Source organism: Sceloporus undulatus, chromosome 3 (assembly GCF_019175285.1).
Source record: "Sceloporus undulatus isolate JIND9_A2432 ecotype Alabama chromosome 3, SceUnd_v1.1, whole genome shotgun sequence".
In the NCBI taxonomy this organism is placed as follows: domain Eukaryota; kingdom Metazoa; phylum Chordata; class Lepidosauria; order Squamata; family Phrynosomatidae; genus Sceloporus; species Sceloporus undulatus.
In genome coordinates this window covers 7,222,526-7,294,614 of record NC_056524.1, presented here as the reverse complement: position 1 = coordinate 7,294,614, position 72,089 = coordinate 7,222,526, and the positions used below count along the sequence as shown (strand labels likewise).

General features: G+C 41.9%; 2 protein-coding genes across 2 annotated transcripts; both read right to left on the bottom strand.

The window, feature by feature from the left end:
* Window positions 1-13,282: 13,282 nt before the first annotated feature.
* CAPN5 (calpain 5) lies at window positions 13,283-58,997 on the bottom strand. The gene is made up of 12 exons (XM_042456919.1): window positions 58,986-58,997; window positions 56,061-56,192; window positions 30,934-31,142; window positions 29,624-29,816; window positions 28,251-28,444; window positions 27,652-27,729; window positions 25,165-25,360; window positions 23,643-23,765; window positions 21,502-21,698; window positions 19,216-19,337; window positions 17,855-17,991; window positions 13,283-17,268 (listed from the first exon to the last, which is right to left on the bottom strand). Exons 1-12 carry the CDS (start codon window positions 58,995-58,997, stop codon window positions 17,086-17,088), a joined length of 1,776 nt encoding a protein of 591 aa, XP_042312853.1. The 3' UTR covers window positions 13,283-17,085.
* LOC121925758 (olfactory marker protein) lies at window positions 42,253-45,145 on the bottom strand. The gene has a single exon (XM_042458297.1). It carries the CDS (start codon window positions 44,728-44,730, stop codon window positions 44,251-44,253), a length of 480 nt encoding a protein of 159 aa, XP_042314231.1. The 5' UTR covers window positions 44,731-45,145; the 3' UTR covers window positions 42,253-44,250.
* Window positions 58,998-72,089: the final 13,092 nt, after the last annotated feature.

Below are 72,089 nucleotides of genomic sequence, written 5' to 3'. Positions count from 1 at the left end.
TGCTGGCCACCTGCTCAGCCTTTGGCAGCCCTGGATGGGCATCTGTGTGGGTGGAGGTTGGGTGGCCCTGTGGATGAAACATCTTCAAGACTCCTCCAGTGTTTAGGTCTTTTAAATTCAAGCAAGTAGGGCTTGGGGGGAAGAAGGGCAGAGGAGTCCCCCACTGGCATCACCTGACAGCCCTTTCTGGGAAAGGTGAGGAGGAGGATAGGCCACTGCTGCCACCACCCTCAACATCCCTCATAATCCCCTTCAGGCACCCACACTGGGTGACACCAGCACTAGAGATGCCAGTAGATGGCTCTCTCCAGGATAGCCATATGTTCAGCATTAGAGAGGGCAGTCCTCTATGCATTAGTGGTGGGGTGACTAGAGGTTATCCTTTCCTGAGAATGTCCTCCATTTCAACCTTCTTTCCAGAGGCAATTCCAAAATGTCCTCTATTTTGAGCATGACTGCATGGATCCACATTTATATTACTGTTTCTAGCTTTTATTTTGTAATGGTCTGCATTTTTCTTGAATGTCCTACATTTTAGAGACATCCAGTCTGCCGGATTAGTGAGGGCTGTTGGAGGACAACCTTCTATTAGAAGCAGTTCTTGATTTGACAGATTTTCTTGGTCCAGCTCTGGTTTTAAAGTAAAGATCCCTGAGAAGCAGGAACACAGCAACCTTGAAGATGTCCAGCAGCTATCAGCCTCTGGACAGCAAGTGCAAGCCAGATACAATGCTGACCACAATGATGAGATATGTTGCATTTATATTTAATGTGAGAGTAATAATTGTGGAAAAACCACAAATAAAAAAAAACACTATTCTTTTTGTCTAAGAGAACACCTCTGTAGGAATCTCCAAGTTTTCCAGTGCAACTCTATGGTCAACATCAGCCAGTAGTAGTAGTAGTTATTATTATTTTTATTATTGTCTTATATCCCGCTTTTCTCCCAATATAGAGACTCAAGGCGGCGAACAAGTATAAAACAATACAATTTAAAAACAATACAAAAGTAAATCATAGAATCATGTTGGAGGACCTACAAATACCTGGAGGCCCTATAAATGTCTAGAGAAGTGTTTTCTCTAGGAACTTCTAGGTTCTTCAGCACAACTCTATGGTCAACTTCTGACAGAGTTGCACTGGAGGACCTAGAGATTCCTAGAGAACATATTAATCAAAACATCAAATAATCAAATGGGCAAAAGTCAAAGCCGCAAAGGTAGAAGGCCAGATGTACATGTTTTGCACAGTTCTGCACATATAAACTAGCATATGCCAATTTTTGCAAAATTCTATATTGTCTTTGGCCAAGATTCTACATGACGATCTATGGTAGGGAATATTATGAATGTTATGTAATGTTACAAATGTTAGAACGCCACTGCAGTCCCCGTCACCATCCCTAGGACTGCAATAGCCTTCTCTGCATTATGTGGCTGGTAGAGCCAGCATGGTGTAGTGTTTTGAGCATTGGGCTATTACTCTGGAGACCAGGGTTTGAATCCCCTCTTGGCCATGAAAACCCACTGGGTGGCTTTGGGCAAATCACACTCTCTCAGCCTCAGAGGATGGCAATGACAAGCTCTCTCTAAAGAAATCTGCCAAGAAAACCCTGTGATAAGTCAGAAACAACTTGAAGGCAAACAGCACATACACATGGAGCACAGCCTCTCCAGTCCCACCAATTCACTCTGCTCTCCAACACCAATAGAATGGCTTACCCTGACAATGTTTTATAGCTGAAAACCAGGGCAGGTGTGGCCAAATGGGGTCAAGATGGTAAAAGTGATTCGCAAGGAAGAACACACAAGCTAAGAGATGCTGCAGCAGTTTGCTTTTGCCTGATCATGCTGGGAAAGGCAAGACTCTGTCCATGCAATTAAATGTCCCAATTTAGCAGGGCCAGTCCTATTTAATCCTCTGTTGCCCTGCTTTTCAGCTGCTTTGAAAATGTCTCAGTTTCTCTCTCCCACTCTCACTTCCCCTTTGTTTCCTGCTTACTTCAGTTGCTGCAAAATGAGTTCAAAGTGCAAAAGTAGCTCCTAGCTTGAGTGTTCTTCTTTATGAGTAACTTTTGCCATCTTGAACGTACTCTGACGTTGCTTGGCCAGGCCCAGGGATGTAGCCGGGGGGTGGGGACTCTGGGGGTCCGACCCCCCCTTCCATTAGAAAAATGAATGGTGTGTGCTGCTGCACCGCCGCACTCAAAGCCCCTTATAATGGTGGCACTTCAGTCTGGACCCCCCCCCCCCTCTAAAATCCTGCTACGTCCCTGCCAGGCCTTCCTGGTTTTTGTCTGTGAAATGTTAGGATTTCGCCTGTCTCCTCCTCAAGTTAACTACTTTTCTTCACTTTGAACTGAATTTGCAGCAAATGCAGTAGGCCAGAGAATAAAGGAGGAAAGTGGAGGATAGATGAAAACGGGACATTTAAAAAGAAGCTGAAAAAAATGGGGATGAAGCAGGATTAACAGGACTGCCTTGCCAAATCAGTACAGTTGCACAGGGTTTGGAATGGCCATCCCTAAATACAAATACCCAGGATCCAATAGGATGGAACCACAGGCTTCTAATGTTTAAACAAGGACGGTTTCTTAATATTGTCCCCATTTTATCTGGTTTTAACTTTACATGATTTTTTGCATTTTGTAACCTTTGTTCATGCTTTTAATTATACTGTTCTTTTAATGTTTTGAGCTGCTCTGAGTCCAAGTTCTGGGGGAAAAGCCAGGATACAAACAAATATGATATCTATATATGATATATGATATGATATATGATTTCAAATCCAGTTTTCAATGTAGTGATTTTAAATTGGTTTAAAAACTTTTTGCACATGGTTTCTGAATTGTTATGGAAGCTGCCTTGGGTTTCCATCCTGGAAGAAGGCAGCATATAAATAAATAAAGTCACATAAGTCGTAAATCCAAGTACTATAATTGTGTAGTGTGAATTGGCCCTGGCAATAAATATACTAGTTCTTTCAATGAGGTCGTTCCCCCCCCCCCCCCCCCCCCCCATAAAAGAATTTCCCACTAGTTCTTTCCCATTCAAGAGTGTTTCCCTCCTATCCTGCAGCAATCTCACCTATCAGTTAATGCAAGCTTATAGGCAGGAAACAAGTGAGTGAGCCATATAAAAATCCTGTGGGGTGTTTTTGGTTTTTTATGGCACAGGCTGACTGGGGATAGCAAGGATTTTGCCATAGCTGTGATTCTCTGTACACCCACAACTGTACAAAACTTCAAGTCAAAGCCCAAACAATCTGATATACCGTGGGGAATGCAAACCTATGTTACAAGCAGGTTTCCTGCATCTAGCTTAACCTCTGGTCGAACTCAAACAGCATAAACATAAAGTATCCAGCCCATTGTCTGAGTGCTGTATCTGTTCTGCATATGGTTGAGAAGGGATTTGGAAGGGTGTTAATCTCTCAAGATGCTGGGGTGCTCCTTCCAATTTCAAAACTTCTTCAACATCATGGCAAAACACGGGATGCAATGCGCTTAATAAACAATCAAATTCATTCTTTGTTGAAGTTGAATGAATGAATATGAAAGCTTTCTGGCTGGCCCACATCCATAGTTTTTGTGGGGTTTTTCAGACTATGTGGCCATAGATGCCAGCCACAGAATGATGGTGATGAATGACCACATCAGGAATAAACTCTTTAGAACATGCACACATAACCGAAAACCCCCACAAAAAAACTAATTCAGTATTTGTTTTAACAACCCAGTTTAAAAGATACCTCCATAGGCAATAGCTGGATGAGGGACAACAACAGACTCAGCCTGAATCCAGAGAAGACGGAAGTTAACTCGTGATAGGTCCCCCGGTCCCGGGTGCGGGCGTTGGTTCCACCTGTCCTGACCGGAATCACGCTTTCTTTGAAAGGACTCTGTACGCCAAGCTTGGGGGTGCTCTCCGGACTCGTCGCTCCACCTTACATCTCAGGTGGATGCGACGGTCAGGAGCACCTTATCAACTTTGGCTGATACCGCCAAACTGTGTCCCTACCTCGACCGGGAGGGACTTGAAACTGTTTTACACGGCCCTGGTAACCTCTAGGTTGGATTTCTGCAATGCGCTCTACATGGGGCAACCCTTTTACCCTAACTCGGATACTGCCAACTTGTGCAGAATAATGGCAGCCCATCTGGTCACTGGCACTGCCCAGGGCCAGTCATATAACACTGTCCTAAAGACTTACATTGGCTGCTATTCACTTACAGGCGACATACAAGGTGTTGGTAATAACTATAAAGCCCTAAATGGCTTGGCCCAGGGTACCTGGAGGACCGCTCTCTCCGTACAATTCCCCCCGCGCACTTCGATCTTCAGGGAGTACTGCTAAGAGTTCCAAGGTGAAATATAACTCCACCCCTAGGAGGGCTTTCTCCATCTTAGCCCCAAACCTCTGGAACGTGCTGCCCTTCGAGTTCCGTCAGCACCCTCCCTCGCACAATTTTAGGAAGGGGCTAAAAACCCAATATTCAAACAAGCCTACCCCTGACCAGAAACTCTTCTCCCCCCCCCCCTCGTCCGCACTGTAGGCCCGCATGTTAATTTTTATTGTTTTTATTGAATGTTTTAATGTATATGTAATGTATTGTTATAGATGCTGTTCACGCCCTGATTTTCAGAAGGGCGGTTCTATTACAAATAAATTTTTTATTAATTATTATTATTAGCCAAGATACTACAGTCTGGTCTCCTTCTCCATGGATTTTTTTTATCCTCAGATTCAACATTCATGGCTTGAACATATTTTTAAAAAAGTTAAATTCCAAATAGCAAACCTTGATTTTCTATTTTATATAAGGGAAACAATTTTTGCTCTGCCATTATGCTAAAGGACATGAGCATCCACTGGGAGAATTATACTTCTTATGACTAGAAATTTCATTGTATTTTATGCTTGTATCACTTCTCCTCCCAGCACTGAGACCCAGGCAGATTACTGAACGCTAAAGGAAGTAAGGAAGCAACAGAAAAAACTCTGATAATAAAGGTGCTGGATGGACAGAGTTAAGTCATCACATAAAACACTATTTTAAGCACAGAATGAAATAAATAACCATTTATTTCATAAAACCACAACATCAAAGTTAGAAATACAGCACACGCCCAACCCATATAAAAAGTCTTCCTGGCCTAAATGATTAACTATTAAAATGTATGTAGAGAGATGTTGTAGCACCTTTGAGAACTAAAATGAAAGACAGAAGTTTGGCAGCATCGAGCGTTTTGTAAGACTTGAAGCAGCAGCTTTATTTTGGCCTGTCTGTATGGGCCTTAAGTCTACTTCCTCAGATGCATTTGGACCTATGAAATTCATTGCTTGCCAACTCCCCCCCCCCCCCCCCCAGTTAGTCTCAAAGGTTTCTCAAGATCTTGCTACATACTCATTCTACAGTCTCACCGGGCTATATCTTTTCATATAACCATTTTCAATGGCTGTTCTGAATAAAAACGTCTTTTGTTCTGCTGGTGTAAACGAGAGAGAGGGGTGCAGCCTAGCTCACTGTAGCCGGGATTTACACAGGTTAGAGTAGCCACTGGAGAAAAAAACCTCTCCTGGGTCCACACCAGTGGCAGCTGTGGCCTGTGATGGTTGGTGGCTAAGAGAAAAACTCCTCTTGGTTTTTATTCTTAGAAGTCTGGTAGGTTTGTGTGTTGTTGTTTGCGTGCTTCAAGGCATTTTTGACTTATGGTGAAAATCTATCATGGAAGTTTTTTTTGGCAAGTTTCTTCAGAGGGGGTTTGCATTGCCATCCTTGAGGCTGAGAGAGTGTGAATTGCCAAGGTCCACCAGTGAGTTTCATCGCCGAAGATGGAGATTTTGAACCCTGCTCTCCACAGTCCTAGTCCTGCTGGCTCTATCAGGGCGAATTTTTTTTAAGCTAGTCTGAACTTAAGTCATCTAGGAGAGCCAGCCTTGTGGTCTTGTCTCAGTGTTAGACAAGGACTCAGGAGAACAGGGTTTGATTCCCTGCTTCAAACCAAGAAAACCCACTGTGTGACCTTCTTTGAGTCACACACTCTCAGCCCCACAAAAAACCCGTGTGATAGAGGTCACCTACACAGAAACATCGGAAAAACCTTGAAGGCACATTGAGAACAAACACGTGTTTATGAGCTATATAGGTCATAACCAATGATCTATACTCATGTCTTGCAAAATGTGGATGTGCAATACTTTTTTTTTTTTAAAGGGACCATCCCCTTTTTTCTCCCCCTATAGAAAATGAACATTCTTTGTGCTTATTGCCCGCAAACAACGCATATGTGAATCATCTCAAAACAAAAGTTATGTGTCTGGCTTCAAAAACAATGTTTTTTCACTAAACATGTGCGTGCATGGGGGGGGGGGGGAACAAATTGATGAAAACCACATCCAATTACTTTGACCAAAAATGTCCTTAGTCAAGCAAGAGCCCTCATGACAAGCGATTCCCTTGCTCTTCTGCCAGAGAGATATCAGCCTCCCAGGGGGAACCAAAATATCTTGGTAAACTTTTTATTTCCAGCAAGGAATTATTCCATTATACAAAGTGGTCCTTTTCTTTTAGGCAAAGCCGGCTACTAAGAACGGGACACAATGCACTCCTTCACCCTCAACAAGCAATAATTATAAACTTGGAAGGTTAACAACCGTATATATCCAGCCAGTGTGGGAACAAGGGAAAGCAAAGCGCTTGCAACAATAAATAGCAGCAGCGACCCTAAAAGCTTTGCATCAAATCATACAAATTAAAAGGAAATTCACAAGCCACCTGTACCTCTAAGGGATTGGGGGTTTTGCTCCTACCTTACCTTCCTGCATATAGAGGAATCCGATGCCACAGATGACAGATATAATTTCTATGCTTTAAAGGGGCCCAGTTTTTGGAAACAACTGGGTCACCACAGAGTTGGATTTATATGGTCCAGTGGAAAAATGAATGCATGGCTTAGAAGTGCAGGTTTTTCCCCCCTTCTTCTTCTCTGCACCAGTTTTCTCTCTCTCTCTGTTCTCCTTTGCTTGCTGTCAAGAGCTGCTTTGGATACAGTACCTGATTCACTTCAATAGCCTCTCATTCATACAAGCTGATCCTTCTTACCAAGGGGAGGAGCTGAGTGCAAAGAGATTACAGAGCAAATAGAAAAGCAAGCAAGAGTTGAGTGCTCAAAGAAGGCTTCTTCTGCCTCTCTCTCCTCCAACATTTCCCAGGTGAAAACTGGGACATGGGTGGCAAAGCAAAAGCACAGTGTGGTCAAGATGTCAAGATGTTATTGAGGATGAACAAACAAGCAAGGAGAAGCTGCAGCAGTTTGCTTTTGCCTGAGCCTACTGGGAATCATAGAATTATATAATCATAGAGTTGGAACAGACCCCAAGGACCATCCAGTCCAACCCCCTGCCATGCAGGAACTTGCAATCAAAGCATCCCTGACAGATGGCCATCCAGCCTCTGTTTAAAGACCTCCAAGGAGGGAGACTCCACTACACTCCAAGGGAATTTGTTCCACTATTGAACAGCCCTTACTGTCAGAAAGTTCCTCCTAATGTTGAGGTGGAATCTCTTTTCCTGGAGCTTGCATCCATTGTTCCAGGTCCTGTTCTCTGGAGCAGCAGAAAACAAGCTTGCTCCTTCCTCAATGTGGCACCCCTTCAAATACTTAAACAGGGCTTTCATAACACCTCTTTACCGTCTCTTCTCCAGGCTAAACATACCCAGCTTCCTAAGCCATGATTTTCAGACTCTTCACCATTTTAGTTGCCCTCTTTTGGACATGCTCCAGTTTCTCCGCATCCTTTTTGAATTGTGGTGCCCAGAACTGGACACAGTATTCCAGGTAAGGCCTGACCAAGACAGAATAGTGGCACTGTTACTTCCCTTGATTTAGATACTACACTTCTATTGATAGCATTGGCCTTTTTAGCTGCCGCATCGCACTGTTGACTCATGTTCAGCTTGTGGCCTACTTGGACTCCTAGATCCCTTTCACACGTAGTCTCATTCAGCCAGTTGTCCCCCATCCTATATCTAGGCAGACTCTATCCAGAGTGGAAAGTAGTTTTGTCCTTTGAACTCAACTTGCTGCAGTTGGAGTCAACTGAAGAAGAAGGGGGAGAAACGGGGACATTTTTTTTAGCTAAGAAAGCAGGATGCTGTTGTTGGAATTCAAAGACAGCCATGTTAGTCTGGAAAATCAGTCTGCAAAGGGATCTTGTAGCACCTTTGATACTATCTGAAAGACAGAACTCGGTAGCATGAGCTTTCCTAGACAAACTGCAAATTTGCAAAGTGCAAATTTACAGCGCTTTATAAAGTTTAATAATAATAATAATAATAATAATAATAATAATAATAATAATAATAATAATAATAATAATAGACCAGAGTCAACTTCCTCAGATGCATGAAGTGGAGAATGTTGTTGTTGTGTGCCTTCAACTAGTTTCTGGCTTACAGTTGAGTACAGCGTGGTGTAGTGGTTTGAGCTTTGGATTATGACTGGAGAACACGGTTTGAATTCCCCACTTGGTCATGAAACCCACTGGGTGACCCTGGGCAAGTCACACTCTCTCAGCCTCCCCTCTGAAGAAACTTGCCTGGAAAATCCCATGATAGGGTTGCCTTAGGGTCACCCTAAGTTTGAAATGACTTGAATGCGTACAACAACAAAGTGTAAAACATACAAAATTAACGTTAAAACAGTGTTAAATAGCACACTGAGAAAACCTATTAAGAAAATAACCGCAGAAAACTTCTCACATTTGGAGAATTTTTCTGAGAATTTTGTTGGCACCAGAATATTCTTTTTATTTTTGATACTAAAAGGTTTTTTTGCACAACAGTTTTTGCCTCTGTTTTGTAAAGAAAACAATATGTTTGTGTAAAAGCCACTGTGCAAAATGTGATCAGAAAATACATAGAAGTCTTGATATTATCACTCAACAGGGGGAATACCTTTGAAGCCAGGAATGAAGCAAGTGGAGATCTGCATTTCTAAGGGGAAACACGAAAGTGTTTGCTCAGTTGGAATTGGTGTCAGACAGAGTTTAAATAAGACTAGCAAAGTTTAGATACACTGTTATCTCCATGCTCTGACTGGAGAGTTACTCAACGATCAATCCCTTTGTATTTTTCATGTGTTTTTAGATATGCCACCAAGTTTAGAAACAAGCAAGCAGTGGACTTGTCACAATCTGAAGATGTCACCAAAATCAAAACAAAAGAAGACCTTGCTTTCCAGCCAAATAATATTCCGTGTAAGAAAGCATGATAGCACCACCTTATGGTCAAATGCTCCAGACATTATAAACTGTAAATGATTTTGACTGAGATTATGCATCAGTCTCAGTCTCTACGTTTCATAACTTTACACATCCATAGTTAAGCTACAGAAATGCAATCAGATTCTGTTATTGAGTTGCAAAGATGCTTTTTCTTAGGAGAAGCAAGAATGTTCCAATGAGCTACAGGTGTTCCTCATGTGCATCAGGTATCTCTGATGTGCATTGCGCACCTCTCATTCTCACTGGGGAGTTGTGATCTACATTTGGCACTTATAATGGCTCTTCTGGTGTGTTCTAAGGACTTCTTATGCTCACTGTACACTTGTGATGTGCATTGCACACAATTGTGCAAAGGGCACCTGTATGTTGTAACATCAAAGGAGCCATTAGGTGAATATGGAGATTGCAAAACTACCCAATTCTATTTCCCACATGCCTGGGTACCACTTACAAAGATGTACGTCTCATGCTGAATTCCAGCCTGTGCTTTTTAAATCATTTTAAAATAAGCAGTTGCATTATTTTATGAGATGCTACATTAGGGATGGGGAGGTGATTTTAAAATAGCTTTAAAGGTGTTTCTTGAGAGCTGAGAAACTCTAGAATCCTAGACTGACAAGAATCGTGACAGTGTGCAGGTGCATCTACATTGTAGAAATAATGCAGTTTGACACAACTTTAAGTGCGGTTGCTCCATCCTTTGGAATCCTGGGGTTTGTAATTTTACAAGGACTTTGGCCTCCTCTGCCCAAGAATGCTGTCGTCTCACCAAACTGAAATCCCAGGATTCTGTAGGATGGAGCCATGGCAGCTAAAGTAGTGTCAAACTGAATTATTTCTCCAGTGTAGATTATTCTAACAAGATCAACATGTGGTTGGGATTTTTTTAAACACCAGATTCACATATGGTTGCATAAATTTATTCTATGCAAAGTTAGGCAACCCCATGCAGATTTAGCATAGAATGAATCTATGAAAGACAGTGGGTTCCTGAACAATCTAGTCTTCATAGAATATGCATCTTATTTCTGTGGAGAAAATGTTTTCTTTACAAAACAACCACATACAAAAGTTTGTCCAGAATAAATCTTGATCTGTGACTAGCCTTTGAAACTGTTCCATTTTGAAAGACTTTCTCAAAGAAGACAATTGTTAAAATTACTCATTGCTTCCTTTGAGAAGAAAATTAGGGAAGAATTACATTCGTATGCTTTATGCTGCTACCATTTCTAAACATTTCTAAATCGGTCATCAGGTTATGAAGAAAAGAATTAACATTATAAACGGACTGGAGTTAGATGGAGCAGTGACAAAGCATGGATTTATGCCTTGAAACAATAGAACCTTTAAAGTCCCCCTGAGAAACTTTAGTAAATGAGCACCAATTAGCAATATAAGGCCATGCCTTTTTCCATTTGATGTGTGTCTTGATCTGTCTCTTGGTGCTTTGATCTGTCACACAGGCTGAGCTCCTTCCAAGAAATAAATATGTTGGATTAGGTACTTTACAGGAACGGAGAAGCAGGAACTGCAACAAAATGTTGCAGTGGCAAGGACTTCAATTCAAAATTCCAATCGTTCCCTTTCTCTCTCGTAACCAAAAACAAATTGGCATTTCATGGGCACTGAGCCATCTCATCAGGCTGGTTTTTGGTGGAGTGGGAGCCTCCGTTTCTCCCCTTAAAACTTTTGGGTATTAATGCCAGTGCTCCACTAAGTCCATTCACACCTACCTTCTCATGCATAGATGGTACTATTTTGGAGACTTAAACAACATCAGAACAACATATCCATCAGAAATGGAAGGAAAGAATGGACTATGCTCACCATGACTGGAAATTACTTTGAAATGTGAATCATTGCAGTGGATCTTTTTAGAAAGTGACCTGCTTACCTATAACTTACGAAGTACTGCTAGCATACCATACATCCCTCTGGCTGGATATGGGTTTTTCATAATTGATATGTAGCGACGGGCATGATTTGGAGAGATTATAATGACCTGTGGAAACTAGTTATGGAGTCACACTGACCTAAAAAACATGTGGAGACCTAGATGCTACAGTCAACGGGTTTGCTAATATGCTACATCTCCCTGAAGTGCTCCTCACCTAAGGCTAAGTGTGGCATAACACAAAGCAGTCAGAGACTATATCCTTCACCTCATCTCATGCTGATTCCATGCACCCTTCCTGCCTGACCACCAGGGATTGTCTCAAATTCTATCAATGTTTTGTCATGCAGAAGTTAAAACCTTCAGCCATTCTGGAATCCTTTGTCATTTCCATGGGAAAGCCACTAAGCCTTTGTTACACCGTGGGATAGCATCAAGCATGCCTTGAGGCTATAAAACAGGAGAAAAACATCCACTCCACACTTGGCTGCTTTGCTGCTACAGACTGGGTCTCTGTTGCACCTTTACACATTTCTAAATAAAACTCTCTTATCCATTAAAACCAGAATCTTGCTGCAGTGACTACTGGTATACATAGGTGTAAAGATCTCCGCAGTTACCCTCCTCTCTCAGGCCTCCTTTTGAGCTAATAATTCACACAAGATACCAAGGAGACACTGACACTGTATGGGGACCCCCATATTTTCCCCACCTTTTAGGTTAACAGTACCTTGAAAAAAAGGAGACTGCATTACAGATGGATAGACTCAAACAAGGATACCACAGCCCTGAATTGCAAGATCTGAACAAGGCTGTTGATGACCGGGACTCTTGAAGGTCTCTCATTCATAGGGTGTTCATAAGTCAAAGTCAATGTGACGGTAGTTAACAACAAAAGCCCTGGGGGGTGGGAGGGACATTGTCTGAAAGTACAGCATGACCCAGCACTTGATCCAGGGGAAATTATTTTCCCCCCATTTACAGAATCCACTCCCTGGTAAATATACAAGTAACTGAATAACTTATAGGTATGCTGCAGAAAGAGTTTCGATCTAGATCTAGCAAGCATGCTCAAGGAGGTGTAAGTCTTCATTAGCAAACTTAGACCATCACTAGAATGGTTAGAGACAGCTTCCTTCTCCTTACATCCTTCCAAAAAGACTCCCTAGTTGGAATGGACTCCAAGAGCCTTCTAATCTAACATCTTGCCATGGACAAATATGTAATAAAAAGACTTGTACCTTTAATCTCTGTTTAAAGACCTCCAAAGAAGGAGTGTCTGTTACCCTCTGAGACAGTCTATTCCATTGTTGAACAGCTCTTAGAGTTAAGAGGGCCTTCCTTATGTTTAGGTGGAATCTCTTTTCTTTCAATTTGAATTCACTGGCTCTTATTCCAAGGAAGACCAGTCTCCAGAGGAGAAGAAAACAAGTACAGATCTCCTACATTAAGTAAGTAGTGTCTCCTGGCCCACCTCCCTGGCCACCAGTCGCTGTGAGTGATGGAGGTCTGTTCACCTGTTGATCGGGGTTCAGCAGACTGATGCTTCCACCCTTCTCCCATCAGAAATCGTTGGTGTGAGGAAGAATTACAACAGTGATCCTTTTTCTCATGTGGCACTGGAGATCGCTTGTGGAAGTGGGATGGAAACATCAGTCCGCTGAGCCCCAATTGAGAGAAGAAGAGATATCTGTCACTTGCAGCAGCTGGTGGCTGTTAACGTAAAACTGGGGAATCATGCCACCATCATGAATTCATTCTTCATGAATACAAATCAGTTACAGATCTGTAATTTATGAATATGTAACTGTAATACTGAATCCCAGACAGTGTTAGCAAAAGTAAGCTTTCTGAATTCTGTTCTAAATCACTCTTATGTATAAGTGTAAATAAGATTTGTACAACATCTAGAGGTGGCAAAGGATGACCAGAGCATCACATACTTATTGATAGACTGGGCAGCTGTTTGGGGAATTCCAGACAGTATCCCCAAAAGCAATCTTACTGAATGCTGTTCTAGATCATGCTTGTGCATAAATATAAATAAGATATATACACCTGGGGCTGGGAAAGAAGACCAGGGCATCATATATTTATTGACAGACTGGACAGCTGTTTTGTTGTTTTGTTTAGATTTTTGGCTTTTAATTCCAAATCTCATACAGACAATTATTTCAATGCATTTAAAAGTTGGTATTATCAAGGCTTTCCCTCCAATTTGCATTCATACAGGTCATAAAGCATTCATCGGATAAAGTGCAATTGATATGACTTCATAAAATTAAACATGTCTGACAGTTACCAGTGAGCCTTAAAGCATAGCTTTTAACCTATGGATTGTCTTCCATCCACCCATCTCAGGTCGGTGAAGAACCATCAACCATGGCTATAAGGATTTAGTAATGCCCTGATCCGTATATTTCCCCCAAAAGCAGTGAAAAGACTGATGGCTGGAATGTGATGTTGTCTGTTGCCGTTTTGAAAAAAGAGGAGTTAAAAAAAACCAAGGAAAAGAGGATTGGTCCCTGTAAACCATGATGACATCAAGAGCTGTCCTTCTCTTGTTGGTATGGCTTATTTCATGTGGGCTTGTTTTCATGCACACAGGGATATTTGGGGCATTTGGCTGCCTGCGGTAAAGGATAAAGTAATTCTCCCTTCCTGTATTCCATGTAAAGAAACTGACTGGCTTAGCAGGTTCAACATAACGTCACTTTGAAATGATGCTTGCATTCTATTAGGCTGAACATTAAAATGAGCTTTTCTACCAAGGGTAGCCCAGACAAACAAGGATATGGCATATGCAACTCTGCCCCTTGCAGCACTGGATAAATATATAACTGCAAAGGAAGGCAGCAAGCCTGAGTTAAAAATACATTCATGTGCTCATATCTATGTTCTTACTTATGCCGTACGTACTTGAAACTTGGAAAACACACTGTTGTGAAAAACAACTCCCAGAATTCACATGGGGATTCCAGGGGTTTTACTCCAATAAAGAGCATTTTGCCAAGCTCTTCCTTGACTCAGAACTAGAGAGTAGAACCACAATGCTCTGAGAAGCATCAAGTGGTACATTTCTTTTTGGACTAAAAAACTTCAGAGGACAGGCAAAAGAACTGAATTGTGCTAAAACATCTAAAATGATAATTTAACTCTCCAATATAACAATAAAAATGATTCATTCTTGCACATAGAAAACTAGTACATAGGCATTTAGTTATGGGGGAAATGCTAAAAAATATTATTCCTCACATTGCATTCAGTTGTAGCTGAATGTGAGTAAGACCATTGAAGGGGTCTGGTGAACCTACACTGGATGTTATTCTGAATTTTAAAGATTCCTTCCAATGCATTCTGCTTTTCAGGGTTAAAATCAGGCAAAGGTATCATATTAAAGTTAAAGGCTGTAATCACTGCTAATTTTCTTTGCTTTGCCTTTTCATCCTTGTTGACATGTATGCGTTTCCTTAGCTCCGCTTGTGCCTGGTCACCTCCTCTACACAATCATACAGCCACCATTTACCATAATTCTCTCTTCATCCATCCAGCCTTCAGGGTGAACACAAACAGTTCTTTGGCATTGTTTTCCTTTGCTTCATCCTTTTCTCTCAGCTTATCCACAGGTCATATCAAAATCCATAATTTTGACCCCAAAACCTGTCCTCGACTTATACACAAAATCACCTTATAGTTGAGCATGTATGGTAATACTGATACCAGAAGGCTACAGAAAGCAAGATTCCCAACAGTACCTTGTATTAAAACAAACAGTTCATGAGATTTTTGAAATGGACATCTTAGGAAATGAACCTGGGACCTGCTTCTTATAAAACAAGACATGTTCCTCCCTCTCAGTCAACTGGTCTCTGGATGAAATTCATCGACCTCAGAGATTCTCAAAAATGACTAGCACAGGGTAGGAGACTCAGGCTCCCCCCCCCCCCTATTTTTTCTATTTATTCGCTTTTTACAGAATATCCCTCTGGAAGACAGTAAAAAAGAAGAATCCTATGGCACCTTAAAGACCTCCACATGTATTCTGATCCATGGAAGACAGTGTTGAAGATCTTATTCATTAACAGAGCTGTTGCAGGGCATCTTCTCTTGAACCTTCCTAAATTTGGCATGTTTTTTGTGGCACTACTGTACGTATAAAAGGGACAAGGTAAAGGGTGAGCCCAAACTTTGCTTATTTAAAAGGCCTTTCATTAACTGAGATTGTTTGTTACCAAAAATGTTATTAAGAGGTATTTTCCTTTCTGTTCCTAGGAATCAGGATGAACAGTGTGAAATCATGAGCTGTGGATATGCTAAACCTCTGCAAGGGAGCTCAGGTCTTTCAAAATAGAATAGGTTTCTAGTCATTATTATAACTGAAATGTTAGGTCTGAAATGGTGGGAAACAGATCCTGAAATTTCTGAAATGAAAGTAAAAAAAAGTCTTGTGGCATGTTAAAGGCTAAGAAATTCTATTTAGCATAAGCTTTTGTGGATTGCAGTCCAATCTGATGTGAAGCTACAAAACCGTTTTTAAATTTTTGCTACAACCAACTAGCCAGGTCTCCCTCCCTGGAAATCAAGACAAAAGAGCTGTCCAAAGCAGATTTTTCCAGTGGGTGGAGAATTTAATGAGCCAGCTGTCCACTTAACCATTCCTATTTATGAGCCAATATTTTTTTCTTCTATGAAATTTAGTTTTAGTTTTGCTAGGCAAAGGGAATGAAAACATGGCATGCAGGACACTAAATTCCCATTTTTATGCCACTGGAAATGTGACTTTCTAAGATTTCTGTTGGCATAACTTGCACATAGTCAAATGTATCCTTGTAACAATGAGGACCAGAAGCTTGCTCTGGGTAAAACAACAAAACCAAGCTGTGGTGCAGAGCTTTCTGTACCCAATAAAATATTCTAACCTTTTCCTTCATTGGTATGGAATCACAGCCATCCTGGGCAAAAGTACACTGGATGCCAATCCTTTGTAAAGGTAAAGAGCATTCAGGGAACACATTTAAACCATTTCTTTCTAAACTCCCATAATCTTTCTTCTGCTTTTTTTCCTATTTTGGTGTCAAATACTACCAACAGCCTTGGAGATATGTGAGTTAAGATCAAGAGCCCTTTGGTGAACTTGGAATTGTGGTTTTCTGGGATGGCGACAAAAATACCTCCCCAACCACATGTGTGCGTCTGAGAGAGCGAAAGAGATATCTTTGTAAACATACAGCCTTATGGCATCTGTACTTGCAGCCACTCATAAAGAGGGGGGTGGCTTTGGAGGCCTCTCCGTACCACCCAATTTTCCATCATGGGCCACAAAACAATTTCTCAGATTTGTTTAGAAATAATAATAATAATAATAATAATAATAATAATAATAAGCCCAACCCACAAACATAATCATTTTCACTTTTTGAAAAAAGGCACCTTTGTATAAAAGTTTAAAAACAACAAGAACAAAAAAAAATTAAACTCAAAGAGCTGGTCCCCTTTTTAAAAGTGAATGCATGCACAGTACACTTCATACACTGGCAAGCATATATATGAATATATGTGTGTGTGTGTGTGCCAATGTGTACAGCAAATCCAAAAATTATCTTTACAATTTCAGTTCTATATACAGGCATCCTGCTCTGTACTTTTGACCACATACTGCTTCCCCCCTGCAATCGATTTGCAAGTGTTCAGTCTTGCATTTGCAAGCTAAAAAAAGACTGGTTTCTGCTTTTCAGCTGATTTCATTTTTTGACAGTACTCCAGCCCCCAACCTGTCAAATAAGCAGTGGCTTCCTGTACAACTGAAATTGAAAAAGTAATTTTCAGACACCCTGTACTTCATATTGCAAGATTATATGCACACATGTTTATATGGCACAAAAGAATTGTCCCAGTGGTGTCCTTCAGATGTTCGTCAGGATGCTGCTAGTGAGCAATTGCACCTGAAGGGTTCCTGGGAGGTCGTTGGTGCGTTTGTTGCCCCTGTCTTGGAGATGGACGATGTGCAGAGGATGAAGCTCATTTGGGTCTCCAGCAAGAGTTACCTGGCCCAGAAACTCATCTGTTATGAGGTTATGGTTCCATACCTGGAGGAAGAAGAACATAAAATGGCGGATGATCAAGTGAGAGTAGCTTGTCTGCATTTCTGCAGAACTGATTGTCAGCCTGACCATGCTAGCTGAAACCTCATATATAATGAACATCCACATCCAGACCAAAGTCCAGTTGTTGGGATAATGTTTGACTAGGTGAGAAACCAAGGATTTAGGCCAGAAGTGGGCCTCTAGATATTGATGGACTGCAGCTCCAGAAGCCCTAGTCAACATGATGAATGGCGAGGGAGTATTGGATCCTATCTGTTTGTGTAGGTGTTCCCCTAGTTGCAGGGTGTGCCAAAACAGAGAGATTCCTCAGAGTCCTGCCACAACTGCTTCTCTTAAGGCACCCAGCGACCATATTACAGAATTCACTGCCTGGCATACTGATCTCCAGTGCCTCGGAAACATTTTGGTTGGGATATTGCTGAAAAGGTAGGGATTGCGGGGTGTGTGTGTTATATTTGGTCAATCAACTCCAATATCTTAAGTCCAGCTTCTGATCATGTAACTGCTCAACAGGTTGTTGGCCACTATTTACAACTGTGAACACCATCTGCCACTTCTCCCATGGTACCTGGATAAGGACTGGCTGCCCTGGCTTCTTCCGGTAGAACAGAGCTTTCACATCAAATTCTGGTGACGTTGTATTCTTCACCACCGGCGAACGGATCTTGTCCCCTTCGCACTTTATGATCACATAGGGATCCACTCCTAGTGAAAACAAAAATGGCTGCTGAAACTCCCAAGGTTCGTTATGACCACTGAATCCCCCCCCTTTCTTAAAATGATTCTGCTGGAACCTTATAAGGTGTCACTTTTGGTTCTTCCTTCAAATCCCTCATGGATACTTTTCATGAACTCCAAACCTGGCCCCTCACACTACTCTGAGGAAGAGACAGGTTGACCCTCTCAGGCGAAGATTCTCAGTACCTTTTTCTGTGTATTCATGGCCCGAGAATGTGGCTCTTCTACCTTATTTAGACTCATGAGTTTATCACACAGAGGGCAAATTGGTAAAAACCCATGCAGAAATGGGATTTTAAAATCCAGGTGTTCTTTGTCAGATGCGTTGGCATGAAAGAGAAATAATGCAAAAATACTCAGAATGGAAAGCTTCTTTGTACTTTCAGAATTTAGCGAAAGTAAAAAGGAGCTGGTTTTGGCGATGTTACGGTCGGATTATTTTCATGTTATTTCTCTTTCATGCATCCCACAAATGGGTTTTTTCCCCATCTTTATCTATGGGTTAACCCCAAATGTCATTTGAAAAACAACCTGCAAATATGGGTTGTTCTCAGTTTAAATTTAGTTTCTGGGTAGGATGAGATAAACTCCTCAGAAGGTAAGTCCTCAATAATATCTCCATCCTCTCTTCCATGCTTGCAGATTTAGACAAGCAAGAGCTCTTCTGTATTGCAAGTGGAAGGAGTGAGGCTGAGAGAACAGGACTTAAGTGAGTTCATGACAAAGATGAGATTCAAACCATGGATTTGCCAAGATATGCTACAGGAGACAGCATTGTATAGTGGTTTGAATTATGACTCTTGACTATGACTCTGGAGACCAAACTTTGAATCTCCACTCGCATTTGCAATTGCCATCCTCTGAGGCTTAGAGAGTATGAGTTGCCCATGGTCACCCAGTAGGTTTATATGGTTGAGTAGGTCCACTACACCATGCCAGCATACTAACAGGAAGGGGTTCCTTTTTTGTTTACTGAGGCTTACCAGTACTGTATTACACCACAGGTATTTAGGAAATGCCAAGCTAGCCAATCATCCAAGAAATGGTGGTCAATTTTTTTGAAAACCAAAGTGCTCCAAAGCACTGAGGTGCAGAGGCCCCAGATTAATACAACTACTATTGTGTTTCTTTGTCATATCACTGCCCTTTGGCTAAACATGGTCTGAAATCAGCATGCACAAGATCTGGTACCTTCTTCAGAGCCATGGTTCTTCAGTCCAGAAGCTGAGATGACATGGACTTGGGACACCAGCTGTGGATAGCCACACATTCCACTCCAGCAAGTGTGGGGAGGCTCGTCCAGGGTCAGCTCCCTAAAAGGAAGAGGAAGGAGGAAACAAAACAGTCAAGGAACATCCATGTCTCCAGCTCCATAACTCTACACACCTTCTGTACAGACAAGGTGCCATCAGACCTATCAGGTATGTAGCCTCAGTGGTGGAAAAATGAGGCCACTGCATCTTTCAACCAGGGTTCTGCCCCTCAAAAGCAAATTCTCCTTCAACCTCCAGATTTCTAGCATTGCAGTAACTTAAAACCTCAGTGGAGCATTTTATAAATACAGCAGGACCTCCACATTTGCCAGGGTTAGGGACACAGGACCCCTGTAAAAGTGAAAAAACCCAAATAAAAAACCCCACTACTTTTTTACCCCAAGAGAACACCTCTCTAGGAATCCCTAGGTCCTCCAGCATTCTGCCAGAATTTGGCCACAGAATCATGCTAGAGGACCTACAAATCATCCTGGAGAGAAGTGACCAGTGGGGTCCCACAGTGCTCTGTCCTGGGCCCAGTGCTATTCAACATCTTTATCAATGACCTGAATGACAGAATTGGGAGCATACTTATCAAATTTGCAGATGACACCAAATTAGGGGGAATAGCTAATACCCCAGAGGACAGGATCAAGATTCAAAATGACCTGAATAGACTAGAAAGCTGGGCCAAAGCTAACAAAATGAAATTCAACACAGAGAAATGTAAGGTATTGCACTTAGGGCGGAAAAATAAAATGCACAGATATAGGATGGGTGACACCTGGCTGAATGAAACTATGTGTGAAAGGGATCTAGGAGTCCAAGTAGACCACAAGTTGAACATGAGTGAACAGTGTGATGCGGCAGCTAAAAAGGCCAATGCTATTTTAGGCTGCAACAATAGAAGTATAGTGTCTAGATCAAGAGAAGTAATAGTGCCACTGTATTCTGCTCTGGTCAGGCCCCACCTAGAATATTGTGTCCAGTTCTGGGCACCACAATTCAGAAAGGACATTGAGAAACTGGAGCGTGTCCAAAGGAGGGCGACAAAAATGGTGAAGGGTCTGGAAACCATGCCCTATGAGGAACGACTTAGGGAGCTGGGGATGTTTAGCCTGGAGAAAAGAAGGTTAAGAGGTGATATGATCACCCTGTTTAAATATTTGAAAGGATGTCATGTTGAAGAGGGAGCAAGCTTGTTTTCTGCTGCTCCAGAGAACAGGACCCGGAACAATGGATGCAAGCTGCAGGAAAAGAGATTCCACCTGAACATTAGGAGGAACTTCCTGACAGTTAGGGCTGTTCGACAGTGGAATGCACTCCCTCGGAGGGTGATAGAGTCTCCTTCCTTGGAGGTCTTTAAACAGAGGCTGGATGGCCATCTGTCAGGGATGCTTTGATTTGGATTTCCTGCATGGCAGGGGGTTGGACTGGATGGCCCTAGTGGTCTCTTCCAACTCTATGATTCTATGATTCTATGAAATGTCTAGAGAAGTATTTTCTCTTGAAATCTCTAGGTACTCCAGTGCAACTCTATGGTCAACTTCCAGCAAGGTTTCTCTGGAGGACCTAGCAATTCCTAGAGAGAACATATTAATCAAATCCACAAAAGTCAAAGCCGCAAATGTTCCAAATTTAAGAGGCAGGGAATGTAAAATGACCAAGGGAAGGACAACAGAGCAAGCAGAAGAGTTCTAGATGTGAATTGTTTTTAAGGTTGCTCCCCCTGTGCAATGCTATACGGAAGGAAAATTTCATTGGGGGAGGGTAGAATTTCCATTTTTCATCCCCACAGTTATGCCCTAATACTTATCACACACAAGAATTTATTTTTAAGTTGGTATTTTAAAAGTAGTGTTTTAACTGGATCTACGGTTTAATGCTTTTAAAACTTTTGTACGCCATGTTGTTTCAGCGGTTCTGTTTTAAGTAATATTGCAAACCACTTTGAGTCCCATTAGGCAGAAAAGTTGAATATGTATATCTAATAAAAGTAATCAGAATACAATCCGCCAAGACTGCTGGTGGCACAGCTTTCAGCTGAACAATACCAGGTTCCCTCAAGTGCTTCTGTGGACTACAAATCTTATGGACTACAGCTTCCAGAATCCCCCAGCCAGCATGGCCACATCCTTTTTTCTCTCAAATCTCTTTTGTCTTCCCAAACCCCCAACGAGACATCTTCACACCAGGGAGGGAGAGAAGGTGGAAAGGGCCTTACTGAAAATCTGAAGGCACATCTGTGAACTGCCTGAGAAGAAACTCAGCAACATGTCCAGGCTCAAACGTGGTTGGAATGACGACGTAGCGGCCTTCCTTCAGGTCTGTCCTCAGGAAGACGCTGCGGGAATTGATGTAAATGGAACTGGCTACCTTGGGTTGCAAGGTGTGCATCCGATATGTTCGATTCAGCTCCACCTGAGTGGGAAGAAGCACAAAAGAAAGTTTATGCATAGCAGGGGTGGGAATAATGCAACTTGTGGGATGGGTAAACCATGACATATGTGGCCAAGCAACATCAGAGTGTGGTCAAGAGGGGACTTGGAGAAATCTTGGACAACAAATGAATTGCGAGAGGACTGGGGAAGTGCAAATATTGTCCCTCTCTTCCAAAAGGGAGGTCCAGGTTTGTTCTCCACTGCCCCAAAAGGAAGAGCCAGGTTTAATTGTTTTAAGTTACAGGAGGGTACATTTTGATTGAACATTAGAAGGACCTTGTTGACAATAAGAATGTTTCAAAAATGGAACCTAGAGAGGCATGCTCAGTGGAAAAATGGAGTGTGAAAAAGCAGGATTTTTCTTTTAAATTGAGCAAAACATCCTGGAGATGAGGGCAATTATGTTTTGAACTGCATCACCCATTATTCCCCAGTCTGTATCATCCGGAGGATTCTGGCTAAGCCACTCTTAGAACTGTAGTTTCAAAATAAAATAAAATAAAAAACTTTTCCAAGCTCTGAGAGAGAGGGCTATGGGGTGATGAGCATCAGTTGGAAGAGAAAATCACAAATCCAAGAGGAATGGAGACTGAATTATATAATAAAATTGTCAGGTGGCTATGGCTGGCTCCCTCCATTTAAGCGTTCCTCTCAGGGTATGAAGTTATACTAAAGCTTTTTGTCAGACGTTCCATTGATGTACTCTAAAACTAAATCTATCATCCCACTCCTACAATAAATCTACCATCCCACTCCACACTCAGTGGAGGAATGGCTTGGGGAGCCGAGCATGTTTATCTTGGAGATATGATAGCCATATTTAAATACAGTCTGCCCTCGGCATACGTGCCCTCACTGTACATGGCTTTAAGCTCACGCTGATGGCAAGTGGTGCGGGACAAAATGATGCATGCACTGGAGCACTCCACCATTCATATAAATGGGACTCGAGCATACATGAAATTAGCTTTATACGGGGAGTGGGGTCCAGAATGGATCCTCCTCATATGGCAAGGGCAGACTGTACTTGAAGAGACAGAAAATGTAGAAGATGGAGCAAGCTTGTTTTCTATTGCTTCAGAGACTAGGGAATAAATTGATGGAGTTGAATTACATGAAAACATATTCTTCCATTAGGAAGAATTCTTGACTGTACTACAGCTTTACTAGCAGAACAGACTTCTTTGTAGCAGTGGTGGTGGACTCTCCCTCTCTGGAGTTCTTTAAACAGAGGTTGATGGCCATTTTTCACACTGGCATGGTCATCTTTTTGAAGTGTTTTAGTTGTGTTTTCTTGCACAACAGGTTGGACCTGTGGGCCCTTGCGACCCCTTCCAACTCTAAGATTCTATGATTCTAACACTCATATATAGGATGTTGGACTTGCATTCAAATCACCAACTATGACATGAATGAAATTCATTGTGTGATCTTGACACAGGCACTATCTTTCAGACTAATCCAGTGGTTCCCAAACTTTGGTTCTCTAAATGTTTTGAACTTCCTCTGCCATGATTCCCAACTGTTGGCCAAGCTGGCTGCGGCTTCTGGGAGTTGGAGGACCAAAATTTGGGAATCACTGGCCTAACCTAACTCACAGGATTGCTGTGAGGACAAAATGGGATTGCCCTTAAAAACATGGTACTGAGCTTCTTGGAGGAATGACTGGATTAAAAATAAAGGCTTTTTTTTCCAGAAAAGTAAAGAGTCAGGGAGGTTTCTGCACTTCACAGTTTCTGCAGCCTCAGCTTACAGACTTTTTAGTGAAATTTTAACAGTTACTTTTTAGACTACGACACCCAGGTTCCTCCAGCCAGTATGGCCATATTGGCCAGGGATACTGGGAGTTGCAATGCTGGCTGAAGAAATCTGGGAGTTGTAGTCTACACAAACACATACCAGCTTTGTCGTCTACTTTGCTTACCTTGAAGATGTCAAACCCAATGGCCAGGTTCTCCCCCTTGCCTTCCTTTCGATTGGTTCGTTTGGGCTTCTGTTGGATGCAGATGAGCACTTCATCCTCTGTTTTCTTCACATCAAAAACATACTGCCATAAAAAGAAAAAAGACAGAAAAAGGGGAAGTTGTGGGGAGCAGAGTAACTGGGCTGCAACAGAAAGACTATGTAGCCAAGCTACAAATAAGGAAATTCCTGGGACCCATTCACACTACAGAATTATATCACTAGCATTCCACTTTAACTGCCATGCCTGCTTCTTATGGAATTCTAGAGTTTATAAGAGGGGAATTTAGAATTTTCAGCCAGAGAGCTCCAGTGCCTCCTCAAAATTACAAATCCCAGGATTCCACAGGACAGACTCACGGCAGTTAAAGTAGAACAACACCGCTATAGTTGTGTAATGTGAATGGACCCCATGCTCAACTGAACTTCAATTAAGGGATTTCTTTGTCTTTTCCCACCACTTAGATGTGACAGTGGTTGCATCCATAATGCAGAAATAATCCAGTTTGTCACCACTTTTAACTGCCATGGCTCAATGCTACAGAATTCTGGGGTTTGTTGCTTGTGAGATATTTTGCCTTCTCTATCAGAGAGCTCTGGTGCCACAGCAAATTACAAATCCCAAAATTCCATAGCATTGAGCCATGACAGTTAAAAAGGTGACCAACTGGATTATTTTTGCAGTGGAGATGCAGCTATAGTGTCAACCACTCAGCTTCAGCATGTCTATTTGTGATGTGGGGGTATAATAATGATCCACAAAACTCATTTGAAATGTACACACTAGTCACTCCAAATACACACTGGTCACAATCCTGTTGGTGTCATACACTTGTATAAGTTCCCTTACAGCTGTGGTTGTACTTGTTTGGCCATTGTGCCATGCGTATATTTAGTTCATGATTATGTAGGCAGACTTCCACACATGCAATTATTTCCCATAGGCCTAAATGTTAGGGTTACTCCCAACCATAGCAACTAAAGAAGATCAATTAACCCAGTTGGATTTACCTACGTATCAACTCTCCATGCAACAATCCAATTTGTCTTCTTTTGTTGGAATTCACCAAAAGAATGCTAGGTGTAATTATTTGTCAATACCCTTAATGTACTACTTTCTTCAGTTGAGCTGCAGAAAGAACTCATGTGCATTCTTTGTTGCACATTGTTCACACAAATACAAAGACACACACATGGACTTTGGCAGACCACTTACACCCCTTGGGCTGTAATGAATTATCTACCAATCCACCTTTCTTGGGTGCATCTACATTGTAGAAATAATGCAATTTGACACCACTTTAAGGGCTGTAGATCCATCCTGTGGAATCCTGGGATTTGGTTTTACTTGGTCATTGGCATTCTCCGCCAAAGAGTGCTGGCTCCCCACAGATCCCAGGATTCTGCAGGATGGAGCCATGGCACTTAAAGTGGTGTCAAACTGCATTCTTTTGACAGCATATATGCACCCCAAGTCTTCTCACCTGAGGGTTTTGCAAGAAAGTCTCCTTGTTATTGATGCAACCTCCACATCGGTTCTTCAAGGGGTCTTCATGCCTTGTCCACGCTCCCCGCAAGACTGCCTCCTCCCAAGTCTTATGGATACTCAGGTAAGATGTGTTAATGAGACGGCATTTGATAATGTCAGTGAAGTATTTGCAGAAGTCATCAAACGCCATCCTAGGGCAGGAAAAATAAATTTTGATTCATGGCTTGACCAGATTTCATGAGTCTTGTACTTCCTATCAGAGACAGAAAGAACATTCCTAATTATTTGTTTCCCAGTTGAATGGTTTTCTCAACAGTCGGGAATCTCGGTCAGGAAGACTTCTGCACAGTTTTCACTCTGTATTCAAACATCCCAAAATGAGAGAATTCGTCAAAGGAGAAATACCGTGGCCTTCTCTATGCAAGAAAACATACTTTCTGTGCAGAAAAACATATTTTTTTCACCATCTCATATGTATCTCTTTGCAGAAAAACTCCCACAGAACATACTGAGATGTTTCAATATGGGGAGGGCATTTTGGAGAAACTATGGCACTTATTTCTCCCGGCATGCGTTTCTCACATTCAAATAAAGCGGAGTTTGGAAATGATGCTTTTTGAACTTTGTTGCTGCTAACTGCCATCAAGTTGACTTTGACCTATGGTAATCCTATGAATGAGAGACCTCCTAGTCCCCCTGAAAGAGGGCATTCCTCTTTTCCTACTGCCTTTTATCTTGCTGAGCATTATTATCTCTTCTAAGGAATTATGACTTTTCATGATACAGGTCAAATATCCCTTATTCTAAATGCTTGGGACCAGAAACATTTCAGAGTTGGACTTTTCTTTAGGATTTTGAAATAAACAAGTAGCGTAGTACATATTTGTATTTGCAAGACTGGAAAGGGATGCAAGGATCTGTGAAATGGCAGGAGGTGTGGAATCACACTGAGCACTACATTTGGATTCTCACTATTTCACAGATCCTCAGTTTTTCTCTAGCCTCATATCTTTTGGCCACCAGCCACCTTCTTCCAGCTTCGAGGCAGTGGTGGCTGTGGCACTTCTGCTCATTCATCTTGCTCCAGCTTTGTATCTCATGTATTTGCTATTATGCTGTGTATGAGATGCAAGGCTGGAGAGAAATGGAAGATCTGAGCAGGAGCATCACAGTCACTGCCTCGAAGGAAGAAGCAAGCAAATGATGGCAAAACAGTCTGGGTTTTTTGAGGGCTTTGGATTTCCAGATTAGTGGTACTCGATCTGTATGTCCAAAGTACGACAGTCTCAATTTAGTCATCTTGGCTTCTAGGGAGACTTGATTTACTCTTGGACCCATTTATTGGTCTTGCATCTCAAATGAGTTGATTTCTTTCTATCAGCTTTCTTCACTGGCTCGCTTTCACAGCCATACACAGAAAATGAAAACAGAATTTTGAACCCGAACTCCCCAAATTCCCCAGCCAGCAGGATGCTGGGGATTGGAGCTCAAAATGCAGTTTTTTCCAAGTTCCGTGTATTCTTTCAGTTGTGTGGTGGAACAGGTTAGCAGGGGCCATTTTGCTAATCGTTTCATCAACATTTTCCTCCATCCTGCCCCACTACTTGGGCACACTTTTTAGTGTGTAAACCTTTCCGTGTGTAAGCCACCTTCCCCTGTAACAGAGATGGGCAAAGTGTAGTCCCTCCAGAGCGGTTTTAATGGTGGACAAGTCCCATGGGTTTAAAATTTCCTTTAATAGTTATCCTTTAATAGATTCTTTTAATAGTTATCTATTTTAACACTGTAATAATTGAATTCTTTTTTTAATGTACCTCTTTTCTATGTTTTTAATTACTGTATATTGTTTTTTTTCTATTGAGAAGCCATTCTGAGTCCCAGTCCTGGGAAAAGATCGGGTTACTACTACTACTACTACTAATAATAATAATAATAATAATAATAATAATAAATGTCCACCTCAGATGTCCTCAGGAGTATGGGGAGGAGGCACCTCTGACACATCCCTCCACCAGTTTATGTCGAAGAGGTGCCTTTTTTGAAATAGGAATTGACTTCCATTCACTTTGTTTTATTAAAAAGAAAAAAAAAGTTTCTCTTAGGTCAAAAATGCCCCCACAATGTTAAAAACATGAATAAAATGTCCCTGATAGCCACCTGACAGCATATGGAGACTTTCATTGATATGTTGCAAATTTATTGTTGTGTTTTTACCTGCCTTTTTAAGAGAGTCAAAAAGTTACTTTTGGGATCCCAAGAATCCCCCAGGGAGATGTTGTCTAAAAAGTAACTTTTCCAAGCCAATACCTTTGAATTTCTTTACATTTGTGCTTTGTTTTTATCAAGACTTTGTTTTTAATCAGTTTTTTATTACCTTTGGCTGCCTTAAATGCCTTTTTTTTTTTGCAGGGGGGAGTCAGAAAGGCAGGACAGAGATTAAATTAATCAATATAAAAATAAATATTTTATTGGCATGACATACCAGAATTCTCCATCGTCTTGCACAGTCATCCCCAACTTTTCTCTCTCACTGTTGCTGACCTTCTTCCATTCCTCAGAGCTACAAGATGAAAAGAAGAATGCACTGTTGTTGTTGTGTGCCTTCAAGTCGTTTCCAGCTTATGATGACTCTAAAGGAAACTGATCATGGAGTTTTCTGGGGCTAAGTGTATGTGGAGTTTATGACACAGTTTATCTTGTGCAAAATGTAATTTAAATTGGGAAAATCCCACAAAAGCGGGATCTTTTTCAGATGACATCGGGGAGCATCCCACATAGAAAGTGGACAAATCCTGTAAAAGCGGGATCATTTTCAGACTGTTGGGGGCACTGAGCATTAATCCAACATTAACCCTCACAGAAAGTGGACAAAATCAGTCACTTTTTACTTTCAGGAGTGGTATGTCTTTTCCGGATTGGTGTGTCTTGTCACATGAGAGTTGAGTTTTTTGCCAGTGGCACTCTAGTCATTGTCCAGCCTGGCTCAAGTTCCTAAGCTCTTTTGTGTACCAAGGCTTACAGTTAGAAGCAGGTTGGATACTCGCCATGATCCTTGCACCCATTCCTTTGGCTTTAACTCACGTGTCGCTCCATGGTCCATTCCATTCCCTCTCCCCCCAGGGATTCCTCAGCCTGATCATTTCGAGCTTCTCTGACTTGAAAAAGGCCAGGAGTCCATGGCCCAGACGGACTTTCCTCACATCTGTCACAGCGTAGGCATGTCCTTTGACCAGTCCGCAATCCAGGCGTGCCTCCATGTCAGCAGCTGAGGTGGCCTTGCCAAGGGAAGAAATGAAGCATACAAAGTATTTATTAGGACAACTTTTTACATTTTTTATAGAAATTTTGCTGAAAGGAAGCTGGCCTGGGAACGATGGGCAAGGGTGCCCAAGATGGAAGGAAATTAAGGTGCCTGAATTAAATGTCCTGGGGCATCATACAACCTCTTGGGCTGAATCTGCACTGCAGAATTAATGCCGTGTGACACCACTTTAATTATCATTGCTCAATGCTATGGAATCCTGAGATTTGCAGTTTGTTGTGGCATCAGAGCTCTCTGAGACAGAAGGCTAAACTGCTCACCAAATTATAAATACCACAATTCCATAGCACTGATCCATGGGAGTTAAAGTAGTGTTGAACTGTATCAGTTCTACAGTGTAGATGCAGTCAAAGTCTCTGAAGCAAGATAAGCATAGGTTCAGGCTGTTTAAAGGACCGTATTTCCCTATTTGACCCCACCAGAGAACTAAGATCTTCTGGAGAGGCCCTTCTCTCTGTCTCATCACCTTCTCAGGTTTAATTGGTGGGAACAAGCGGACAGGGCCTTCTTTGTGGCTGCTCCCAGACTTTGGAACAAATCCCAGAATTCCACAGCACTGAGCCATGGCAGTTGAAGTGGTGTCAAACTGCATTATTTCTTTACCTGTTGTTTCCATTCTGTGGAATCTAAAGATTTGTTTTCTGGGGAGATACTTCCAATTGTCTGCTGTATTTCAGGACAAGAAATATGGCTTCCTACTCTGGAGCAATCTTCCACAACAGGATGTCTTCCAGATGTGATGGACAACAACCTTCATTGGATTTAGGATTCAGGTGTTGCAGAGAGAGAGCTTTTTTCATAGCTATGAGCTGGTGGGCTATGTTGATCTTCTATGGTAGTTATTCTCAACCTTCCTAATGCTGCGAACCTTTAATACAGTTTCTCATGTTGTGGTGTCTTGGTTCCTAAGACCATCAGAAATATGTGTTTTCTGATGGTCTTAGGCGACCCCTGTGAAAGGGTCATTCAACCTCCAAAGGGGTTGCGACCCACAGGTTGAGAACTGCTGCTCTATGGCCTACTGACTGCAGGTTCAATGTTCCTCACTCCAATCAATTTCTCTTTTCTATTGGATTGTAACATCTGGAAATCTCTCTCCCCACATAAGCAACACCTTAATTAGGTTCCTTACTTTGATAGAGCTGCTGATGAGACCGCCTCGATTATGGACCTTGAGGACCCGCTCAAAAAGAAGGCTTTGTTTGGCTTCATCATTTGCATAGCCTCCTTCCAAGAGATCAATGGGCTCTGACACACCGCCAGTGAAATCCACTAAGGCATCAGCTGTGTTGCCTCCGTCTAAGGCTTCGTAACATCCTGAGAGTCTGAATGTGGGGAAAGAGATGTATTTACTCCAGAGCAAATATTACCGATCCTATCCTCCGTTTGAGGAGTGATGTGTGCCACTACTACAAGCAAAATAACACACGGAGTAATACCAGTACTATGACTACTAGCCCTCTAGCTATTACAAGGATAATTCCTGCTACAGGTTAAGCCTCCCTTATTCGAAATTCTGAAATCCAAAATTGCCCACATGGGTGGCTGATATAATGACACTTTTGCTTTTTGATGGTTCAATGTATACCAACTTTTTGATGGTTGTGTACTCAATCTACATGCACTTTGTTTCATGAACAAAATTATTATGAATATTGTGATTTCACATACCTTTAGGGTATGTGTATAAGGTACATACAAATGGGACTTGAGCATTCACAAAACATGAATGAATTTTATGTTTAGACTTCAGTCCTATCTCCATGATATCTCATTATGTATTTGCAAATATTCCAAAATCTGGAAAACACCAAAGTCCAAAATGCTTCTGGTCCCAAGCATTTTGAATAAGGGAGATTCAATCTGTAATAGCAACTTTACCCAGTAAGTGCCAGCAGAACTGGAGTTATAATAATAATAATAATTTGTTTTATTTATATACCGCTATTCCTAAGATCATAGCGGTGTACAGCAAGTAAGCTAATTAGCGAGTAAGCTAATTTGCCCCCAACAGTCTGGGTACTCATTTTAGCGACCTCGGAAGGATGCAAGCCTGAGTCGAGCTTGGGCCCTTTTTGCTGGTCTTGAACTCGCAACCTTCTGGTTTTGAGTGAATGGCTGCAGTACAGGTATTTAACCACTGCGCCACCAGGGCCCTCCCTGCTGCTCTCCACAGAAGTCTGGGGGAAACCTTTGTCAGAGGAAGGAAGGCAATACCAACCCCTGTATCAACCAAAAAATAAAAACCATATATAAATGTAAACTTGATTTCCACCTGCATATGCCACTCACAGGGTACCACACTAGAGTGGGACTCATCCCCAATGAAACCTGAGAACTGTAGTCCCCTAAGGGAAAAGTGATCCTTATTGGCCATAGGGCTCTATGGAAACCCCATATTCCCTGTCCTGTTTTGCCCTGATGTCTGATGGGTTTACTCACTTGGCATAGGCTTTTTCCACCAGCGCACACCACAGTTCATTCTTGGAGTTGGAGTGGCAGTAGATGAGCTGGTTGTGAAGTGTGGGCAGGCGGTCATCGATCACCACATCCACCCATTCACCAAAGCGCCAGAAATGGAAATGGAAAATCCCAGCATAGTTCTCTGGTTTCTCAGCCGACCACTCTTGCTCTTTCCAATCTGGGATGACCTGCATTGTTGATGGAAGAGTAACAGAGATGACATAACCATCATCACCACCACCACCATCGTCATCAATATTTTGCCTTTTTCCTACCTAGAGATACAAGGGCTGCATCCATACTGAAAAATAATCTATGTTCATACCACTTGAACTGCCACAGGTCAATGCTATGGAATTCTAGGAACTGTAGTTTGTTGTAGCACCAGAGCCTTCTGCTAGAGAAGGCTAAATGTCTCACACAACTACAATTCCCAGAATTCCATAGCATGACAGGAAAGTATGTTTTGCTTCCCTCTGTGGCTTGGGATGATCTTACATAGCACACTGAGATCCCTCTCCTGCAAAGCTATTTGCACCTATCACTTTGACTAAGGCACTACAATGTTTCAAACCCGCTTACATTTTCCATCTTCTTATTCAAAAGATCACATCTTGAATTTGCTATTATTCCTACCACTACAAATGTTGACTGCAGATGGCACCAAAGGGCACCATTTAGTGTTCAATGGGGAATTGATAGATTTCAATAATTTTTATTCATTTTCCAAACACAATATCAATAAACTTTATCTTCATATCATCAGTGTTTCAATGTCATAATGCCCAAATATCACAATAGCTCAAATATCTCATAATCTTCACAATCCAGTTTTCTTCAAAACATAATAATCATAAACCAATGTTATTTCTTCTTCCATTATTTAATCTCAATTATCATTTCTTTATCTTATCTTTATATACAACTATTGCATACCTCTCTATCCATTGCTTTTCTCTCTAATACATATATTCTGATTTTCTTATTTCTCTTCTATTAATACTTTTTTATCTATTCTACTTTAATTATTTTTCTTATTTAATCTGCATCCTATCCATCTTTTCAATATATATGATATTCCCCCTTCTGATTTCCTTATCCTTATACATTCTTAAACTTTCCCACATTTGGGAAATTGAGAGATTTCGTGCTTGTTGTGTGCCTTATTAAGGGCGATCTTAATCTTTGTGGCTGAAGAGTGGGATAGAAATACGATGAATGAATGAATGAACTGCAGGGATTCGAACTCTGGTTTCCCAGAATCCTAGTCTAACACTTAAGCCATCACACTAGCTCTCAAGGACAAGTTTCTAACCGAGCTTCTGAAATATGAAAAATGGGACCTGCAACATAATGTGGGCACTAGGTTGGAAGGTGAAGAGCCAGGCTAGTTTGCAAAGGTTTATAGTAAAAGGTGGGCACTTTGTTATCCATCTCCATCACTTGAATTAAGAATCCACGCAACCACATTCTGACAAGCTGCGGTGGAAGAATCTAAAATCTAAAGGGTTCCTTTTTCTGGCCTCCTTGAGTGGATCAACCTGCCAAGAGAGATGGCTCAACTCCCCCCTTGGCATCTTAGCCCTCCATCCATCGATCCACTCATCCATTAGTCTAATGCTTTTAACAAGCCAATTTAATTAGGAGCCATTGCTGCCACGTCTTGGAAGAGTGGATTACATAAGTCAATCATGTGGTGAGTGAGGATGGATTTTCTTTTCTTTGTGCCAAACCTACTCTGGAGCTAAATCTTCTTCTGGTTTGATTTGTTTTTCATTTTGCCAGAATATAAGCAGCATGGACCCACCCTATCATTAAATCTTATCATCTCCTGTTGTTTGTAGCCACTGTCACCGGCCAGATTATTTAGTTGCCACCTTTGTGACCTGAGAATATAACTTTAAAGATTTTTTTAATGACTTGGGCTGCATCTGCACTGCAGAAATAATGAGATCTGACATCACTTCAACTGCTGCAGCTCAATGCTATGGATTTGTAGTTTCCCATAGCCTTTAGATGTCTCTGTCAAAGAGTACTGATGCCTCATAAACTGGCAAATGCCAGGATTCCAAACCATAAAGTTGTGGCAGTTAAAGCGGTGTCAAACTGCATTATTTCTGCAGAGCAGATGCAGGCAGTTTATGTCTCACTGGCTTTGTTTGGAATTTATAGGCAAAAAAAGTCTTAGTATACAGGTATCTTGTAGAGCAGAGCATTTATGAGAGCCAATGGGGATTCAAATCCCAACTCAGCCATGTAAACTCACTGGTGACCTTGGCAAGTCACACTCTCTCAACCTCAGGGAATGGCAACAGCAAACTGCCTCTGAAGAAACTTGCAAAGAAATCCCCATTATAGGTTCACCTTAGGGTCACCATAAGTTGGAAATGACTTGAAGGCACAAAACGATGATGGTAAAATATACAAAGCAAGGCAGTAGATCTGTAACAGTGTGGCCTACATCAGCAGCAAACCAACTTCAACCTATGACTGAGAAAGAAAACTTACTGGAATCTAAATAATGAATCTACTTTAACTGGCATGGCTACATCCAATGGGGTCCTGGGATTAGTATTTTAGGGAATTCTAGTTTGGGGAATTGTAAGTCCCCCTTCCTACACTGCAAATGCCAGAATTCCATAGTATGGAATTGTGTGTGTTCAAGTGGAATTATAGTGCTATAATACTATAGTGTGAAAGGATGCCAGGGTGAATAAGAAGAGAGTTGCCCAAGAGAACTCTATTATGGTGGGTGGAAAGGCTGCAGTGGAAGAGCATTTTTGCCCTTGGTTACTGCTGGACATAATAGCATGGATCATTTCCTCATTCTAGAAATAAAAGCAAATGCAGCATCCATAATTGCTTTGGGTGGTCTGAGAAAGTGGGCAAACTCATCACAAGCATCACCCTAAAAGTCCATTAGCAACTGACACACCATAAACACAGATAAAATAGTTCCACTCAATGCCACAGAGTGGCACATTGTTTTAAAATAATCATTTAATATTTATGCTACTCCCTGCCTCTTGGAGCCAAATCTTTAGAAAGGGAAGCAAAGAGTAAGTTGAAAATGCAAACCTGCACCCCCTAATGTCAAATTGGAACTATTAAGATTTGCTCTTATCATTTCATAGTCCCTCAAGTAATGGATCAAGGAGAAAAGACTCCATTTCTCCTTGTAATACAGATATACTCTGGCAATCTTCGCTTGTAAGATGCAGAAATCAGAGAGATGGGCGAAAGGCCATTCCGGCAGGGAGAATTTGAGATGATCCTTAAAACACAAATATTTGAAACGATGGTTTAAAGCAGATTTTTAATCTAAAATAAATAATGGAGTGTGGAAAGGTTACATCTTCCGGTAACCCCATTAAAAATGAAATTTGAATTTAATATAAACTTCTCAAAGCCAATATATTGTGGACAATATAACTGCCAAAGCACCAATTCTGAGTTCAGTGTCATTGGCAAGCAGAGGTTCAAGGGGACTTTTTTTAAAATGTCTTTCTAAATTGACAGAGCAAGCAAGACCTCCCAGAACCTTGTCTGTGGGAGCATCTACACTGTAGAAATAATGCAGTTTAACTGGCATGGCTTCAGCTTACAGAATCCTGGGAATGATAGTTTTGTGAGGCACCAGCACTCTTTGGCAGGGAAGGCTAAGGACTTTGCAAAACTGCAAATCCCATGATTCCATAAGATGGAGCAACAGCATTTAAAGTGGTGTCAAACTGCATTATTTCTATAGTGTAGATGCACCCTGTAACTCAAGAGAATATAAGGTTGTAGAATCTACAGCAGGAAAAGAGGAAGACCATACTACAAATAGATTGAATCAATTGAGGAACCCACAGCCCTGAGTTTGCAAGACTTGAGCAGTTGATGACCAAGGACCTTGGAGGTCTCTCACTAAAAGGGTTGCCATAAGTCATCCTCAACTTGGCGGCAAATAACAACAACCAAGAATCTACAGTGCATTTCTGGAATGGGAATCATGCAACCCTCCAGGTGTGGTTGACTGCAAGTCCCAGCTATCCTAGCCAACATAGATAGAGGTGAGGAATGCTGGGAACTACAATCCATCAATATTGGGAGTGCCACATGATTCCCAGCCCTGGTGCTATGGTGTGGCCTAAAAGAAAGGCTCTGCAGCATTGTCAGGTCCTGACCTGGCAAGGACTCCCAGCTGCATCTGCACTGCAGAATTAATGCAGTTTCATACTGCTTTAATTGCCATAGTTCAATGCTATGGAATTCTGGGATGTGTAGTTTGGTGAGATATTTAGCCTTCTGTCAGAAAGTTCTGGTACCACTACAAATCCCAGGATACCACCAGATGGAGCCATGGGAGTTAAAGCGGTGTCAAACTGCATTAATTCTGCAATGTAGATGCAAAAAGGCACTGAATGGAACAAAGCTTCTCTTTGCAGCCCAGGAATCTGCACCATGGAACCGAGCTTCAACTCCTGAATAAGAGTTAACAAGAGAAGGTCTCCAAACATGGCAAATCACCAAAGGAAAAAAATATATATCTGTTGTTATGTGGACCAGTTCTATTTTATTTTCTTTTGGTGGTCATTCTTCTTTCTGTTCATTAACACTTTTTGATTCCTAATATGGTGTAAATCTTCTTATCCTTATCTAAAGGAATTAGATACTTTAAAGTCTGGCAGTTCTGTTATCAAGCCACTGGTTCGATCTAACTCATTAACACTGCTTGCATATATATATACTATCAAGCCTTGATATACACTCTTTTATTTCTTTTTTTGTATTTTCATTTTTATTCATTTTCTCCACTGTGTATATAAAAAAAACAAGTAATCCTACATTACTCAAATACAGACCAACAAACGTGCAAACAACGTAAGTATTAAAAGCCGTTTTATATACAATAATTAATACATTGCTAGCTCCTATATATTATTCCTCTTGTATCGCCTTTTATTGCTTGTACTCTCGCGATGAGCTATCATTGAGTAAAGCATTTAACAAATGGAAATAAATACATAAAAAGTCATAGTCTTCTTTATTCCACCTCTTTGAGTTATTACATTCTTACTATTTTGTCTGTTTTCCCCCCTTTATTATTGCCTCACATTTCTCTTTTATTCCTCTTTTGTTTCTGAAGTACTGTAGTAAGCTTGCATCATTTTTGTCTTCTAGGTTCATAGGGTAAATTCCTACATTACTTCAGATCTCCGGATCCTAATATATTCTGTTTGTGACGAATCTTACCTTTCAGCTTTGGGATTTTATTTTACTCCCATGTCCAGCTCACATGGATCTTTGGATAGACTTGGATATTTCCATTGCTTTAGCTTTAATTGTGAAATTCCATATCAGGTTTTAGGACTATTTCTTGACAATGCAGCTGCTTTTGCAACATAGTTTTTATCTGGCTGCACATGGCTTTACAAGTTGTTACACCTTGCCATATTGTATTGCTTGTAGGGTGCTACTGTTCTTTATGACATACTGACTTGCTAACCCTTTATTGCTGAAACAATTATATGGTTGTCATTTGTATATTTGCTGTTGAAACCGTTATATAGTTGTAGTTTGCTTGTATGACATGCCCTCATAGGTTGTTATATTATAGGCTTCTGTTGTTTGCCTTCCCCATGTTGCTGCAGTCTTATTTAATGTCCTGTTAATACTTTTTAAATTATCTGTTCAGAAGATTTTTCCTCCTTGGCTTTTCTTTTGGTGTTTGACTTCAGGACAGACCCAGAGCCGGCCTGGCGTAGTGGTTTGAGCATTGGACTAGGACTCTGGAGACCAGGATTCGAATCCCAGCTCGGCCATGCCAACCCACTGGGTGACCTTGGGCAAGTCACACTCTCTCAGCCTCAGAGGATGACAATGGCAAACCCTCGCTGAAGACGCTTGACAAGAAACCCCCATAATAGGGTCGCCGTAAGTCAGAAATGACTTGAAGGCACAAAATAACAATAGATGCATAACTGAGCTCTACTCAGCATGATTGACAGCTGCCATACCAGGCTTTACTCCTGAGCAGACATATATACAATTCAGGCTGGTAGAGTATTTGACTGTGACTCTGAAGACCAGGGTTCGATTCCCTGCTTAGAAACCCACTGGATGACCTTGGGCAAGTCACACACTCTCAGCCCCATAAAATCTGCCTTTGGGTGGCCATAAGTCGGAAACGGCTTGAACCCATACAACAGCTTCGGGGAAATATCAGCATTGCTAAGAATTACGATCTGGCCCTGGGCACTTTACTTTGGCTCTGCATTATCCCATTAGCCTTTGGCCTTGTGAAATTGAAATTGAATTTAAGTCAGAAAAGGAAAGGTTCCTCGTTCTTGTTTCAAGAGCCACAGAGAGTGCTAAGTGATGAATTGGCACAACACTGGCAGCTCAATGAAGTTCCCGTCCTAGCTCTCTCCTGCAACCCAAATCTAACCATGTTTGCACAGAAATAAGGCTCTGAGATTTTAAAGAAATTGCCTTCCGATAAAGAATCATGTAGAAATGACTGCCATCTCTCAGTGGATGCGGCTTCGGCGCTTGAAGCTCAACATGTCTAAGACTGAGCTTCTCGTCTTTCCACCTAAACCCACCCTTCATTATTCCTTTTCTGTTTCTGTCGACGACACTTCTATTCAACCGGTTCATCAAGCCCGCAGTCTTGGCTTCATTTTTGACTCTTCTCTGTCATTTATTCCCCAGATCCAGGCCACCGCAAAGACCTGTAGATTCTTTCTCCACAACATTGCCAAGATCCGTCCATTCCTCTCAATCTCTACTGCCAAGACTCTAGTCCATGCCCTAGTGGTTTCGCGACTAGATTATTGTAACCTCCTTCTAACAGGGCTTCCTCTTTCACACCTCCATCCTTTAATATCTGTCCAGTATTCAGCTGCCCGTATTGTCACATCCGCTCGCCGCTTTGACCATGTTTCTCCTCTTTTATCCTCCCTTCATTGGCTCCCCTTCCCCTTTCGCATCCGGTACAAGCTTTTGTTACTGACTTTCAAAGCCCTCCATGGGTTGGCCCCTCCTTACTTATCTGACCTTCTTTCTCCTTACATTCCTACTCGCACCCTCCGCTCTGGTAGTCAGGGTCTCCTGTCACAATGTAGGACTACCACTGCCCCCTCCCGAATTCGTCCCTTCTCGCTTGCTGCCCCTTACTCCTGGAACCTTCTTCCCCCACATGCACACCTCATCACTTCTCTGCCCAGTTTCAAAACTGAATTAAAGACTATATTGTTTAGAGAAGCATTCCCAGAGGTGAGCCCCTCTCTGACCCAGGAAGCCTCCTTCTAACCATCCATCAAGAAGCCAAGCCCTTCCTCCAGTCCATCTGCCTTGGTCCAGGCCTCGGAGGTGGAAAAGATCTGCTGGACCTGATCCTATTCCCCACCACCATTCCCTTCTCCTTTTGTGTCGTGTCTTTTAGATTGTAAGCCTGAGGGCAGGGAACCGTCTGACTAAAAAATTGATGTACAGCGCTGTGTAAACTTACAGCGCTTTATAAATAAAGGTTAATAATAATAATAATAATAGAAAGCCCTCATAGAAGCATTATAGTATGGAAGGGCCAGAGGGCAGGTTATATTTCCATGCCCTCCAACTCAGTTCAATAATCATCCCATTCTTTCACTACCGAAGAATGGTAAGTAAGCACCTGCAGTTGGGAAAGTTACTTTTGCAGGTCCCCCAGCTGGTATGGTCCGTGGGATGCTACGAAGGCTACATCCACACTACAGAATTAATGCAGCTTGACACCACTTTAACAGGCATGGATCCATGCTATGGAATCCTGGGATTTGTCATCTGTTGCAGCACCAGAGCTCTCTGACAGAGAAGGCTAAATAGCTCACAAAGCTACAAATTCCAGCATTCCATAGCACTGAACCATGGCAATTAAAGTGGTGTCAAACTGGATTACTTCTGCAGTGCAGATGCAGCCAGAGGAAAGTTTAGGCTCTGCACTGGTGGATCGCAGGGCTGGGAAATGTCAGCCTATGGGCCAATCCTGCAGAACTCTTCTGATGGACAGGAACCGTGGGGTTGAGTGACAATCCACAATTCCAGCTGTGGACCTCCAGGTGTTTGTTGGACTCCAGTTCCCATCAGCCCCATCCAGCCTGGGATAACAAGACTAGTAACTCATTTACCACTGAGAGGGTGACCATTTCCACTGCAAGTAGGATGGGAATTGTGTGGTTCTCCAAATGTTGGATTGCAATGCCCAACATTCTCTTGCTTCCACCATGGGCTGTTGGGATTTGTAGTCCAACATTTGGTGTTCCCAACCTTGCCCTGCATGATCGGATATTTGCTACAAGAGGAGCAAGGTTGTCATCAAACTGTGATCCTAGCTGTTTGGGGGCATTTTACATAGGCCTGTTACAGATTGCCAAAATAAAGCTTCTTCGGGTCTCTTTGGAGGTATGCTGTTTAAATGATGCATGCATCCTAAGAATCCGGAAGCTGCACCAAAGCTACACTCCAGTGCTTAGGAATTGAATGTGGCTTTGGCGCGACCTCCAGACTCTTAGGACCCGTGCATCATTTAAATAGCATATCTCCAAAGAGACCCAAAGCAGCTTTATTTTGGCAGTCTGTAACAGGCCTTAGACAAAAAGAGCAATGACAAACATTTTAAACCAAACATACATGAAAATAAATCTCCACCATTGTTACAAAAAAAGACTGCAGGCCAGAAAACTCATTGTAAGCAGACTTTTATTGTATATTCTCTTATTCTCTATTATTATTTTTCTTTTCAAATGGATTACTGTATGAAGGTCTGCAAATATACTTATTTTTATTTTCCGTTACAGATGAATGCATAAACCCAAATCCCAGGCTGACAAGAGTTTGTTGCACTGAAAAGCAAAGTCCATGTATAACTCAGTTGAAAAAGTCAATGTGATATTAGACCTTTAACAGAAGCTTTGGTGCCAGAGGCAGAAAGGACATGGAAAGACGAGGGAGAGGTTTCTACTCCGCAAAAAAGAAGAGAAGGTCAACCTGTTTCAGCAAACCTTTTATTTAAAACTAACCATCAAGTTTATCACACTGGGGCTAATTTTGGAATTAAAGAGAGACTAAAGCGCATTTAAAGCATCCCGAAAATAAAGCGAAAATGATGAGTAATTGCGCGAATGGTTATCACACACAACTGTGCCAATAAAGTGATATTGGAAATACATTGTGCCTGAAATCCCACAAGTAAAAAAGATGAATGCTAATGCTTCTTTGTGACCGTTTTAATTATGGGTTTTGTGCAATGACATGTGAAATTGTTTTGCATAATTACGCGATTTTCCCGAGATATCCACAGGATAAACTCTCAATCTGCTTCGTGTGATAAACTCCATAATGTACATGTGAAATGAAACAACCAGGTCAGGTAAGCCTTGCATAAATAAACTATAATTTTTTGAATATTCTAGGAATCACTTGAAGGCTTCTAAAATGCTCCAAAGATTATTTTTTCTTGCATTGGCCCCCAATTTTCATATTAGTTCTGCTCTGGAGACTAAACTTATTTTGATTTATGCTTTTTAAAAATATGCCAGGGTAGTTTGTTGCAGACAGGCAGACGCAGCTAAATAAGACTGGTTAGCATAAAATCCTTTCCAAATTAAATCTTAGTCTATTTCAGTGGACCCTCCACATTTGCTGGAGTTAGGGGCTTGGGACCCCATGAAAGTGAAAAACCTGCAAATAATAATAATAATAAACATTTTTTAAACCTAAATGAATTTAAGTCTCCATGACCAGATGAACTCCATCCAAGGGTATTAAAAGAACTGGCAAATGTAATATCGGAGCCATAATCTTTGAAAACTCCTGGAAAACAGGAGAGATCCCAGCAGACTGGCGGAGGGCAAACGTTGTCCCCATCTTCAAAAAGGGGAAAAAAGAGGATCCCAACAATTATCGTCCAGTTAGTCTGACATCAGTACTAGGAAAGATTCTGGAGCAGGTCATTAAACAGAGAGTCTGTGAACATCTAGAAGGGAATGCCATCATCACAAAAAGTCAACATGGGTTTCAGAGAAACAAGTCATGCCAGACAAACCTAATCTCTTTCTTTGATAAAATTACCAGCTTGGTAGATGAAGGGAATGCTGTGGATATAGTATATCTTGATTTCAGTAAGGCCTTTGACAAAGTTCCCCATGACATTCTTGCAAACAAGCTTGTAAAATGTGGGCTAGACAAGGCAACGGTTAAGTGGATTTGTAACTGGTTGACCGGCCGAACCCAAAGGGTGCTCAACAATGGCACCTTTTCATCCTGGAGAGAAGTGACCAGTGGGGTCCCACAGGGCTCTGTCCTGGGCCCAGTGTTATTCAACATCTTTATCAATGACCTGGATGACAGAATTGGGAGCATACTTATCAAATTTGCAGATGATACCAAATTAGGAGGAATAGCTAATACTCCAGAGGACAGGATCAAAATTCAAAATGACCTGAATAGACTAGAAAGCTGGGCCACAGCTAACAGAATGAACTTCAACAGGGAGAAATGTAAGGTACTGCACTTAGGGCGAAAAAATGAAATGCACAGATATAGGATGGGAGACACCTGGCTTAAGGAGACAACATGTGAAAGGGATCTAGGAGTCCAAGTAGACCACAAGTTGAACATCAGTCAACAGTGTGATGTGGCAGCTAACAAGGCCAATGCGATTTTAGGCTGCATCAATAAAAGTATAGTGTCTGGATCAAGAGAAGTAATAGTGCCACTGTATTCTGCTCTGGTCAGGCCCCACCTGGAATATTGTGTCCAGTTCTGGGTGCCACAATTCAAAAAGGACATTGAGAAACTGGAGCGTGTCCAAAGGAGGGCGACAAAAATGGTGAAAGGTCTGGAAACCATGCCCTATGAGGAACGACTTAGGGAGCTGGGGATGTTTAGCCTGGAGAAAAGAAGGTTAAGAGGTGATATGATAGCCCTGTTTAAATATTTGAAAGGATGTCATATTGAGGAGGGATCAAGCTTGTTTTCTGCTGCTCCAGAGAACAGGAGCCGGAACAATGGATGCAAGCTACAGGAAAAGAGATTCCACCTCAACATTAGGAGGAACTTCCTGACAGTAAGGGCTGTTCAACAGTGGAACAAACTCCCTCGGAGTGTAGTGGAGTCTCTCTCCTTGGAGGTCTTCAAACGGAGGCTGGATGGCCATCTGTCAGGGATGCTTTGATTGAGATTTCCTGTATGGCAGAATGGGGTTGGACTGGATGGCACTTGTGGTCTCTTCCAACTCTATGATTATATGATTCTATTCTATGATTCTAGAACCTCTCTCTAGGAATCTCTTAAGTCTTCCACTGAAACTCTGTGGTCAATATCCGGCGGAGGCTGACTACAGAACCACACCGAAGGATGTACAAATGACTAGAAAAGTGTTTTCTCTAGGAATCTCTAGGTCTTCCAATGTAACTCTATGTCAACTTCTGGCACAGTTGAGCTGGAGGACCCAGAGATTCCTAGAGAGAACATATTAATTAATTTCGTAAATAATCAAATCCGCCAAAGTTAAAGCTGCAAATGGAGAGGATCGCCTGTACTTGCTTTCTGCAGAGATACTGCTGTGATCTGAAAAATGAAAACCGTATGTGTGTGTGTGTGTGCCTGTTCTCCCCCCCACCTTTATTTGCTTCTGTCCTTTTGTCTAGCTGCAACTTTTTAGTAGTATCAGCATGCAGAATATTTTAAAGGAAGGCTAGCAAAATGTTAACTGTCAAAGGTTTTGTTAATTGTTAATCCCAGAATTTTGGATGACGGACCCATGGCAGTTAAACCGGTATGAAACAGTTATAACTTTGTAGTACAGATGAACTCATACTAATGTGCATTTGAATCAGCCAGAGTAGTAGTACTGGAAGATCCACAGTGCAGAAGATTACATAGCCAAGGCTCATGTGAAATAAGATGTAGATATAGACAAAACCCTGGAAAGTTTGCTGAGACATATGCAAAATAAATAAATAAATAAATAAAATATCACATCCAGATGTTTCAAGCAGTCATTTCCATTCTACTCAGCAAGGAGAATAAACGTCTTCTGCAGAAAACTCCACTTTACACACAAAAAAGCTTCACATTTATTGGGCTTTGGTTCAACTTTTGCAATTCTTTTGTTTTAATAATGTGGGAAAATAATTTATCCTGGTGGAAGAGATTTTGTGTGGGACCTGAGTTCAAATCCAACCCCAGTCACAGATCCATCAGGAGACTGAGCAGTTTTTGTGCAATTCCCAGCTAGCAGAACAGTGGTAACTTCATAAGGATTATAAAAGGTGGGACAGGGGACATATTTTAATACTTTGATCAAATAAAGTGCTCCAGTTAGGAGTGGACAGGGAGACAAAATCTGACAGCATACAGATAGAGTGAATATGGGTAACAGACTCAACAAATTCTGCCAGCCAAGTTTTCCTTTAGCTCCTTACATTAATTATTATTTATTCCCAGGTTTCTCTTATTATCCATAAGGATTAGAAACTTGTTTGAATGGAACCAAAAACCCCCGGGGTTCCACAAAAGGTCCTGGATTCCATCATCCAGGGTGAACTCTATGCCTTCTAGAATACCTGAAGCTGTGTAGATTCCCAGATCCCAGGAGGAAAAAAAATGGTTGGAGAAATTTTTATTGTTGTAGACATTTTCTTTGCATCCAGTCCAGCAGGATAGGCTTCCATGATTTCCCCATGATCTTTTCCTTCAGCATTACAGAAATCTGGAATGTGAGGCAGGGGACGGCTGTTGTAAAACTTCAAAATGAAACCTGTCTCCCTCTTCTTCAGAACACTTAGCTATGGCTAAGTGCATTTAAGCATCCCTAAAACTGCCAGGCTGCCTTTGAAGCCATAAAAGATAAAGCACTTTTTAAAAAATCACCTTTCGCTGTCCTGTGACATAAAGGAGGCTTCATCTTCATTCCTCTGAACTGTTGTTGGAATTAAGCTAGGTAACCAGGAAGGAGAAGTGTGGAAATAGATGTGTATTTAAGCCATGCAGTTCAACTTGCCTGGTAACTCTAATCTGGTCTGGGAATTATTGCAAACTTCAAAGAAACGGAAATCTCAAAGTTACAAAAGTTCAAATTACTTCCTTGGATAGCTCCTTTATGATTCAGACTAAAACCTAAACCTGATTTCCTGTGGACACTGGCACCTGTAGGCTAGCTTCAGAACAAACCTAGGAGCTGCAGAGCCAAAAAGCAGAAAACGGAAGCAGATAACTCAGGTGGCTTGAGCAGGAGGAAGAGGCAAGGAAACCAAGACAGGTCCAAATTCAGGTTTCAAACATCACTGAGCACTTCAGGTGAGCTGGTTCGAGACCCTCAGTATAGGCCAGGAGGAAATACATGACCTTTCGAATTTTGGCTAATTCCACCAGCCTTTCTCCAAACTCCAGAGCATCGGCTTCATTGCATTCCACTTCCTGGGAGCCTGGCTTCTTCCAGAAAACTCCCACCGGCTCCAGCAGCTGCCTCCGCATGAGGTTGGTGAGGTCCGGAGTCCAGTGCTGAGAGGTGCCAATGACGGTCACCTGGCCTGGCTTCTCCAATGTGACCTTCCAACGCATGAAACGGAGGCCATGTTGGCGGGAGAAGTCCACCCGGTAGACAAACTCATTGGCCTGTAGGAGTTTCTCACCATCCTGCGGCTTCTCGTTCTTCTGCTGGAGGCTTTGCACTCGGAGCCTCATGCACTTGGTCAGCTGGACATCTTGCACCAGGTGAAGCTCTAGTTCAGACCTCTCCAAAGCCATTCTGACACCTCACACTTTTGCTTCTTGCTCTGCCTCCTCTGCAGCAAAGTGACACAGAGCTGTTTGGTTTTCCAGGCAGCCAGTTCAAGCAAGAGAGGTGGGGGGAACCTTGCAAGCTCTCTCTCCCTCTCATCCATCCCAGCCAATGCTAGGCAACCTGGGTCATTGACGCTGAGCACCCTGAGGGGGGTTTCCTTTGGGTGTCCTCCATCTCATTTGCAGATGAGGAACACATCCGCATGCTATAATCTATAGGGATGTGATCTCTGATGTCAGCCTCCCTGACAACAACCGCTTGACAACCGTTCCTGAGCAAGTAAATGAGGTCTCCAAAGAGTGAGGATGTCTTTCCGGTGTGTATGTGTTTGAAGTCTTGGACACGTGCGATGCAACAGCAAAGGGAGAAAAAAAGGCTGGTGCAGTTGTAGGCTGTGTGTGTGTGTGTGTGTGTGTGTGTGTGCTGTGTGCCTTCAAGTTATTTCCACTTATGTTGACCCTTAAGGCAAACCTATCATGGAGTTTTCTTGGCATGATTTGTTCAAAGGAGGTTTGCCATGGCCTTCCCCTGAGGCTGAGAGAGTGCGACTTGCCCAAGGTCACCCAGTGGGTTTCATGGCTGAGCTGGGGATGACTGCCTGGATCAAACCCTGATTTCCAGAGTTGCAGTTCAACACTCAAACCACACTATATCAACAGAACTGTACCCTGAATTAACAAAGCCTCTAATAAAAAACCCACTTTTTACGAAGTCTTTTGGTGCTCAATTAAACCCTCCACGTTTTTCTCACTGTCCTCTGTGTATCTGGAGGTTTTGGGTTTTTTAAAGCAGCACTGGCACTGGCATACCAATGACTTGGCTGATGGGATAAAGGGCTGGCTTATCAAACTTGCAAATGACACCAAATTAGGGGAGGTAGATATTACTTCATAATTCAAAATGACCTCAGTATAAATTATTTTAACACTGGCACCTTTGAAATATGTTGGATGACAGTCCTCATCATGCCTAGCCAGCATTGCCAAGCTGCATGGAGGTTGGTACAGAAGGCCGCAACTCTCAAGTGGAAATTGCTTCTTGATTACATCCATCATACATTCCCCCATGGAGTCTCAGGTAATGGCTATAACAGTAAGGAAACTTGCTTTCTCTTGTGGGACACGATGTAAATCACATAGCTTTCAAGGTAGTGGTGGAGGAAATGGTATTGAATGCAACCTTGCTCTCAACTGCAGTCCAACAATTTCAGCAGGACCACAAGATTCCCTACCCTGAAATGCATACATGCACGCACACACACAGATTTGGACTGAGAAATGGTGGGAGCTGCAATCCAACAACCTCTTTAAAGCCACATGATTTTCACTCTGGCTTTAGAGTAGGGGTGGGTGATTGCATGGGGACCAGGGCCCAACTCTCCCTCCAATCAGACCATCTGTGGGTTAGTCTTAAAGACGCTACACCAAGCCCAAATACCTCCATTTTCCTCTGCCTCCCCTCTCAAAATGGTGACAAGAAGTGAGACAATATTAAATGCAGGAAGAGAATCAATGTATTTCAAACATGATGCTTTGTTGTTGTTAATCTCCCTGGAGTCAATCTTGACCCACAGAGACCCCATGGATGAGACATCATCAAGATCCTTTAACAGATATCTTTAATAGAGTCCATCCAACTAGCATATGGCCTTCCTCGCTTTCTACTTTCCTAGCATTTTTGTTTTTTTCTAATGAGTTCTCTCTTCTCATGCTGTGTTCAAAAGACAACAGCCTCAGTTTTGCCATCTTGGTTTCAAGGAAGATCTCTGGCTAGATCTGCTGTAGGACCCATTTGTTTGACTTCTTGGCTGTCCATGGGATCCTCAGCACTCTTCTCCAGTCCCACATCTCAAATGAATTGATTTTCTTCCTATCTTCTATTTTAATTATCCAGCTCTCACATCCATACTTGGTAATAGGGAATATAATGACTTGTATGATTGTGCAGTTGTATATCTTTGCATGCTTTGACCTTTTCTAGTTCTTTCATAGCTGCCGTCCTCATTCTTAATCTTCTTAGATATCCTGGCTGCAGTCCCTGTTCCTATCAATGTTTGATCCCAGGTATGGAAATTCTTTTAATATTTCTATTTCCTCACTGTCTAGGTTGAATTGTGTAGGTCCTTCGTGGTCCTTGGTTTTGATTTCTTTATTTTCAGCAACAAGCCTGCCTTTGCACTTTCTACCTTGATCTTTCTTAATAGCTGTTCCAGCATCTGTGATGTTTTCTGCTAGTATTATGGTGTCATCTGCATATCTCAGATTGTTGATATCCCTTTCTCCTATTTTCACTCCTCCTTTTTCTATGCCCAAGGCTGCTTTTCATATAATATATTCTGCATACAAGGTGATCAGATTGGGTGAAAGGATGCAGCCTTTTCTCATGACTTTGCCAATTGGGAACCATTCTATTTCTCTGTGTTCTGTTCTGACAGTGGCCTCTTGTCCTGAGTACAGATTCCTCATCAGGATTATCAGATGTGTTGGCATACCCATGTTTTTAAGCAGAGGAGAGGTTTTTGAATTATTTTTAAATTGTATTGTTTTTAATTGCCATTAGCCACCCATAGTGGAGGTTTTGGGGAGAAAGGCAGGATATACATCAATTATAATAACTACTGTTGCTGCCATTTTACAGCTACAGTCAACTGCCAGAAAAGCAAATAAATGAGTCTGGAGCAAAATAGTCCTGAACTCTCCACGGAAGGCAACACAATAACGTATTTTGGACCCATCATGAGATTATATGATTTACTGGATGATAATACTGGTAGAAGTGGAAGGCAGAAAGGAAAGAGGAAGACCACATTCAAGATGGATAATTTAGTTAGGTCTTAGCAATTCAATGCCATGGATTCCTTGATTGAATCAATTCCTTTCGACAGGGACTGCTGTGCAAACCAAAGATACTTCTGGGCAGCTGGAGTTGGGAGTATTTCTGTGTGTTTTTACATGTTTGGGGGGCTTTCACTGTAGTTTTGGGGCAAAAACCGCCTGGAAATCATATCAATTTTGAAAAACTTTTGGGGCTGGGGTTTTGCGAGGACTAATGGAGGGCTTCAGAGGCCACAAAAGCAGACTCTAGAGGTTGCATGTGGCCATCAGGCTGTACTATATCTACATAACCACCAATAGCCTCACTTTGGAAGGGACAACCCTGATTAATCCACTATCATCCCACTTTTTCAGCTGTTTTTAAAAGGTTCCAGTTTCTCTCTCCTACTCTCTCCTTTTGTCCTGAGCTTACTTCAACTGTTGCAAACTCAGTTCAAAATATAAAACTAGTTTGCACTGCACAGGAGGACATGCGTCCTGCCCTTCCCTGTAGGCTCAGGCAATAGCAAACAGCTGCAGCCTCTCTTACAGCCTGTGTGTTCTTCCTCATTAACAACTTTTGTCATCTTGAATGCACTCCCACATTGCTTGGCTGCATGGGCCCTGGTTTTATCTGTAAAATGTTGGTGGGCATGTGCCCATTCCTGATTTAGAGGGATAATTCTGTCATCTATAAAACGCCCTCAAATTCCTGCTCTCCAGAGGTTTAGATTACAACTCCCATCAATCTCAGGCAGCATGGCCAGTCATCAAGGAGGTGATGAGAGGTGTAATCCAAAATATTTGGAAGGTAGCAGACTAGGGGGAAAGTCCATGGCATCTGTAGAACTCTCTTTAGTCTCTTCCTATCACCTTCCTTCATTCCCTTAACTGGAAATGCCTGGGATTAAATTTATTATATACGCCATGTAACACATACACTCCACCACAGAAGCTGCATCTGTACAGCAGAAATAATCCAGTTTGACATCGCTTTAACTGGCATGACTCCTTCCTATGGAATCCTGGTATTTGTATGTTGTTTTTGTGTCACCAGAGCTCTGACACAGAAGGCAAAATATCTCACAAAACTACAAATCCCAGAATTCCATAGCATTGAGCCATGGCAGTTCAAGCAGTGTGAAACTGCATTAATTCTGCAGTGCAGATACTACCTGAATTGCAGCGCATCTCTAGCAATGAAAGGTGGTTAGATCCCTTGATTCATCGACCCACCGAGACCTTATAGTTCTGCTGGTAAAGCAGATTCTGTGCAAAATTGATCCTTTCATCCGGAATTAACAAAGTCATCAGCTTTGATCCTATCCTTGTAAACATGCTTGCTTGCTTTACTTCCAACATGAAGGCAAAGCATAGAAAAATTGTCTCAAACAAACACACCAAAGTAGTACAGGTTGCCAAGGGAAGAGGACCAAGAGCTGAGATAATGACGCTCTTGAGAGCTTGAATGGTTCCTCCCAGGACCAAAAACCAGGAGCCAAGAGGGAGGCAGTTTTTGTAGCTGCACTAAATGTTTCCAGGGAGGACATTGCAGTGTAGTGGTTAGAACATTCATTGGAGACTTAGGAGATCCAGCTTCTAATCCATGGAGTTGTGAAACCCACTGGATGACCCTGGGGCAAGTATTCTCACTCAGTTTGCAAGATAGTTATGAAGAAAAAGAGCCAAGTACAGTAAGCCCTCCTTATCCATTATCCACCGATTCAAGCATCCACGGCTTGAAAATATTAAAATAAATATATACAAGTTGCAAATAGCAGAGCTTGATTCTGCCATTTTAAATAAGGGACATCATTTTACTTTCCATTATATTTAATGGGATTTGAACATCCATGGATTTTGGTATCCACAGGGAGTCCTAGAACCAAACTCCAGTGGATACCAAGGACCAATTGTACACCAATTATTGCAACTGAATAAAGGGTATAAATAGAACTTCTAAAGTAACTATTAAATCATTAAGGGGATAAGGTGGAGCAGGTTGGCACTGACTAGCACAAGGGAATAGGACTGCCTTCGTCCTTAAATAACCTTCTTGCTGTTGTGTGCCTTCAAGTTGTTTCTGACTTATGGTTGGAGGTTTTCTTGGCAAGATTTGTTGGGTGTGTGTGTTGCCTTTGCCTTCCTCTAAAGCTGAGAGATAGTGACTTCCCCAAGGTCACTCAGTGAGTTTCTATGGCTCAGCACGGATTCGAAACGTTGCCTCCACTCGCAGTCCAATGCTCAAACCACAACACCACCCTGGCTTTCATAAAAAAGCATACAAAAGTTAAAAAATAAATAAAGCATACACCCATAGCATACATCAAGTGATGCTGTGATGGTGGTGGGACCAAGGGAAAGCCTTCCCCTGTAGATCTTAGGACTCTTGAAGGTTCATGGGGGGAAGAAAGTACCGTATATACTCAACTATAAGTCGAACTCATGTATAAGTTAAGGGCAGGTTTTGGGAACAAATTATGGATTTTGATGACTCCTCAAGTGAAAAACATAGGGGCGTACAACGAAGGATGTAAAGAATGAAGTAAAGGAACACAATGCCAAAGATCTTACAAAATTCTGGCAGGCATAAATGTTTGTGCTCATCCTAAAGGCTGGATGGATAAGAGAGTAGAAGTGGCCAGTGCTTCTTTTAGGTGCTCTCAGGATGGATGGAGCTCTCACTTTTTGCCGTTCTGCTCACAGAAAGGAGATGGCTCATTCATTTTTAAAAAAATGAGAGTTAGAGTACACTTCTTACATTAACCTGTAGATAATAATTAATAATAATAATACTGTTTATTTATAGCCTGCTTTTCCAAAGAGATCAAAGCGGGTTACAGCAGGAGTACAACAGGATAAATCAACCCAGATCTTTTTTCGGCATGTGTGTGTGTGTTAATTTTTGACTCAAATTTCTAGACTTTAACATGAATATATACAGTACGTAAGTGGTGGGACTGGGATTGTTAATTCCTCCCTGCTTGGACAGAATAAATAACGTTGGTGTTGTTCTGTTGTTTCCAATTTATGGCAAGCCCTCCTTAGAAAACAGATGGCTACCAACAGTAGAAAAAGTATACTGTCCTCAGTCAAAGCAAAGTAACTGTTTGGGCTATACTGTATTCCTGGAATCCTCTAGCTAGGGAGATGCTAAGAGTTATAGTCCAAACTAGAAAGAGAATCCTGGTCTCTAGGGTCGCTTCCAATTTATGACAATTCTAAAGTGAACCGATCATAGGATTTTTATAGCAAGATGTGTTCAGAGGGGGTTTGCGCTTGCCTTCCTTTGAGGCTGAGAGAGTGTGACTTGCTTAGGGTCACCCAATAGGTTTCCGTGGCCGAGCGGGAAATTAAGCCCTGGTCTCCAGAGTCCTAGTTAACACTCAAACCACTATACCACGCTGCCTTTCAAAGCACATATAAGCTGCTAGATTTTGACAAACAGGTAAATATCCTTAATTTTTAAAGTGGGAAGGTAGCAATTCAGCTGGCCTCCGCTAGAGTGCAGGGCCTGCTGCTCCCGACTAGCATCTCTGCCAGGGAGCAGAGCTGGAAGGCAGAAAAACTGCTCCTGTTAATGAATGTCAGCTTGTTAATTTTTCACTGCCTTGAGGGCTTCTGTTGATGAACTAGGAAACTAGGATACATGTATTCTTTGCACATGTAAACCTTTGGTGTATCTGCACTGCAGATATAAAGCAGTTTGACGCCACTTAAACTGCCATGGATATTTATTTGTTTGTCGAAATCTAGCAGCCTATGTGCCCAAACTGTGCTCTTTAAAGGATTTTGGACTTCTGCTCCCAGAATATCAGACTATTGGCCATCATGGCTGAGGCTTCTGGGAGATGAAGTCCAAAATCTCTTAAAGGTCATAGTTTGGGGACCACAATGAAAGTCATTGTGGCATACAGGCTGAGAGCATGTGACTTGCCCAAGGTCACCTAGTGGGTTTCATGCCCAAGCCAGGAATCGAACCCTGGTCTCCAGAGTCATAGTTCGATGCTCAAACCGCTATGCCATGCTGGCTTTCATTTACAATATTAAATCCAATTAAAAATTAATTTAAAATGTAAATCAGGAGAAATATTTCTGTGGCCTGGTGAACTGCAGCTTCCCACAATACCATACTGTTGTCTATCTCGGCTACAATTCAACAACAGCTGGACAGCTGACCTTTCACAGAATCTCAAAGTTGAAATGGACCCCAAGGGCCATCTAATCCAACCTTCTGCTGTGCAAGAATGCACAACTAAAGCACTCCTGAAAGATGCCCATCCAACTTTTGTTTAAAAAACTTTGCCCAGCCAAATGGCGATGCCAATCTGCCTGCAAGTTTCCCTTTAAAATCATATTATATCCTTTCTCTCCTGCCTTTCTCCTTCTATAGGACCCAGCAGTTCACAATAAGGATTAAATTAAAACACAGTTAGAACAACAGACAATACATTTTTAAAATTAGAATGAAAACATTAATTTAATCCCGTTTTAAAAAGCAGTTATAACAAGGTGATAAAAACACAGCACACCCCCATTAAAAGACCTTCTGCAACAATGAACAGTCTGTTAAAAACTGCCCATGTTGACTGGAGAGAGTCTAAGGCTGCATCTGCGCTGTAGAACTAATGCAGTTTGACACTGCTTTAACAGCTGTGGCTTAATGCTATGGGATTCTGGGATTTGTAGTTGGTGAGATATTTAGCCTTCTCTGTCAGAGAGCTCCAGTGCCAAAACAAATGGCAATTCGCAAGGTTACATAGGATGGAGCTGCAACAGTTAAAGTGGTGTCAAACTGCGTTAATTTTGCAGTGTGGCATCAAACTAAGACAAAGGAGGTGCTTAAAGTACAAGCCTTTCTGATATTGTTGGACTGCAATGCCCTGTGTCACCTTTAGCCCAATGAAGAGATCAAGTTAGTGAATCAAGGATGTTGCTTTACTGGAAGAAGTACATTCTCAAGGGCCTTCCTGATGATTGCTCCCAGACTTTGGAACTCTCTCCTTAGAGAGGCCAGAATGACCCATCCTTGCTCTCCTTCGCTCAGCTGGTCAAAACATTTTTGTACCACCAAGCATTTACAAATTGATCAAGGTTGGGCTTTTAGTACTGTGTGGTGCTGTTTTTAAGGTCTGCATATAGCAGTGATTCCCAACTTCCAGATGTTTTGGACTTCAGCTCCCAGAATTCCTGGCTGTTGGCCAAGCTGGCTGGGGCTTCTGGGAGTTGAAGTTCAAAATACCTGGATCAGGGTTCGAATCTCTGCTTAGCCATGGAAACCCACTGGGTGAATCTGGGTGAGTTACACACTCTCAATCCCAGAAAACTCCATGATAAGTTTGCTTTTGGATCTCCAAAAGTCTGAAACAACTTGAAGGCAGATTAACAACAACAATAATAGAGTATTTTAATGAATCTTAGTATTTTTAATGTTTTTATGGGGGGGTTAATTTTATATTTATACTTGTATTTAATGCTTTTGTACTGTTTTTAATTTGTATTGTTTTAAATATGCTGCTTTATATATTAGCTTCCTTGAGTCCCATCAATGGGAGAAAGGTGGGATATAAATATAAATGAACAGAATAAATAGATTCTGTTTTTTACTCAGATATGCAGGCTGCTGTACAGAATGGGAATCCCAGCTGTCAGTTTTGTAAGTCTTTAACTGTACTGTGTTTTTTAGACTGTAAGCCACTTTGGGAGAAAAATAAATATAACAACAACAACAACCCTGAACCTGTGGGTCATACACTCATAATATTATTTCCAGAAAATCTGCAAAGACCCTACTACATTGCACATATGCTGAAGTCATTTTCTACAAAGCTATGCATTTCAGACTAAGGTTTTGGTTATCTGTCAAGCGGCCCAGACATCAAACTGGCCAACTACACTTTACTTTGGAGTGAGCAATTTATTTTATCAGCAAGGCCCTGTGTCCTTCTGTTCCAGGATGTAACCTTCACTTGCTATCTTTACAATTTCTGGTAGAATTCCCTGTTAGAAACAACAAATAATCTTATGTTGAAGCTTGTAGCACCTTCATCAAAACTTCAAGCAAAGTCATGTTAGATTTCCCCTTCATACCCAAGGCAATGATGGGAAGGATGATGGGAGGTATAGTCCAACATCATCTGGAGTGCCACCACACCACCTTGAACACATTTGATCTAATCAAATGTTAATAGGTGCATGGAAGACTCCCTGAAAGGCATCTGAGGGACCTCAGGTAGGGCTAAGAAAGAATCAATTATTATTATTATTGTTGTTGTTGTTGTTGTTGTTGTTGTTATTATTATTATTATTATTATTATGCTTTATTTATATAGCACTGTAGATTTACACAGCACCATACAGAGAAACTATAAAATAGATAAAGTAAACCTGCCCATGCCATACAATCTAAGAAATAATAGCATAATACATGGGTGCTGGTTATTTAAAACAATGATATAGATGAGCCAATGGCCTGATTCAGTGCCTTCAAGTAATTCTGACATATGGAGACCCTAAACTGACCCTTTGTTTTTGTGTGCCTTCAAGTCATCTCTGACATATGGCAACATTATGGTGAAGCTATCAGGGGGTTTTCTTGGCAAGCTTTGTTCAGAGGAGGTTTGCCATTGCCTTCACCTGAACATGAGAGTGTGATGTTGAGCATAAGAGAATTCATCCAGTGGTTTTCATGGCTGAGCTGGGAATTGAACCTTGTTCTCCAGAGTTGTAGTCCAACACTCACACCACTATGCCACAAACTTCTCACACTGTTTCCTTGGCAAAATTTACTCAGAAATGGTTTGCAATTGCCTTCTGAAGATGACTAAACTGAGGCTGTTCTACTTTGGACATACTGTGATGTGACATGGCTCACTGGAAAAGACAATAATGCATGATAAAAAGGAAGTCAGTGAGAAAAGAGGAAGGCCATATTACAGATGGATTCAATCAAACAAGGAAGCCAGGGCTCCTCTGAGTTTGCAAGACCTGTGTATGACAGTTGATGACAAACTAGAGTATGCCCAGAGGAGAGTGCCTTATGAGAAGCGACTTAGGGAGCTGGGTATGTTCAGTCTGGAGCTGATATGATTGCTCTGTTTAAATATTTGAAGGGATGTCATATTGAGGATGGATCAAGCTTGTTTTCTGCTGCTCCAGAGAACAGGACCCGGAACAATGGATGCAAGCTACAGAAAAAGAGATTCCACCTCAACATTAGGAGGAACTTCCTGATGGTAAGAGCTGTTCGACAGTGGAAGATGCTGACTTGGGAGAGTGGTGGAGTCCCCTTCTTCGGAGGTTTCTAAACAGAGGCTGGATGGCCATCTGTTGGGAGTGCTTTGATTGTGTCTTCTTCCATGGCAGAATGGGGTCGGATTGGATGGCCTTTGGGGTCTCTCCTGACCCTGTGATTATATGACTGAGGTGACTGAAGATCTCTAATTCACAGGGTTACCACAAGTCCAAGCCAACTTGACAGCAAATAACAATAAGGCTGAGAGAGTGTAACTTGTCTAAGGCCACCCCGTGAGTTTCTGTGGCTGACTGGGGATTTGAACCCTGGTTTCCCAGAGTCCTAGTCCACCAAGCATTTACACTTACTCAGACCACTACACCCACAGTGGCTGCCTTATACTGATTCAATATAAAACAGCATTTTATATTCTCAAGTTGTTCAACTCTGCTTTTAGGAGAACTTTTTATGGCCAGTTACGTCATCCTTATGTGGCTTCAGAACACAGTCTAGGATACTTCAATGCAGAATAAATGAATCTAACACTTAGCAGAGAACCCCCTCCCCCCCAAAAAAAAACCAACCGAAGTCGGCCAACAAATTAATACTCTGGTGGGGTTGTCCAGGCAGGGGGATAAGTGAAGACAAAAGGCAGAAACTGAATGCAAAAATAATGGTTTTACACACACACACCCACAAAAAATGCTGTCTTTAGAATGCATGGAGCTGGGGGGGGGGACCATATTTTTGGTGAAATTAATGGAGCTCTGAATGCTGGATGGACAGAAACGCCATTTATTTTTCAATAAAAATAAACTGAAGACAGTTTTTAAAAACATTTCCTCTAAACACAAGAGCAACGAAAATTAACGGAGCTAAGACCGGAGGCAGGAAGCCAAAGATCATGAGAGCAAGGGACTTATTTTTAAAAGCCAACCAATCGATCAAAATTCAGGGATTTTCAGGAAACCTACAGTCATGAAAGCAAGGGACTTATTTTTAAAAGGAAACAATGAAAAAAACATTCAAAGATTTACAGGAAGCCCACAGTCGTGAGAGCTAGGGACTTACTTTTAAAAGGAAACCAACAAAATTCAGTGATTTACAGGAAGCAAAGGTAAGTCTTTGTTCTGCTTGGGTTTGTAACACAGTTTTGCAAGAAGCTAGGTATCTCCAATTGCCCAATGAAGTATCTGTCCCATGATGGAGAGCAAGGGAAGCTGAATTTCCCCATTTTTGGTCTTACCTTTTGCCACAAAGACTCTCTGGACGCCAGTGAGGAGCAGGCAGCCACGAACCAGCAGTTCCCCACCTGTCCCTGGTGCAAATCATGGCAGCTGATTCCATCCACAAAGAGATGGGGATCCTCACAGATTTCCTGCAAGAGGAGACAGAAAAGAAAACCACTTGGTCAAGATGAGCAGAACTTGAAAAATCACTTTTGAAAAAACAATTTGTTCCCTCTACTTGTTATAGGGCTTATAAAGTAGTGCCCTGTTGTTAGTTGTTGCAATGTTTAAAGCATCCAAAATCCACAAAACAGCGATAGCTTTATTGGCCAACCAAAATGCACAAAATACATGTTGCAAGCTTTCAAAGCTTCACTGGCTTCTTCGTCAGACAAAAATGTTAAAAATCATACTGGTTTTGCTGGGGGGGGGTGATGATGTTAGTCACAAACCTGTATTTTTTCCCTCTCCTGTGTGATGTTTAACATCTTTGCCTGATGAAGAAGCCAGTGGAACTTTGGAAACTTGCAACATGTATTTTGGGCATTTTGGTTGGTCCCAACCAACTCATGTTAGACTAAATGCTACATCTGTAAAATAGTCTTGGTTCCTCTATACCTCCTTTATTTGTGTCCACTGTCAAATTAATTAATCATAGTTGTGTGTATAAAAATAAGGTTACCAAGGTGAGTGAGGAAGTATAATGCTGGCAAGGTAGGAACCATTCTAAGTCAACATACTTTTGCTGTATTTAAAAAAGTAAACAATGAGGAACGTGAATAAAACAAGACAAACAATGGATGGTGCTGATGCCTGTGTTCAGATCGCATGGTCTGCAGATCGTCAACCTACTCCTGGGAGCGATGGACAAGAAAGCAGCTCCTCCTTGCCTCTGACACACAAATTGTCTCAGCACTGCTGCAATGTAAGCGATAATCCAGAAATCTCTGGGAGACTCCAAAACGGCCTGTGCCAAAAGTCAGATTTTGACCCAGTAAGGAAACATCATCTTGGCCCACAGCAAGAAACATCTGCTTAGGAAAAACATCTGCACAGAACTGCAAAACACTGTTTGACCTTTCTTCCTCTGGAGATTTTATAGCCGCTTTGGCAATAAAGAGATCGGTTTCAAAACTAAAGCTGTGTTAGCTCTTGAACATTAAAAGCAGGATTCTGTACTAGAAAAGGAATGTGGTCCTTTCTCTTTACTTTACTGTCCTGATGTAAGACAGCTGCTGCTATTGTTATTTAGCTTCAATTCACTCTTAGGCTGCATCTGCACTGCAGAAATAATCCAGTTTGACACTACTTTAATTGCCATGGCTCAATGCAAGCAACTGTAGTTTGTTGTAGCACCAGAGCTCTCTGAGAGAAAAAGCTAAATATCTCACACAATTACATGTCCCAGAAATCCACAGCACTGAGCCATGGCAATCAAAGTGGTGTCAAACTGGATTATTTCTGTAGTGCGGATTCAGTGTCTGTGTGTTCATGTGTGGGAAGGGCAAGATTCTGCCTCTTCTACTAGTTTACAGCAGTTGAATGAAGCTGAGGACAAAGAGGGAAGCAGAAAGAGAAACCAAGACATTTTAAAGGACATGAGAAAAGCGGGATGGCAGAGAATTAATTGGGACTACCCCTGACAAATTGGGACAATTTTGGAGGTATGGTAAAAGCATTTGTGTGTGTGTGTGTGTGTTTAAACTTGGTGCCAACCGAAGTCAACATTGATGTAAAAGTGGCTCCGAAGGGGAAGGCATTCTACAGCTGGGGTGCCACAATAGGGAAGGTCCTTCCTTTCTTTACACAATGTATAGTTTGAATCTCTGCGTGGGCATGAAAACCCACAGAGTGACCTTAGGCATGTCACACACACTCAGCCTCAGAGGATGGCAATGGCAAACCTGCTCTGAAGAAACGTGCCAAGAAAATCATGATAGTGTAACCTTAGGGATATAGTAAGTCAGAAATACACACAACACACACACACATGGCCTCTCTTATGGGAAACAAAGCAGATCTCACTCCTTGGGCAAGTGTGTGTGTCTGTGTGTGTGTGTAAGTTGGTTATTTCCAAACTGTGCCTTTATCCGTCACACAAATAGGAAACCAAAGAGACATTGGACTGTCTGCAATCCAGAGCAAGAAAACAAACTAATTCAGTCGTAGCCCAAATGATACTGACTCCAACTTCAAAAGCATTGGGTGTCATTCTGATTCTTGGTTAGCAGCTTTCGAGATCCAAACTTGATGCCCTAAATGGTCAAATGGGAAATACAGAACACAATAGCCTCCAAATGGATCAAGGAAAGTATTATGAAATCAAAACTGTGAAGTCGAAGGCTATCAAGGCCGGCATCCATAGTTTTCTGTGGGTTTTTCAGGCCATGTGTCCATGTTCTAGAAGAGTTTGTTCCTGATGTTTCACCAGCATCTGTGGCTGGCATCTTCAGGGAATGCTTGTGAAACATCAGGAACAAACTCTTCTAGAACATGGACACATGGCCCGAAAAACCCACAGAAAACTAATCAAACCTATTTATGATATCTCAAAATGTTCAAATGGAAAATAAAACACAGAAAAGTGATTACCTCTCTGTGTGCCCAGGAAGATTTTTGTCAAGCAGAAAAACACCCAGCTACCTCCCCTCTTTGGTCAATCAGATACTTCCTTGTTTATGAAAAGCCTGACTGAGAGCATAGCTATTATATTATATTACATTTGGGACGCTCAGCAAGGCAGGTCTGTTTTTCATTAAGGATGATTTGCAGTAAGCAGGCTTGACTAGTGCTGCCACCAACCTGGATTTACTGTACTTTGGAGCAGCAATAAGACCATTAGATCTGCCATTGTATTGCTGCCATTGATTTAGTAGGGCACCACCTTCCTGGGCTGCCAGTCAATGAGAGCCTTCTATCATTGCCCCACCTACCATTCTCACCTTGATCGACATGATGGCTGCATTGGACAAGGTCCCAGAGAGACATTTCTACTTCCAGCCCCTGAGCCTCCAGGAACTAAACAATGGTCTAATCTGCACTGCAGAATTGATGCAGTTTGACACCTTTAACTGCCATGGCTCAATGCTACGGAATTCTGGGATTTGTAATTTTGTGAGATATTTAACCTTCTCTATCACAGAGTTCTGGTGCAACCACAAACTACAAATCCCAGGATTGCATAGAAAGTAGCCATGGCAGCTAAAATGGTGTAAAACTGCATTAATTCCACAGAACAGATTAGGAGGTTTATCGCACAGGCCCTAAACAGGCCCGCTGCATTTCAAAACTCATGGAACAGGATAGGGCAGTGATGGTGAACCTGTGGCACGCGTGCCAGAGGTGGCACTCAGAGCCCTCTCTGTGGGCACACGCACCATCATCCCAACACAGACTTCACTAGAGTTTGTCATTAGAAATCTAGAGAGATGTGGCACTTTGCAATAAATAAATGGGGTTTGGGTTGCAGTTTGGGCACTCGGTCTCTAAAAGGTTCTTCACCACTAGGATAGGGCTAAGAACTGGAGTTTACCGCATACTGGAAAGTTGTTCCAAAGCGTTCTCAGAAATTGCACCCTCTGGAACAGATGTAGGACATGATTGGAATGCCTGGCACAGTGGCGACTTTCCAGTGTGCTGTAAACTCCAGTTCTTAGCCCCCATCCCATTCCATGCGCGCCTGTGCACGTCCGTTTTGAAACGCAAAGGCCCGTTTTAGGGCCCGTGCGATAGACTTCTAGGTCTCTAGATGATGTTGGCCCAAGTAGAAGATATTACAGTCTCACAGCAGCTGAATTTCCTAAGCCAGGCAGTTCAGTGCCATTGGAGAAAAAAATGTAGGGTTGTTTTTTTTCCTTTTCATCCACTAGTATGTAAGAAATCCATTTTAAGGATCTAGTGGTACCTCCCCACTACTACCGTATATACTCGTGTACAAGCCAATGTCATGTATAAGCCAAGGGAAAGTTTCAGAGTTAAAATCTTGGATTTTGATATGGTCCATGGGTAAGTCAAGGGTAAAACCTAGGGGGCTATAAGGAAAGATAGAAAGGGGGAAATACCATTTCCAACCCTCCTTCTCCTTCTCTGGACCTCTCCCAACTGATTCCCAGGTGCTGGAGGAGAGGTTTTAATATCGGATTGAGAAGGGAAGCAAGTAGACATAAATGGAGAGTCCCCGCCACCCATATGAAGCATGGTATTGCAAAATGGACCAGAGAGAGAAGCAAGTGTTTTTAAACGGGGAGTTTTTTTTCCATAGGAAGCAAGGTCTTGCAAAATGGACTGGAGAGATGGTTTTAAATGGAGAGCTTTTTCCATAGGAAGCAATGTCTTGCAAAACAGACTGGAGAGGGAAGGAATTGGTGTTAAATGGAGATTGGGGCACCAGGCTTGCTTGCTTTAGGACCTTTCTAAGCACTACTGGTCTATTGACTCGTATATGAGTCTACCCAGAATTTTAGGGTCAATTTTGGGGCATAAATTTCTCAACTTATGGTTGAGAATATATGGTACTTGCAAAAAGAAGTTGGGGAGAGTAGGGTTCACATCCCCACTTTGCCATGGAAACCTACTGGTTCTCATCCTCTGAGGAAGGCAATGGCAAGCCTCCTTGGAAAAAAATCTTGCCAAGAAAACATTGTGATAAGTTCACCTTAGAGTTGCCGTTAATTGGAAATGACTTCAAGGCACACAACAACACTGAATATTTTTACAAATTAAATCAGCAGTTTTGCTTAACATAAGCATTTAAGAAGAACCTTCCTGGATCAGACCAAAGGCCAATCTAGTAGAGCATCATCCTTCCAGAGCTGGGATAGTTCATTTTTTTGGAGTAGAACTCCCTGTAGCAATGGTGACTGGGGGATTGTGGGAGTCACTGTCCAAAAAACAAAGGCACTTTCCAAACGATAAATGAATAAATTTATTCAATAAATGGATAAATCTCTCCTAACATTGTTTGTTATTCAAAGTGGACAGCAAAGCCATTTGAGGGTTTATTACCCAAAAAAGTAACTTTCTCAGCCTCTACATACACTACTAATGGCTAAGAACCACACGTCAAGAACAGTAGGCTAAAAACAGCAGGTTAACTAATAGCTAACAAAAAGAATTCCAAGGCTCTGATTCAGAGGCATGTTATTTGAATCCTGGAGGAAGTGTATAATAGCTATTGTGAACACCAGTTATGCAGGATGGGGGACTTGGGTAGCTATAATCTCCAAACCAAACCTTTTCAAGCTCTGATCATGAGCAAGATAGCTTTATCCTCCCTGAAATACAAAGCTCTCACAACTAAAAGATGCAAAAAGTTCATACACCCACAAACATCCGTATGCGAGAGCATGCAAATGCATTCAGCAAGAAGGCAAGAGTTTTTCCAGAGACTATAAAAACCAGCATTCAAGCTCCATAACGTAATCAGCATAAAGAAAGGTCATGTTCCTGTGTGTAAATCAGAAATATCCTTTAGAGTAACTGCATGCGGAAAAATGCTTGAAGGGTGCACAAACCTCATCTGTGATCACATAGTTTGAATGTATACAAAAGCAAAGGGAGAGTTGCAATGGGGGGGGAGACTAGTGTTCGATTCTAAGCTTGGCCACGAAACCCACTGGGTAAGTCACATGCTCTCAGCCTCAGGGGAAGGCAATGGCACACCTCCTCTGAACAAATCTTGCCAAGAAAACCCCATGACAGAGTAACCATAAGTCTGACCATAGCCTTAGAGCGACCATAAGTCAGAAATGACATAAAGGCACACAACACACACACTCATAACTTTTTTTTTTAAAGGTCTCTTGCTTTCCAATAGTTGTTAGAGTTGCCAATACTGGTCTAGATTGCCCCAAGGTCTGATGACTAAGTATAAAGCAGCTTCCCAGTTCCGCTTTTCTGCCTGCTACCAAATCAAACACCACTGCGGGTGTGAACGCAGAAACTTAATTTTCTTTCCAGCCTCTGATCCTCTTATTCATTTTCATCCATGCATGAAACCACTCAAATTAACACCCTGCAAGGCCCCGCCACTGCTCAGCTGAGCCATAAGGCTTTGCTGATAACACCGCTTTGCTTTCGTGCCCACAGAGCTAACCTTGGCTTCTCCCTGGCAGGCAAAGCGCAGCCAGGCAAATAGTAGAAGGATGTTCAACACACCCACACAGATACACACTGCAGATTAGCCACAACATCTCTGCACTGGTGGCGGTGGTGGGGTGTCACAGTGACCTTAATGCTCAGGATAAGGAATTTATCTTACCAGAAATGCAGCTCCAGCTGTGGCAGTTAAACTGGTGTTGACCTGGTTCAGAGCAAGTTCAAACAGACGGGTTGACACATGCTTGGCATACTTAAAAGTGGAAAAGTAGAGGCCAGCCTTATGGACAAAGAATTTTGCATATATGCACTTCAGAACATGTGCTGGAAAATGTTGAATTAGATCAAACTGTGACCTAGAATCAAGTTGTCCGGAATGGTGGCACTTTTCCTAACTCGTTCTCATATTTTCAGAGAAGTAAAAGTGATAATCTCTTGAAGAATAAACAGGAGAAAGGGAGGAAGGAAAAGAACACAGCAGCACATTTAAGACTAACTGGTTTTTATTTCTGCTTGAGCTTTCATGGATATAAACCCACTTCTTTGGATGCTTACAGAATATTAATAAATGCTTGAGTATAAAGCATATATACACAGCTGTGGGAGTGGGATGGCATGTAATAGGATTGAGATGGATGCAAATCATGGCATGTGTGAGAGAGAGCATGTGCTTTCAAGTTGCCTATCAATTTATGGAGACCCCATGGCTTTCCTAGGTTTTTCTTAGGCAAGGAATACTCAGAAATGGTTTTGCTAGTTCCTTCTTATGAAATCTAGCCTACAGCACCTGGGATTCATTGGTGATCTCTCATCCAATTAGAGCTGACCCTGCCAAGATCAAATGAGATCTAGTGGGTTTATATCCATGAAAGCTCATGCAAAAATAAAAACCAGTTGGCCTTAAAAGTACTGCTACATTCCTTTTTTCCCCTCCTCCCTTCCTCCTTTTCATCCTGATGTTGTAGTCAAAGACATAGGAGTTTATCACATGAAAGAGATTAGGAGTTTATCCCGTGAATCTCCTGGAAAAATCACTTAATTACACAAAACAATTTCACACGACGTCACACAAAACCCATCATTAAAGTGTTCACAAAGAAGCAGTAACGCACATCTTTTTACTTTTGATATTTCTGTGACAATGCATTTCCAGTATCACTTTATTTGTGCAATTACTCGCCATTTTCGCTTTGTTTGGGGGATGCATTAAATGTGTGTTAATCTCTCCTTGACGCATAATTACATAATTTCTCCAGGATATTCACGGAATAAACTCCCAATCTCTTTCGTGTGATAAACTCCATAGTGTTGTCCAGCCTGTAGCCCAGAGATTTCAACAGACACTGAACACATACTTTCGAGCACCTCTGAGATCCAAAACACACTGCAGAAATAATCCAGTTTGAGACTGCTTTAACTGCCCTGGATCATTGCTAGGGAATTCTGGGAACAGTAGTTTTGTGCGATATGTAGCCTTCTCTGTCAGAGAGCTCTGGTGCCACAATAAACTCCAATTTCCAAGATTCCCTAGCACTGACTCAGGGTAATTAAAGTGGCCTCAAACTGGATTATTTCTGCAGTGTGTTTTGGACCTGTTCAACAACAAGAAGGACGAGAAGCTTTAAAAAGTCAACTAAAAGCTTTTTCAAGATATTCTGTACCACATTCTGTACTTCTTCCAAATATTGCTATTAGAACAACATCACAAAAGGCTCTATCCTCACTGTGTATGCTGTACCTATTTATTCGGCAACAGTTTGTACTGTACTGGCTTTTTAGAGTAAACTGACCATTAAACATTTCCTGTATCGGGGGGGGGGGGAGTATTTAAAGAGCATATTAAACCTCTCACTGGAACCTCTAGAGCAGCTGCAACTATAAAATGCACTTTTATAGTGTGAACTGCAGGGATAAGCCAGAAATGGAAGGGAAGCAGGACTCCTGCTCAGGGATCCATATTCTCAGGCAGAGCACAAAGCCAATCACAAACTAATGAAACCAAAGAAATTTAGGTTGTATCTGCACTGCAGAAATAATACAATCAGACACCACTTCAACTGCAGAAAAATCCAACCTGACACCACAGCCATCGCTCAATTCTACAGAAGTATGGACTTTGTAGTTTGTTGTGGCACCAGAGCCACACACAACGCATGTGTGTCCATATGACACATGCCCCGACTCTGCCCCCATGGTGGTGTGATGCCACGCGCTGCTCAACACAGTATGCAGCATCACGGTGCTCCTCTGGCACTGCATTCACACGAAGCAGCGCTAAAAGAGCACCTTAAAGCCATGGTGCCACAGCTCTTGTGCCCTTTCCAGAGTGCAAAAAGGAGCCGCTTTTTGTGCCCTGGGAAGGCCAAGTCGTTTTTTACTTTTGGCGACCCTAAGGTGAACCTATCACAGGGTTTTGGTTTTTTTGGGGCAAGTTTCTTCAGAGAGGGGGTTGCCATTGACATCTTCTGAGGCTGAGAGAGTGTGACTTGTCTAAGGTCACCCAGTGAGTTTTTACGTTTGGGTGGAGAATCAAACCTTTTCCATCTCCAGAGTCGCAGTCCAACACACAAATCACTACACCACACTTGCTCACAAAAGGCTGTCCTATAATGGGGTTTTCTTAGCAACATTTGCTCGGGGCAAGGTTGCCTTTGTCTTCTTGAAGCCAAGAGAGTGTGATTTGCCCAAGGTCATCCAGTGGGTTTCATGACTGAGCTGGGAATCAAACCTTGGTCTCCAGAATCATAGTCCAACACTCACACCATTCTATCCACCTGTAATCATCTTCTTTTCCTACTGTTTTGCTCAGCATTTCTGTCTTTTCTAAAGAAGTATATTGTGTCATGATTTGCCCACAGTATGACAGACTAGGTTTAATTATTTCAGTTTCTAGGAAGAGTTCAAGCTTGATTTCCTCTTGGACTCATTCATTTGTCTTTTTGGCAGTCCTTGGTATCTGTAGAACTCTCCTCCAGCACCTCTTTTCAAATGGGTTGATTCTCTTTCTTCACTGTCCAGCTTTCACAGCCATACACAGAAATCAGAAATACTATCAGATGGCATTCCATAATATCTTTACACTTGTACAGGCCAGGAAATTTAAACTCCATTAGTAACACAAAAATATATTTCTGGATCCATGCTAGCAGCTTTGAAAGCTTGCAACATGTATTTTGTGCATTTTGGTTGACCTCATAAAAGTATCATGGTTTTGTGGATTTTGCATATTATTGTATCAGGAAACTGGTACAAGGAGAAGGTTAGAACCTTTGCCATTCTAGCAAACTAATTTAGATTGGGATTAGGAAACACTTGTGACTGTTAGAAATTGGGCTGGTTTTTTTCCTCCTTTTAAGAGGCAAGCCTCTAAATAAGATACGAAGATATGATTGATCTCATGCCTAGGTTGAGTCATGTCTTGCACAGTCATCCAAAGCTTTTCAGACTGCTTAACAGCAGAAGTAATGAACAGGTTTTAATTGCTTGTGGCATTATATATGTATTGGGCAATAAATCTAGGTTTGTTAAGACAAGGAGAGACAAACATTTATAGTTTGTAAGCCTGAGGGCAGGGAACCGTCTAACTAAAAAGATTGCATGTACAGCGCTGTGTAAATTTACAGCGCTTCATAAATAAAGGTTAATAATAATAATAATAGTTTAGCTGAACAACAACAGAAGACATTGGGGGCCATCTGTCATTATATAAAACAGTGCTTTTCAGGCTACCTGATGTGAGGGACTGGCAATTGTTATTTTCCAATGTGCCAGGGACCAGCACTGTATTTGTGATGGCTGGCTACAACTGTTTCTTTCTTTCCTGGAAACTCACCAGAGACCAGCAGCCAATGGTCCAGGAACCATCACTGTGAGTAGCACTGATATAAAGGATACCTCCAACAAATCCCCAAATCCACAAAATAGCAACACCTTTGCCCAACAAATCAGAAAGCATCAAGTACATCATGCAATCTTCTGAAACGCCATTGGCTTCTTCATCAGGCAAAGGTGTTAAAAATGATACAGGAGAAGTAAAAAAAAAAAAAAGAGATGATGTTAAGAGTCACAGGCCAGGATACAAACGACCACATCTACACTGATGGGAAATCTTGTTCAAACCTTATAGGAGGTTATCACACACAGACAGGATGACGGGATCGCACCCCCGTCTTTATCCCGTCTTTGACTGCAATCCCACAAAAGATTTTCAGATTGCAGCACTATTCTCCCATCATTGAAGCAGCATTGCATTAACACCAATTCCCATTAATGCAAAATGCCGGGCAATGCCGCTTCAATGATGGAACAATGATGGGATCTTTGCAACTTTGTTTGAATGCCTTTTGTGAGACTACTTTCTCGTGCTTTCTGGACGGGATAAGTGCGACGTCATATGAAAATCTTCTCATGCTATAAGAATGAGACAAGGGCAGAACAAGGACATTTCATCTCCCATCTAATAATCTCCTCAGTAGCAACACATTTTTCTGTTCTGCAGCAACCCTGTTAATGTCATACTCACTTTGGTAAGAACGGAGTAACCCACCACACATTTCTCTTAGGCGAACTCACATCAGTGGGAAAGGGTGATCCTACGATTATCACGTGTCCTATACTTTGCAGCATTTTGGGCCACACGGCTTGTGTCTCCTCCACTTTCATCCCCAACTCACATGCTCTCAGCCTCAGAGGAAGGCAATGACAAACCTCCTCTGAACAAATCTGGCCAAGACGACCCCATGATAGGATCGTCTTAGGGTCGCCATAAGTCGGAAATGACTTGAAGGCACACAACAACAAGAGTGGGGATATAAGGTGTGCTTGTGCACTTTGATTTTTCTTTCTGTACTACACAACCCTTGGGAGTCCATCTTCCACTGGCCTCATGAAGGGGTGTGTGTGTGTGTTGTATACACCCCATCCCAGGGGATCCCCACTGAGACATGGAGAACTGGATTGCCAGCCCAGGATAGTATGTGTAGAATTAAGTGGCTTAGTTCTTTAGGGCCTTTCCTCTCCTACACAACTGTTAAAGGTATATGAGAACTTTGCATGCCACAGGACACTTATTTTAACTATTTTAATTTTAACTGTCAGCTCATATACTGAGTTCTTCCTTCTTTGGCCTCGGTGTTCCCTAGGATTGCTAGAATGAAAACTGTAGATGGCCCTATATCTTTAAAAGGAAAACCCTAACCATAGGGCAAACCACCTCTGAAGAAACGTGCCAAGAAATTCCCATGATAGGGTTGCCATAAGTCAGAAACGATTTGAAGGCACGCAGCAACAACAGACAATGGGGAGAACCACTTCGCCAGTCAAAGTATGCAAGGCTGAACTAGATGGACAAATTTCCTGAGCTTGTATCAAGCAGCTCTTTGTTGATACTATCATATGCAAACACAAAAGAACGCAACCCCCAGAAGAAACCACATTTATGTCACCTGTAAAATAGCATGGTCAGTTTCATTCACCCACGCTTTGTTTGTCCTGTAACTTTGTTGCAGGTCTAACTGGATTTGCAACATACCCAAACCCTAGGAAATTCAGCTGACAAAACACAACAGGAACAAACCCCCTTAAGATCTACTGGCTTTCAGCCTGCGGCAAGGAACAAAAACAGTGCAATAGTTCCAGTTTCTACTGCGGTGGGAGGAAGAGCAGCAGTTCTGGCAGACTTGAGGACTTTTGACTAGAACTCTGAGATCCACCAAGTGCAATATGGGGCACAAAGCATACAACACAGCTGGACAACCATGCCAAGGTTGGGGCCAACGGTTATCCCCTATGGGCTTTTTCATCCAACTTATCACTGAAATAAAGGCTTTGGAGGAAGGCACTTGGCCGTACAAAAAAGGAAATGTTTCCAAGTGGTTTGATGCACCTTTCACATAGAAAATCAGAGGCACATTGTGCAAAACATCTCAGGGGATTACACACAGGGCCATACAAAAGTGAGAACTCAATTAACATAGCAAGATGGATGGGATGGAAGCTTGCCCTTCCCAGTCAGCTCAGGCAAAAGCAAACTGCTGCAGCATCTCCTAGCTTGTCTGTTGTTTCTCTTTAAAACCTTTGCCATCTCAACCACATTCTAAGGTTCCAGTTTTCACTGGCAAAACACTTGGGGAAGGGGATGCAACCCTTCCCAGTTTTCAAGGGACTGAAACAAAGGAAATAAAAGAAATGCAGAAGAATTTCCTTCTCCATTAGCAGTTGCTGTCTTTTCAACTCAGTACTATAATTTAGGTGAGCAGTTTCTTAAATCCAGACATTTTGCAATAATCTAGCTAGGAGATCCCAATCTATCCCCTGTTCCCTGGTCAACTGCCTCCACCCACATTAACTTCCTTTGTTCTGAGATTCTCAAGTTGCAAAAACCATTACTGAAGATTAAATCGGAAAGACAGAGAGAACTGTTCCCCTGAGTTGCAGTCAGGAGACTGGGTGGAGGGTTTCTCTTAACCGAAGTGGCTTCATTTTGCCTCCCAATCCTTTCAGATGGCCTTGTTAAGTCTCTGAGAATGGTCAATGGTCTCTTCTTTTGGCAAACACACAGTTCTTTTTATGTCCATATTTATCTCCATTTTCATGCAGGGATGCATCCAGCTTTGGGAGTCCAGGAACCAATTTTGGCCTTCTAAAAAGTGGCGCCATCTGTGTGTTGTGTTTATGTGCCTTGAAGTTGCTTGTCGACTATTGGTGACCAAAACCAAACCACAAAGGAGATGGTGACACAGTATAATGAAACTGTAAATGGCCAAAAATAAACTGCTTAGGTTGTTGCTGTTGTTGTGTGCCTTCAAGTTGTTTCCGATTTATGGTGACCCAATCACAAGGTTTTCTTGGCAAGATTTTTTCTCATAGGCTCATTTGAACTTCTCCAGAAGAATAGAAAAGAGGGAGAACAGGGCATCAACAGCTGTGAAGACAGACTAAGACCCTCCAGTTATAACAGATGCAAAAAAGAATTCATTCAGTCCAGGCTGCTTCTCATTCCGCCCTCCTCCCGCACATGACCAAGCCAGACAACTGCATTATTGTCCTCTTTCAAATTCAAGTGCTTTCTGTCTGGGCAAAACCACTGTCTTCTGTCTGGGTTGGGGGGAGAAGTGCAAAGAAGAGGATGTTCTTCCAAAATGCACACATGTATAGTTCTCCAAAAAAGCAATGACTCAGGGATTAAACTGAAGCCATTAAAACTCTTTGGAGACACTCAGAGGGATGCTCCTAAGAGGATGGAATGCAGAAGCAAGGTATGTTTTGCAGTTAGGCCTGAAATGGCAAATCTGGGAACTGTGATATTGTTGATACCCAGAGATTGAATGAGCATGAAAAAAGTCCCAGTAGAACAACCTCAGAGGGGAAAGGAAGAATCTCAGGGTGAGAGCACTATCCTGAAAAGACTTTATATTTTTTATTTGAATAGCATCCTCTTTGCAACTGCTGTTCTTGTTCTTGTTGCTTTTAAATTGTTTCAGACCTATGGTGCACCTGAGACAAATCTATCACAGGGTTTTCTTGGCAAGATTTCTTTAGAGGAGGTTTACTCTTGCCTTCCCCTGAGGCCAAAATACTTGCCCAAGTGGGTTTCTGTGGCTGAGCAGGGATTCACACCATGGTCTCCAGGGTCATAGTCCAGTGCTGAAATCACTACACCTTGCTGTCTCTCTCTTTGCAACAGTGCTCAGTGTGTAATATATCAGGTGCTTAACGTATCAGGGACTGTCATATGTAATGTCACCAGGGTCCACCTCCTGTCAAGTTCCCTATGAGTCATCTCTAGATTCCAGATGTTGACCCTGAAATCTCAGGGCCCGAGAAAGTCCTGTCCTGGGAATCTTAATGATAGAAGTATTGGAGAGGTTTACAGGCCTTCTTAATCATCCTAACAACAGTCTTGCATGGTAGATTGTTACTTACATCTATATTGCAGACTGCAAGGCTAAGACTAAGAAAGAACTGAGACCAACAGCTAGAAATCAGACTCATGAAGTTTTCTCTCCTCCCTTTAGGGTTTAAAAGTTTCATCTGAAAAAACAGACAGCTTTGCCATTAAAAGAACAACTCTTCTGCCACCAACCAGAAGCCCTCCAGATGCACTGGGCTACAACTCCCATCATTCCCAGACTGTTGTGGGAGGCTACCATAAGGCATGGCAAATTAAGACAAGAACTCTTACTCTTGCCTTATCTTGATGTCCTACGTACAATGTACAATTGTCCCTTCGCCTTTTGCAGATTTGATTATTCAGGGATTTGATTAACTCCCGAGGAATCTCTATGGTCAACCTCTGCCAAAAGTCACACTGGAGGACCTAGAGATTCCTAGAGAGAACCATTCTCTAGGCATTTGTAGGTCCTCATCTTCATTATAACTACTACTGCTACTACTCCTTTGTTGTTGTGTGTCTTCAAGTCATGGTGATTGTAAAGTGAAACTATCATAGCGTTTTTGACCAGGGTTTTTGGCATGATTTCTTCACTACTGCGTTATTTTATAGTAGTATTACTTTATTTTATTATAGAACTAGCATAGTGGTTTGAGTGTTGCACTAAGACTCTGGAGGGTTTGAATTCCTGTTCAGTCATGGAAACTCACTGGGTGACTTTGGGCAAGTCACACTCTCTCAGCCTCAGAGGAAGGGAATGGCAAACCTCTTCTGAACATGTCTTGCCAAGCAAACCCCATATAGTGGACAAGTATGGAAACCCTTGGAGGTATTCTTACAACATATTTAAAAATACAGAATAAAAGCTATACAAAATCTTCAATAAACAGTATAAATATAAAAGTTATTCAAAATACAATTCAACTATTTAAAATTCATTAAGAGACAATGGCTGCATCTACATTACAGAATTAATGCAGTCTGACACTGATTTAAATGCTTCAATGCTATGGAATTCTGGGATGTGTAGTCTTGTGAGCTATTTAGCCTTTCCTTCAGAATACCAGAGCAAAATTAAGTGTAAATTCTTCACTGAAGAAGCTCACCTTTGACCAGAGATCAGTGTACATGATTTCAAAGAAATCAGCCAAAATAAATGTGTTATTGATCGTCCAGAAGAGGAAATAACTCCAGGGTGACCAACGCCTTTGCCACATCACTTTATTATTTTCCAAGTATGTAATCACTTAACCATGGCAGTGAAGAAAGGGAATCAACTCATTTGAAATGTGATGTTGGAGGCAAATACTACAGGTACTACAGATGGCTAAAAAGACAAAAAAAAAATTAATTGAAGAAAAATCAAGCCTGAAATCTTGACTAGGAAAGATGACTAAATTGAGGCTGTCATACTTTGGACACATTATCTGACTTGCAAGCTGTTAAACTTTGGAAAAAACAATAATGCTCAGTAACACAAAAGGCAGGAGGAGAAGAGGTAGACTGCATTACAGGTGATACATTCAGTCACAGAAGTGATGGCTACCCTGAGTTTGCAAGAGCTGTTGATGATCATGGGGCTCTTGGGGGTCTCTGATCCCTTGGGATGACTCTGGAGAGCAGAGTTCGAATCCCAGCTCAGCCATGAAAACCCGCTGGATGACCTTGGGCAAGTCACACTCTCAGCCTCAGAGGATGGCAGTGGCAACCCTCCTCTGAAGAAATTTGCCAAGATAAGTAAGCCCAGGAATAGAAATTATGCATTGCTCCACATCTTGTTCTTTATTTATGGACCATTCTAGTAAAGGTTTTTGAGAACTGCAGTCCAAAAATATATGAAGGGCTACATGATGGTTCCTTCCCCTGGCTTAGCATCACATCAATACCACAGCCTTCTCCTACAGTTCACAGATGAAAACTAGGACATGTGTCATCAGAGTGTGGTCAAGATGTCAGATGTTTTAATGAGAAAAAACACACAAGCTATGAGACACTAAAGCAGTTTGCTTTTGCCTGAGTTTACTGGGAAGGGTCAAACTCCATCTCCTCTTCCTCCCTG

What these genes read in the sequence shown, in the direction of transcription:
- LOC121925758 (XM_042458297.1), bottom strand. Translation starts at nt 44,730, where the DNA reads ATGGCTTTGGAGAGGTCTGAACTAGAGCTTCACCTGGTGCAAGATGTC.
- CAPN5 (XM_042456919.1), bottom strand. An exon ending in GAACCATGGCTCTGAAGAAG is followed by an intron (nt 17,992 to 19,215) that starts GTACCAGATCTT and finishes TGTTTTCACTAG; the next exon opens with GAGTGGATCCCTATGTGATC. An exon ending in GGCAGCCAGTCCTTATCCAG is followed by an intron (nt 17,269 to 17,854) that starts GTACCATGGGAG and finishes TTCTTCCTCCAG; the next exon opens with GTATGGAACCATAACCTCAT.